The sequence below is a fragment of the Carcharodon carcharias genome, chromosome 20 (genome assembly GCF_017639515.1).
Source record: "Carcharodon carcharias isolate sCarCar2 chromosome 20, sCarCar2.pri, whole genome shotgun sequence".
NCBI classification, from domain to species: domain Eukaryota; kingdom Metazoa; phylum Chordata; class Chondrichthyes; order Lamniformes; family Lamnidae; genus Carcharodon; species Carcharodon carcharias.
Window position 1 is genome coordinate 45,234,780 of NC_054486.1, and position 72,089 is coordinate 45,306,868.

Here is a 72,089-nt window from a genome sequence, read left to right on the forward strand (position 1 = left end):
TTAATCTCTCCTGCCTTCAATCCTCTCAAACTTTCCCTTTTGCTCTTTAGTCCCAACTTGCCCACCACTTTCCTTTCCTCAATGCTCGGTTAAAGCCTGTCATATCTCCAGTTCTAATGAAAGGTGATCAATGTGAAGCATTAACTGCTTCTCAGTCCACTGATGTTACGAGGCCTGATCATTTCCAACATTTTGTTTTAAATCCATTTGTCCAAGTTTGCTAATGACTCAGACTGGTGGCACCACAAGTGCTGTATATGGGAGTATTAAATTACTAGGACATTGATAGATTGAGAATGGGTAAAACTGTGACATTTCAATGCAGGCATGTGTGAGGTCATCCATTTTGGACCAAAAAAGATAGATAAGAGTACTTTTTCACATGTTGAAAAACCAGGAACAGTGGATGTCCAAAAAGATTTAGGGGTCCATATATAAAGATCACTGCTAGTCAGGTGCAAAAATTAATCAAAAAGGCTAATGGAATGTTAGCTTATGTAGCTAGAGGATTACAATATAAACAGCAAAGTCTTGCTACAGTTATAGAAAGCCCTGACTAGGCCACAGCCATTGGGTGCAGTTCTAGGCACTGCACCTGAGAAAGGAAACACTTGCCTTGAAGTAGTGCAGCATAGATTCACCAGAATATTACCAGGACTCCAAGGTTTAAATTATAAACTTAGCTCATGTGTAATTTCTTATATACATTGGGAAAAAAAGATTTGCATTTATGTAGTGCTTCTCATGACCACAAGCGCTTTACAATAATGACTACATTTGTTGGCTGTGATGTAGGAAATGCAGCAGCTAATTTATACCCAACAAGTTCCCACAGCAACATGATGGTCACCGAATAATCTGTTTTTGTGATATTGATTGGGAGATAAAGATTGGCCAGGACACCGGGGTAACTCCCCAACCAAGGAAGGTTACAAATCATTTGCATCAAGCCAATGGAGAAAACTTCATTTAAGTCAGAGACCATGCTGGATTCTTGTTTACTGCTGAAATTACAGTGAGAAAGTGTTACAGGCTGAGAGTTGGCTATGAGCCTCAAAGCCAAATTTTGTTCAAATCCTGCTGTGCCATTTGAAGGATAAAGAAATAATGTGCAGAGATTTAAAAAAGATCTACCTGAACTGTGACAAGACAATTGAAAGAAAAAAAATCTGTTTATGGTTATTCTTCTCAGTAACAGAACTTAGAAAGAAAACAACTCCCAGTCACACAATGATTTTCTTCAGGAGATCACAGAGTTTAAAGTAATTGTCGATTAAATTAACCTCTGACAATTTTTCAGACACCCTTGGTTCTGAATTGTACTTCCAACAGAAAGTTGGAGGACATCTTTATTTGAAAATGTGCCATGTCGTAATGTCATTGTGGTGGTGGTAGCCCTCTGTCTCAGAAGACAATGGTTAGCGCCATGGTGGTCAACTCTGTGTTAAGCATCATCTGAGCCCCATTCTGGCATGGCAGTCTCCGCCGCATTTGCTCCAAAGGCAGTGAACTGAGAAGATGCAGGATTTGCTGTCCTGTTTTCTCTGGGTCCTCTTCTTGGCTAGCTGAGCTTTTCATGTCTGTTTGCCTCTTCCATGTCCTTCCAAACAATCAGCTTCACAGGTCATGGCAGTCAGCAACTGTTTCCCAGTTGTCAGTGTCAATGTTTGCCAACTTCATATCTCACTTGTAGCAGAGGTATGGATGTCCAGGAAGTCGAGACCCAGTGGCCAGCTCACCATACAGAAGGTCTTTGGGTATACGGCCTTCATCCATCCAGTGAATGTGGCCGTGCAAACGAAGACACTGTTTGCTTTCCGTCTCCCTCCCCTTTGAATAAAGGAGTTACATTTGCTTTTTTCCAATCTAATCTCTCTCTTGAGTTCAATTTTTTGCTTTTATCTACCTCTTCCCAATTCAATTTGCTTCATTTGCAATTGAATGGTAGCTAACTCAACCTGTGTTTCATCCAGATTAGTTTTTGCTTCAAGATCCTGATGTTGAGTCAACTATTTCTGACTTCTTAGCACCCACTTTTAAATCTACTTCTAACTTTTCTACCACTGCTTTTAAATTAGCCTTTGTTAACTGTTGCAAGGCAACAAGTCCACTCATTTGAGGAATGCTTCAATAATACATAGCCATTTTAATTTTTCAATAAATACATCAAAAGTCATTGTGAAATCTTGTTTATTTAAACTCTGGAAAAACCCAGTGTATTCATCTCAGGCTTTGGATTCAAAAACCCACAAGAGCCCCCAGTTTGTTATGATCCCTGTAGTGACTAATATCTTGAATAAAAATTTGAATTTCCAGTTGGTAGCTGAAAGGATATGACAAGATTTCACATTTTAAGACTTCTGAAATAAACAGACTAAAAGCACTATTAAACAAATGTTGTTGTTATAGGCAACTAATATTTTAAACCAGTGAACAGAAATTTCCCTTTCTACTTTTATCACAACCAAAAAAAACCCCACATCACAGGCATACTTTACACTTCCCCTTAAGTAGTCGTTCCTCCTGGACCCAGTCCAAAGTGATTCTTAGCTCTTTTTGGTTTACTTCTGTTCCTCTCCTTTCCCAGCCTGGTAACCATTAACTTTATAATTGCTTACAACCCAACATTCTCAATATCTTCCAGGGACTTTGGAGGCTAGTGGTCGAACCACTGTAAACACAGATGCTGCTGCCATTTCTCCAAGTGTGCACACCTTGGACCACTTTTCCAGCAAAACAACTAAGGCCATCCTTTAATCTTTAACAGCCATGGCACCCAGGCCTGTTGTCAGGCAGGCTTCAGAACAGATCACATGACCCCCCACCCCCTTCATTTTACCCCAAATTAGGGACACAATCCCAAAACATAACAATCTTATAGATATTTGTAACAACAGAGATGCTAAGATTAGAGAAAACCCCTCCTGGAGGAATCTGTTCAGAGTGTGTCATAAGGTTAGATAGTTATTCTAAGATCTTACCCATTATGATTCAAAAATAAATATTTTGGTTGATTGTAGTTTAGTGGTTATTTCTTTAAATCCAGTCACAGTACATAAGGGGCAGAATTTTGCAGTCGGTGAGCAGGGGGGGCGGAACCCGCTTGCTGACACGTAAAATGACGCGGGATGACGTTGGGCGGAACCCCCGACGTCACCCTACCACATTTAAATTTTCAGGAAGGTGGAAGCGCAGCAAAATCAGCTGTGTGCCCACCGACCTGTCAATGGCCAATTGAGGCCATTGACAGGATCATTAAAACAATTAAAAGGACCTGCCCGTCCAACCTTAAGGTTAGCGGGCAGGCCAGGAGCCCCAGCAGCAAACAGAGAAAACATGAAACCTCATCCAGCGGCAGGATGAGGTTTCATGCAGGGTTTTAAAATTTTTGATAAAGTTATGTTAAATGTGAACATGTGTCCCTTCTCATGTGACATTGTTAGGGAATTTTTTTTTTCTATTTTTGATATTTTTTTTAAGTGTAAGTGATCTCCCTGAGGCAGCACTTAGCCTCAGGGAAATGTGTGCATGCGCAAAAGAGCGCACTCTCGCTTTTGGGGAATTGCACCCCCCACCCCCCGGCCTCGCACAGAGTGCACATAGCATAATTAGCCCGCCCACGTAAAATGGCAATGGGGCCCACTTCTCTGGCAGCGATCAGCTCCACACCCGCCGGAGATTGGGTTGGGTCGGGCCCGCCCGCCCGACAGGCAGAAAATTCGGCCCAAGTTGGGTCAACAACTTGTACCAATGTTGCAAGTTACGGACTAGGGAAGGAATCATTCAAATTGTACAATATATTGTGATTAATTCAGTCTTTATATGCACAATTCATTAGTTTCACACTCTATTTATGGATGTAAAAAGAGCTGTCCTGATCAAATTTAAGAGCCTTTTTGGAGCACCCGAGAAAGAGAAAAAAAGATTTGAATTTACAAATTAGGGTTACCATATTGACAAAAATAATCTGGAAAAAAAGATGTAACTGTTATCTATAAAGGTTTACAGTAGCTTATCTGCAGTTTTGTTTATGAGCAGAATTACGGGGAGTTTCTACAAATATAAAATCATGGCTGGTGTTCATGTACATGTCCATCTTTCAAAAGAGATAATGATCCCCACCATCTTAAGTGATATCCTCAAGGTCCTGTTGTGTGAACTCTCAAGCTTGGAATTATTGGGGGGCTCAACTTTGCTAGAAGACCTACCTCAAGAATAAGCAGGTTGATGGATAGATGGGGATCACTTTCAACTTTACCACACAGGCAAGAAACTGGCAAAACAGATTTCCGGCCTGATTGCAATCTCATTGAAATCAATAGGAATTGCCACCACTCATTTCAAACAGTTGCAGTGTCAGGGTGATATTGTCATGTGACTAATTGTTACACTGTACTGCAGCATTTGCCCTCCTCTTCAATATCAAATACATCCCTTAGGCCAAATGGCCTCCTTCTGTATCATAAATAACTCAATAGCTCTTCTCCCAGTTTCCCATCCACTCTAAATCCAATCCTTGATCATCCTGCAATTTCTTCTCCCTCACTTTTTCCTCTAAAAGTTATTTTTTTCCAGCTAACCCAGAACCTACCTTCTCATTTCATTCCCCTTCAGCTTCTGACCATTTGCCCTCCTCGTATCCAAACTAGTTGATGTTACAATTTCCATGAGGCCAATAACTTAAAGAAATTCAAACTTTCGTATAAAAGCCGAAAGGATAACATGACGCGATTTCACGTTTAAGACTTTCACTGTAACAAGCAAACAATATTGACTAAAGACTGTTTGTGTAGGCAACTTATACTTTAAGCTATCAACAGAACTTTCCCCTTCTACTTTTAACACAACTGAAAATCCCACTTCACAATTATACTCTCTCTTAGGTAGATATTCAATTCTCCTGGAACCAGACCAAAGTGAGTCTTAGCTCCCAAGGATTCACCTCTGATCTTTTCCTTTCCCAGTCTGGTATCTTTTAAACCCAGAACTAACTTTCACAGTGCAGGTTCTCCTTGGAGTTTCGCCCTCTAGCTCAAGCTAGGTGAATCTTCCAGCCTCATTTTAAATTCTCACAAATTTGTTATTTTCAATCCAAGCATGAGTTCTCACCCACATTCCTGGTCAGTAAACCATAAAGTTTTCTTGCTTCTAGCTGTTCTCTTTCCAGATCCTGGCAGAGTAACTTGTCTGTGAGATTCTCTGATATCTTTTCAGAGAACCTGTAACTCAATCTCACAATGACACTCTAAGGACTCTTTCTTCCTCTCAAAACCCATCCCAATGGCAATGTGAATCACATGGGCCTTGTATCTAGGCAGAAATGATCAGTTATTCTTTGGATTCCAATTCTATTCTATCTTGGAAGTAAATGGAGTTTAAAGCATAACTGTTTACAACCTGACATTCTTCCTGGAACTTTGGAGACTAACAGTATAACCACTGTAAACAAGAGTACTCTGCCATTGCCTCCAAGCGTGAACACCTTAGACCATCTTCCCAGCAAAACAACCCAAGCCTCCCTTTAATCTTTAAAAGTCACGTGACCCAGACCTGTATTCAGGCAGACCTCACAGCAAGTCATATGATCCCCTTCATTTTACCCTAAATTAAAGGTACAGTCTTAAAGCACAACAATCTTAAACATATTTGTAGCTCATGTTAAAGGCTCCCTTTGCTCAAGTGCCATCCCAATCAATAAAAGATTGTTGCTTGGTCTCACAGATGATCTGGCAAAGTTCTCTGAAATGTTTTTATTATTTTCAGAACTCTGCATCCCAATTGGTCAATCCAAATGACTTACCTCATTGGTCTGCTTGTCTGTGGTGCATCAAAACCACTTCTAAGCAAATGAGGTAGTCTTTCCAAGCTCAGGCATTAAGGAATCTTGCACACTACATTTAGATATATGATTCAGCACTTGCCAGGACAAAATTATATGGAACAATCTTAAAGAACTAAGGAAGTCTATTAAGCAACTTAGTCTGGTTGGCAACCCAGATGTTTTGTAAAATTGTAAAACAGCAAGGGATAACAGAAACTTGACATTTTTTCAGATAAGTACCTGAGCTGCACTGGCAAGAGAAAGGAACACCGAGGAATATGGCTTTGTTACTGCTGATTAAACAACAGCAGGGGCTTTTGTCAAAACATCATAATGGCCAACAACTAGCTTAACTGCTAAATTCAAATATCTGTTAGTATTTGTTCACTAAAGAAGTCATGTCTCCTTTTTGGTAAGAAGTGCAAACAGAACCCTGTAGCATGCGGAAAGGGTCTTTATGGGCTCCTTTATCAGGAGTGGACATCAGAAGGTGTGCCATATTATACTTCATCTTGTGTGTGAGGAATACTGTCAGAAGTAACACTGATAGCAGACAGACGTGCATTCCCCCACTAAAAGGCTGAGCAGCAGCATTTACTGGCCAGAATCATAAAATAAACCAAAACAATGGAAAGTCGTCACAAGCATTTTATATTAGTATCAATTTTAGGACACCAAAAATATGACATCATTTGGAATTCTAAACAAGTCTTACAGGTGGGCAACATTACTTTTCAAATGGTATTAAAAATGAAACATACTTCAAAATATGCATCTCATGAAAATTCCAATCAGGTCAATTGCCAAAAATTCAGAAAAGTTAAAAATTTGTTTCCTCAATACTCTGACAGTACCAAATATTTAATCAATTTTAGGTCCAAGTTATATTTGAATTACTTATATATATATATATATGGAATGCTTCACACTAACTGACATTTTTTCAAAGATACAACTAAATGCATTCACAATGCAATGTGCACACTAATAGAGGCAAGTACAGTATTGATGTCAGTAACTATAATAATTAGATCAACAAACAAGGGCACCTTGTTATGCTGCAAGAATGCATATTAAAACAATAAATACAAAACCATGAAATACACTCCATTCTATTTTGATTTGCCACTTTTCAAGCTTTTACTTCCTTTATAATTCAATGGGGTTGGTCTTCAACAGCATTCTTGCCAGGCTATTGAGAAATAACCAATCATCAATCAGGAACCTTATTTCTCCCTCCTGTATTTCTGGTCCTCATTCCTGGCTTAAGGCAGTCATTGGACAATTTCAAAGTAATGCAATATTGCCATAATATGCTGAGGCATAAACACATAACCAGTGTATACAGCCATCCCAACAATAGATATCAATAGGGAGTCTGAGAGGTAAGGTTAAGGAATAGATTTTGATAAAAGCATTATCTGGTGTAAATTAGAATGGGCTATTAACATTTTATAAATCAAAATATTGATTAGCTGCAGCTGGAAGCAAAGGTCTTGGAAACAAATTTCAAATAAATGTGACAGATGAACCACAAACAATAAATAAAGTCATGCACTGTTAATGTTACTAACAGAAAACTGAATTTTGCCAGCTTCAGCTTGCTTGGGCTAGTTTTAAAGTCAAACATATTTTGACATGGAGATATCTTTTAGAACACTATGCATACAGCCTGAAGTTTGAAAAAGTTTGAAAAAGATATGCTTCAACAGTACAAATGTTCATATGCAAATATCTCGTGCACCACTGCAATGAGTGAAGTACAAATACGGTGGGAAATAAGAGGGAAATTAAACTATATTCTCAAATCAAAAACTCACCCTGCATTATACAAATTAAAAATCAGAACATAAAAGAAAACTTCTTAAAGTTGGACGATGGTTTGGCAATTATCAAATCTATACATTTAAATGTCCATGGTGTGCAGTAGAAAATAAAGAAAGTTGTTTCTGGAATTTCACCATAACTAAATTAACCAACCAGTTCAACCAAATGCTGACAATTACATAGGAGCATTCACTTATGTTTCATATAAAACCATGTGTATAATACTTAAGATAATGCATTACAACAACAATGTCTTCCTATTGGGCATGCAGGTATCTTTATCCTAGTTCTTCTGCTATTCAATGCGTAGACAGTCTGACTTTTTACCTACCCTTCTCTCTTCCCAAGGATGAATCTAGTTACACTTAAATGTCCTTTCCTCTCTTCTTCATGTACCCCAATGCCCCTTTATCAACTGGGAAAAAAATAAAAACTTGGTTTAAAAAAAACTCATCAATTTAGCATACAGCACTGCATGCTTTCACTGAAAATCTAAACCTTTTCTGCATCAATTCCCCCTGTATAATACAAATAATAATTTTCATTGCGGTTTTTTGGCTGTGACAGTTACAGAGTTGTCAGATATCCATTTACGCTTATGCAACAATACTTTTTCTCTAAAGTTTTTTTTAAATCTTTATCGTCAAAAACAGATTCACAAGTGACTTATTTCATTGCTATTTGAGGAATCTTCATATGTGGAAATTGTTGCGTGTTTTGCCTACAACACAAGTGACTTGCACAAACTTAGATACTAATAGTGCAAATTACTTTTTTGGAAGTTTTTCTTTATAATAAAGGTTTTTGCTATTTTAAATCCTGCAATGCAAAACAAGATCTGAAATGAGAAAAGAACATTCAGCCCATCAAGGTTCATCCAGGATCTAGGGGTGGCTTTTTATTATGAACCACTCCACCTATCCCAAATTGTTATTCAGCTACTTTAAAAGGAAAATAAAGTTCAGAAATTATTCAATGGACTCACTCACACTAAATATACTCCCTCCCAACCCACTTACCCAATTTCTTTTCCTGCACATTAATGCAGTTCCAAATTTTCATATATTGGCTGTCTAAAATTTTACTTATAAATTTAATAGGAGTACCAACTCTGATAAAATTAGTAACATTCCAAGTTAAATTTAAATGCTCCTAGAACTTTCAGTGGGTTGAGAATCTTTTAAACTTACATTCATAGCTGATCACTGATACATCACATTCAGTGAAAGTCCAAGTCCTAACACTATCTTCTGATTTTAATCAGATAGGTAACTTGCCACATTGCACCTAGGCACATATAAAGGTACTTTGTATTGACACAAAAGATGTGGTATGTTTATTCTAAGATAGTGTATTTTAATTTGTTGGCTTTCTCAAGATAGTTTGTAAAATCATGGTTTATAATTTGTGCATAATCTGCACTGTAGATTTTATAAAGTAGCCTTGTTCAATATTTATTTTATTATTCAAATATTCATTGGAAAATACATACATGCATCACAGGTTTCATATGTTACCAAATCCAGTTTGTAGAAATGGAGCAAAGGTCGCCTGCACATGGTCTCCCTTTATCAAACAGAAAGAACTGCGGGCAGTTTCGAGGCATCTAATATTAGAAAGGACAGTAATTTTTGCAACATTTCAATGATCACGATCACCCTGCAACAATATTACAATAGCTACGAAGAGAAGCGCGAGAGGAGCCGGGAGTTGAAGAGAAGCGCGAGAGGAGTTGGGAGTTGAGATTCTATAGACTCTGGAACAGTTCCTACAGAATGGAGGGTAGCTAATGTAACCCCACTATTTAAAAAGGGAGATGGAGAGAAAACAGGGAATTATAGACCAGTCAGCCTGACATCGGTAGTGGGGAAAATTCTAGAGTCCATTATAAAAGATTTAATAGCTGAGCACTTGGAAAACAGTGGCAGAATCGGACAGAGTCAGCTTGGATTTACGAAGGGGAAATCATGCTTGACAAATCTACTGGAATTTTTCAAGGATGCAACTAGTAGAGTTGATGAGGGGGAGCCAGTGGATGTGTTTTATTTGGACTTTCAGAAGGCTTTCGACAAAGTCCCACATAAGAGATTAGCATGTAAAATTAATGCACATGGGATTGGGGGTAGTGTATTGAGATGGATTGAAAACTGGTTGGCAGACAGGAAATAAAGAGAAGGAATAAACGGGTATTTTTCCAAATGGCAGGCAGTGACTAGCAGGGTACCGCAGGGATCGGTGCTGGGACCCCAGTTATTCACAATATATATTAATGATTTAGATGAGGGAACTAAATGTAATATCTCCAAATTTGCAAATGACACAAAGCTGGGTGGGAGGGTGCGCTGTGAGGAGGATGCTTTAAGGTGATTTGGACAAGCTAAGCGAGTGGGCAAATGCATGGCAGATGCAGTATAATGTGGATAAATGTGAGGTTATCCACTTTGGTAGCAAAAACAGGACGGCAGATTATCTGAATGGCTATAAATTGAGATGGGGGAATGTGCAACGAGACCTGGGTGTACTCGTACACCAGTCGCTGAAGGTAAGCATGCAAGCGGTAAAGAAGGCAAATGGTATGCTGGCCTTCATAGCGAGAGGATTTGACTACAGGAGCAGGGATGTCTTGCTGCAATTATACAGAGCCTTGGTGAGACCACACCTGGAATATTGTGTGCAGTTTTGATCTCCTTATCTGAGGAAGGATATTCTTGCTATAGAGGGAGTGCAGTGAAGGTTTACCAGACTGATTCCTGGGATGGCGGGGCTGGCATATGAAGAGAGATTGAGTCAGTTAGGATTATATCCGCTGGAGTTCAGAAGAACAAGGGGGATCTAATAGAAACCTATAAAATTCTAACAGGACTAGACAGGGTAGATGCAGGAAGAATGTTGTTGATGGTGGGGGAGTCCAGAACCAGGGTCACAATCTGAGGATGAAGTGTCGGCTGGGTTGGGGAAAGGGGAGATTTGGCTAGTTGTGGGTTGGGGGGTGGGGGGAAGAGAGTCGGCTCTGTGAAGCAAAACATAAGAGCAAACCAACACCAAACATATCTTCCCCTCACCTCCTGTCAGCATTCCATAGAGACCATTCCCTTTGTGGCACCCTGGTCCAATCCTCCATTCCCTTCCCACGGCACCTTCTCATGCAATTGTAGGTGGAACACCTAACCATTTACCTCCGCCCTCTTCACCATCCAAGGCCCCAAACACTCCTCCCAGGAGAAGCGATTCACTTGCACCTCCTTCAATTTACTCTACTGTATTCATTGCTCATAATACAGTCTCCTCTAAACTGGGGAGACCAAACGCAGACTGGGTGACTGCCTTGCAGAACACCTTCACTCAATCCGCAAGCGTGACCCCGACCTTCCCTTCGCTTGCCATTTCAATTTACTATCTTGCTCTTGTGCCCACATTTCGTCCTTGGCCTGCTGCAATGTTCCAGTGAAGCCCAATGCAAACTGGAGAAACAGCACCTCATCTCCCAATTAGGCACTTTACAGCCTTCTGGACTATAACATGGAGTTCAACAACTTCAGGCCACAATGACCTCCATTTCGATCTTTTTAAAAAAAAATTCCCAACCCCCTCCCCCTACAGGGCCATCTGTAACGTGTTCTTATGTTTTTCACAGAGCGCTGACCCTTGTTCTGCTATTAACATATTCTGCTGTCTTACCTTTATGCCACTATTAGCACCTTCTTTGGCATTAACATGAATATTAACACTCTCCATGTCTTGTGTCCATGTCATCTTTGTCGAATCTCTCCTGAACTCCGACTTATCCCTGACCTTCTATTTTTGCTCCTCCTGCTCAACCACCCCCAGCCCCCCAACCCCCCAATAGTATAAAGTCCATCACATTTCTACCTCTCTTGCGCTCAAAGAAGTCACATGGACTCAAAACGTTAACTCTGCATCATCCCCACAGATGCTGCCAAACCTGCTGAGTTTTTCCAGCATTTTCTGCTTTTATTTCTGCTTCCCACAATCCGAGACCAGAATACGTTACCAAGATTACAGTGATGCACATTAAAACTGTGCAAATGTTTTGACTTTTCCTCCCCAAATGCAAGTTGTTTTTGCTCATTCTTGAATATCCACTATAAAAACCATATAAGCAGCTAGTCCAACTTGTTCTTCATTATCTATCCAGCTGACCCAGAATATTTTAAAGACCTCTGATGTTTAAACTGTCAAATTTATCTTCTATAGTCTGCATCAGCCCCTTAAAGCCAAGTTGATAACACTGGTGTTATGTATGCCAATAGTCATAATTTTTGTTTCTTCAGACAAATATTCAATCTGATTTTGTTACCCAATTTTGCTGATGACAGCATTTTCTTACGACATAAAAATCTGCATTTGGTTTCCTGTTATTCAGAAGTTTAAATTACCACTAGCTCTCTCAAGACTCTCCATACAAGGTCCACTGTTGTTTTTCGTTCTGAAGAAAGAGAGGTTGGGAATCCACTTACAGTTCTACCTTGTGTGCAGTTGGTGCGCCACTATTCTGCAACCTCTGATATATCAATAAAGCTCAAAACGCATACAATAAATGTATTAAATATTTTTAAAAGCCAACCGCAGTTATAGTAGAACAGTGCTGCTTAAAACGCATAACATTTAAAACTCATTAGAAACAGCTGAAGGCCATCACATTCCTGTTGGGCAGTGTTTTAGGGCATAAAATGCCAACATAGCAAACTAGCGGAATAGATCAGAATCTCCTTTTAAGTTGGAGAAAGTCAAGGTTTGAGACAAGTAAGGGAAAACAGGATTTAACACTACTGGAATAGCTAAGAGGGTAGCTAAAATATAGTGAAACTATCCAAGGAGAAAGGGAAAGAAAGAGGGAATAAACTAATGAGAGATGGGATTAAGGGCATAAAAAATGAGCACAGCAGTAAACAAAATAAGTTTATTGTTCAAAAAAATTTAGAGTTAAGAGTTACACAGAGCATTCAAAACAGAATCAGAGTTAGAACCATTGCCTATGGAGGAATGGGCTAGAATAACGCAACCAAGATGCTGTTTAAGTTTCATTAAGACTGAATTTAATATTCCTAGTTCTAACATTTCAAGAGACATAGGGAGTCAAAAAAGTGGCAATGTGACAGTATTGGTAAAGGAATCTAATAAAGGGCTAACACATAAGAATTCACTGGAAGCTGTGTTAAATCTGAATACATAAAGATTGTCAAGACATAGGAACGATTGAGTAGCAGGGACCCAATTATGACCCAGATGATGACCAGCTATGTATAAATGGCAATACTGTATGCTGGGAACCTCCACCACAAACTGGAACAGTGAATGCAATGCAAAGCAAATACAGTTGCACTTGCAAACATTAAACCTATGCTGCACAACCTGCAACAAAGTATATGTAGGGAAAACATGGATTCTGTTTGTTAAATTTAATTGGTAATTTACCCATGCTGAAAACTCTGTATAAATTGCTCCTTTATTCTGCTCTAAGTCAACTTACACTGTGAAGATAGTTGCACGCTAATAGGAACAAAGGACTTTGGAACAGAAATCGGCCATTAACCCATTCGAGCCTGCTCTGCTATTCAATAAGATCATGGCTGATCTATTGTGGTCTGAACTTCACTTTTCTCTCTGCCTTCCATAACCCTCAACTCCCTTGTCTATCAAAAGTCTGTCGAACTCAGCCCTGAATAAATACAATGACCGAGCCTCCACTGTTTTCTGGGAAAGAGAATTCCACAAACTAACGACCCTCAGAGGAAAGAACTCTCATCACCATCTTAAATCATATTGAAAAGAAAGGTGAAGCAAAGGATTCAATGCACCAATTGCTCTTATACAGGGAGCAAATTGTTATCTGGATCAGGCCTGAACTTCTGCACAGATGACACCTATCAAAGTTACATGTTCATATGTAAATGTATGCTCCAAGTACATCTGTACTGTTTAAGTTATTATCGCAATTCTTGCTCTTCGATTATTGGAGGAAACAAGAAAATATTTGGACTTGTTTGTTGCATAGTCACATTTATTTTACACTGTAAGCAGACACATTGTTCAAAATTGCTTCCTGCTCTTAACCTTTACTAACTGCGGCCTTGTAGCGCTCTCATATAATGGTTAACTCCAACAAAAACAAAACGATAAACACACAACATTAAAAGGATACTGAATATGGTCCTTTCCCAGGGCTCTAACATGTACAGTGCTGTAATCAACAGATACTGGTAGTAAAGCCAAGACATCTGCTTCCATGCCGTTCCCAGTGCCATGGTCACTGGTTTGGTTTCCTCCAAACACTGCAAGCTAGAAAGAACACAGACATATTATTAGTCATTATCCCTTTCTTTATTGGGACAACTGCTATTTCCTGGAAAAACAGCAACATCTCTCTTTAATCCAAAATGCAAATTCCCAGGGTGGGAAATTCTTTGCATGAAGCCAAACAAAGAAATGGAAAGAGCTTAAGCTATTCACACTGCAATGTCATCTGCCTGGCATGATTACTTTGGTGAAAATTCATGAGTTAGTCAGAGTAAAAATGTCAATTAACGGAACAGTAAAAATCAGGTATGTTTGTAGTGGCCAAATTACAATTTGCTATGTTTTTATGCTATATTTTTATACAAACAAAAGCACCAGTCCATTTATGTTCTGAAGACATTAGTACTGTTTGTGCAGTGGCGGTGTGGCTCATTTCTCCAAATTACACCTTGGTGTGCCCCCTTACTCCTCTAGCACCACTTCTCTTTTGAGTATGTCACCTTGCTCCATCCCTCTCACCTGTCTTTTAAAATCCTAGCTCTCTACTGCCCATCCAAGTACCATGCTTATTTTCCCAACAAGCTATCTTCACTGTTTTCCTTCCTCAGCCTCTGCACCAAGTGATTTCTCAATCTCGGTCGTTTCAACCTCAAATGCAATCTATGTTCTCTCTCCTGAGTTCACTACGCTCCTATCCTCCCTTATTTCTCCCAACCATGTAAACTCACCAACCTGTATTCAGGGTCACTCCTGGACCTTGTCATCTCACTTCGCCTCGCTACTCCCGTTGTAGTAACTACTGATAAGGCAATCTCTGATCACTTACTTGATTTCCTCTCCACACAAGCTCCAGCCCTCCTGAACGTATGTCCTTCTGTATTCACCCCTGGGAAAAAGCTTCCAATTCACTTATAACTGCACTTTAAAAAGCCCAACTGTTTGCCCTTTGCTCTTCCATTCACTGCAACATTTCTGCAGCTATCAATCTACTCAATCATAAGATGAAAGCAAAATACTGCGGATGCTGGAAATCTTAAATAAAAATAAAAAATGCTGGAAAAACTCAGCGGGTCTGGCAGCATCTGTGCAGAGAGAAACAGAGTTAACATCTTGAGCTTGTACAGCTGAAGAGTCATACAGACTCAACACGTTAACTCTGTTTCTCTCTCCACAGATGTTGCCAGACCTGAGTTCTTCCAGCATTTTCTGTTTATTTCACCCTTTCCCAACCTGGCTGCCTCCCCAGTATGGCCCTCCTCTGCACTCTACCTAAAGTCCAGGGGACACATATTTGAATGTTTATGTGGACCAACCACTGGCAGATCTGACTGAACCACATAAAACAGTATCAGGTCCTGCTCTTACCAGCCAAATCTACTCACTATCCAGGGTCATCCTAGGATGCAAAGATAACCCCAGCTATTTATCTCTACTACAAACCATCTTGTTAAAGCCTCCCCTTAGGTAATGCCTATCCTGTCAACTGATTCAAACACAAGCTCTCAGATTTCTTTAGCATGAAGAGTCAGACTACTTGATTAGCTGCCATTTCCCTCCGTCCCCAAGCTCACCAGGCTAAAGCTCCTCTATGCTTCTCCCCATGCCCTAGCCATGACCTTGTATCTTTTTCTCGTTTTACTCAGTCTCCCCTCAAATGCTCTCTAGGCTCATCTTGTCCACCCATTGTTCTCTCGGCCCTATTCCCACGAAGCTACTGACTACCTGACTTCTCTTCCAGGTTCTCATGTTAGCTGACATTGTTAACAGTTCTCTCTCCTCAGGTACTGTTTCCTTCCTCAAAAAAACAAACCCCGATCTCCATTCTTGCAAATGACTAGCCCAATGTCCAAACTTCCTTTCTGCTCCAAAGTCTTCAAGATGTCACCTCTGGAATCTGTGCCTATTTTTCCCAGAACTCCATGTTTGAATCTCTCTAAATCATATTTCCATCCATGCTATGGTAGTGAAATGGCTCCTAACAATCAAAAATGACATGCAGTGTGTCTATCGCTCTTTGTCCTTTTCGACCTATCTACAGCCTTTGGGAAGGTTGACTACGTCATCCTCATATAACACCTCTCCATCAACGTCCAGTTGGGTGGGACTGCATTAACCTGGTTCCATTCTTATCTATCTAATCATATCCAGAGTACAACTTGCTATGACTTTTCTTTCTGCTTCCACATAGTTACGTCTGGATCATGTGTCCCCTTGGATTCCTCTCATCTCCATGCTGCCCGTACACAACACCATCCAAAAACACAGCATCAGTTTACACATGTACACTGACAATGCCCAGCTCTATTTCACCACCACCTCCCTTGACCCCTTCACTGTCTCTAGATCTTCAGATTGTTAATCCGACATCCAGTACTGGATGAGCAGAAATTTCCTGCAACTAAATATTGAGAAGATTGAAGCCATTGGCTATGATTCCTGCCACAAACTCTCTACTGGGTCCATCCCTCTCCCTGACAACTGTCTGATGCTAATCCAAGCTGTTCAAAGCCTTGCAGTCATATTTGTTTTCTATCACAAATCCTGCACGAAAAAGCCTATTCCCACCCGTGATTCCAACCCAGTCTTAGCTCACCTGTTGCTGAAACACTCACCCAGGCCTTCGTAACCTTTAGCCTCAACTATTCCAATGCACTCCTGGCTGGTCGCCCATGTTCTAGTCTCTCTGAATTTGGCATCACACAAAAATCTGCTGCCCGTGTCCTAACTTGCACCAAGTGCCATTCACCTATCACCCCTTCCTCACCTCCCAATTAAACAACGTCTCAACTTTTGAATTCTCAATCTTGCCTTCAAATCTATGGCCTCACCTCTCCATATCTCTGGAACCTTCTCCAGTGCCACAACCAATAGCGACTTATAATTTATATGGCATATTTAATGTAATGAAATGTCCCAAGGTGCTTAACAAGGGTACTGTAAAGCATAGTGCGTCACTGAGCCACATAAGGAAACATCAGGGTCAAATGACCAAAGGCTTGTTGAAAGAGGAAAGTTTTAAGGAGTGTCTTAAAGGAAGAAAGCGAGAGAGAGACAGAGAGGTGTAGGGAAGAAATTCTCCAAGACATTTGTCCTCTAATTCTGGCCTCTTGAGCATCCTGATCTTAACTGCCCCACCTTTGGTGTCCTTCAGCTGCCTGGGCCCCAAACCTCATCACCTTTCTTGGGGTGGGGTGGGTGGCTGAGGCAGAGAGGGGTGGTGGTCTGGGGTTGGCGGGAATGGGTGGGCCTTGGGGAGGGGGGGGGAGGGTAACGGTAGCCAGGTGGGGGAAGGGTGGTGAGGTCAGATCAGGAGTCAGGTAGAGGAGTTCGGGGGGGGGGGGGGGGGGGGGGGGGGGGTCGGTGTAGTAGTCGGGGGTAGGTGGTGGGGAGGGGATGGGGGGGTTCGAGCAGGTGCCAGGGTAGGTCAGTTTCTTAGATACCCAGGAGTTAGACTAGAAATCTTCAGTCTAACAATTCCTGGGTAACTGTCCAGGTAAGTAAATCGGAACTGTCGAAGTCTCCTACTCAGAGTTGGAGACTTTTTCAGAGGGTCCTGGGAATCAGAGGAATTTCCAATTGGAAGCTCAAACCTCAGGGGCAATTCCCATGTGTTGGAAATTTCAAGAGTTCTTTGAGGAGGAGTGTGATTACAGCAGGTGTGAACAAGTCAGAGACAGTGGTTGAGGAAAGGGCACCATGAACAATATTAGCCAAAATGTGGGCGGCAGGATTTCGGTGCTCAGCAGTTTGGTGGGAACAGGGTGAGCAAGTGACAAGTAGATCTCATGGACAAGATGAGCTCAGAGAGAGTATGAGGGGAGATAGGAGACAAAAATATATGAGCTCAGGGCTAGAGCAGGGAGGAATCTTTGGCAAGTTCAGTCCGGTGTGCTAGTGGAAAGGAGGGAAGTCGTACAGGCAACTCTACTAAGATTGAATAGTCTCAACCTTAGTGGCAAAGAAATCAATGAGTTCCTAGCACTTGTCGTTGGAGACAAGAGTGGAGGTGGTACAGAAAGGTTTAAGATGATTTATAGTGAAGAAGGGAAGCCAGGGTTTATCTTTGCATTCCAGGATGATCCTAAAACAGTGAGCAGTTTTCGCAAAAGACAGCAGGAACCGACAGCATCAGTGTGTGATCCAGCCAGGTCTGACAATGCACGGCTAAGCCAGTTGTCTGCCATTAATGTTCAAGTCTGTGACTCTTGGTCTTAAGGAAGTGGAGCCTTACCAGTAGAATGACTAGGGTGAGAGAGAGTAAGGGTTTTAGTGGGGGTAAAGGCAGAGGTGGGAATGGAAATGCAACGAGCTGCAGAAATGTCACGATGAATGAAGAACCAAAGGCTAGACAGTTGCGAATTTGAAAGTGCCATTCTAAGTGATTTGGGGGAAGAGCTTTTGCCAGGACCAGCTATAAAAGAATGCAGCTTGGGGGGCGGGGGGAGACGGAGAGCAGGGCGGGGGGAGACGGAGAGCAGGGCGGGGGGAGACGGAGAGCAGGGCGGGGGGAGACGGAGGGCAGGGCGGGGGGAGACGGAGGGCAGGGCGGGGGGAGACGGAGAGCAGGGCGGGGGGGAGACGGAGGGCAGGGCGGGGGGAGACGGAGAGCAGGGCGGGGGGAGACAGAGAGCAGGGCGGGGGGAGACAGAGAGCAGGGCGGGGGGGAGACAGAGAGCAGGGCGGGGGGAGACAGAGAGCAGGGCGGGGGGAGACAGAGAGCAGGGCGGGGGGAGACAGAGAGCAGGGCGGGGGGGAGACAGAGAGCAGGGCGGGGGGAGACAGAGAGCAGGGCGGGGGGAGACAGAGAGCAGGGCGGGGGGGAGACAGAGAGCAGGGCGGGGGGAGACAGAGAGCAGGGCGGGGGGGAGACAGAGAGCAGGGCGGGGGGAGACAGAGAGCAGGGCGGGGGGAGACAGAGAGCAGGGCGGGGGGAGACAGAGAGCAGGGCGGGGGGAGACAGAGAGCAGGGCGGGGGGAGACAGAGAGCAGGGCGGGGGGAGACAGAGAGCAGGGCGGGGGGAGACAGAGAGCAGGGCGGGGGGAGACAGAGAGCAGGGCGGGGGGAGACAGAGAGCAGGGCGGGGGGAGACAGAGAGCAGGGCGGGGGAGACAGAGAGCAGGGCGGGGGGAGACAGAGAGCAGGGCGGGGGGAGACAGAGAGCAGGGCGGGGGGAGACAGAGAGCAGGGCGGGGGGAGACAGAGAGCAGGGCGGGGGGAGACAGAGAGCAGGGCGGGGGGAGACAGAGAGCAGGGCGGGGGGAGACAGAGAGCAGGGCGGGGGGAGACAGAGAGCAGGGCGGGGGGAGACAGAGAGCAGGGCGGGGGGAGACAGAGAGCAGGGCGGGGGAGACAGAGAGCAGGGCGGGGGAGACAGAGAGCAGGGCGGGGGGAGACAGAGAGCAGGGCGGGGGGAGACAGAGAGCAGGGCGGGGGGGAGACAGAGAGCAGGGCGGGGGAGACAGAGAGCAGGGCGGGGGAGACAGAGAGCAGGGCGGGGGAGACAGAGAGCAGGGCGGGGGGGAGACAGAGAGCAGGGCGGGGGGAGACAGAGAGCAGGGCGGGGGGAGACAGAGAGCAGGGCGGGGGGGAGACAGAGAGCAGGGCGGGGGGGAGACAGAGAGCAGGGCGGGGGGGAGACAGAGAGCCAGGGCGGGGGGAGACAGAGAGCAGGGCGGGGGGAGACAGAGAGCAGGGGCGGGGGGAAGACAGAGAGCAGGGCGGGGGGAGACAGAGAGCAGGCGGGGGGAGACAGAGAGGCAGGGCGGGGGGGAGACAGAGAGCAGGGCGGGTGGGAGACAGAGAGCAGGGCGGGGGGAGACAGAGAGCAGGGCGGGGGGAGACAGAGAGGCAGGCGGGGGGAGACAGAGAGCAGGGCGGGGGGGAGACAGAGAGCAGGGCGGGGGGAGACAGAGAGCAGGCGGGGGGAGACAGAGAGCAGGGCGGGGGGAGACAGAGAGCAGGGCGGGGGGGAGACAGAGAGCAGGGCGGGGGGAGACAGAGAGCAGGGCGGGGGGAGACAGAGAGCAGGGCGGGGGGAGACAGAGAGCAGGGCGGGGGGAGACAGAGAGCAGGGCGGGGGGAGACAGAGAGCAGGGCGGGGGGAGACAGAGAGCAGGGCGGGGGGAGACAGAGAGCAGGGCGGGGGGAGACAGAGAGCAGGGCGGGGGGAGACAGAGAGCAGGGCGGGGGGAGACAGAGAGCAGGGCGGGGGGAGACAGAGAGCAGGGCGGGGGGAGACAGAGAGCAGGGCGGGGGGAGACAGAGAGCAGGGCGGGGGGAGACAGAGAGCAGGGCGGGGGGAGACAGAGAGCAGGGCGGGGGGAGACAGAGAGCAGGGCGGGGGGAGACAGAGAGCAGGGCGGGGGGAGACAGAGAGCAGGGCGGGGGGAGACAGAGAGCAGGGCGGGGGGGAGACAGAGAGCAGGGCGGGGGGAGACAGAGAGCAGGGCGGGGGGAGACAGAGAGCAGGGCGGGGGGGAGACAGAGAGCAGGGCGGGGGGAGACAGAGAGCAGGGCGGGGGGAGACAGAGAGCAGGGCGGGGGGAGACAGAGAGCAGGGCGGGGGGAGACAGAGAGCAGGGCGGGGGGAGACAGAGAGCAGGGCGGGGGAGACAGAGAGCAGGGCGGGGGGAGACAGAGAGCAGGGCGGGGGGAGACAGAGAGCAGGGCGGGGGGAGACAGAGAGCAGGGCGGGGGGAGACAGAGAGCAGGGCGGGGGGAGACAGAGAGCAGGGCGGGGGGAGACAGAGAGCAGGGCGGGGGGAGACAGAGAGCAGGGCGGGGGGAGACAGAGAGCAGGGCGGGGGGAGACAGAGAGCAGGGCGGGGGGAGACAGAGAGCAGGGCGGGGGGAGACAGAGAGCAGGGCGGGGGGGAGACAGAGAGCAGGGCGGGGGGAGACAGAGAGCAGGGCGGGGGGAGACAGAGAGCAGGGCGGGGGGAGACAGAGAGCAGGGCGGGGGGAGACAGAGAGCAGGGCGGGGGGAGACAGAGAGCAGGGCGGGGGGAGACAGAGAGCAGGGCGGGGGGAGACAGAGAGCAGGGCGGGGGGAGACAGAGAGCAGGGCGGGGGGAGACAGAGAGCAGGGCGGGGGGAGACAGAGAGCAGGGCGGGGGGAGACAGAGAGCAGGGCGGGGGGAGACAGAGAGCAGGGCGGGGGGAGACAGAGAGCAGGGCGGGGGGAGACAGAGAGCAGGGCGGGGGGAGACAGAGAGCAGGGCGGGGGGAGACAGAGAGCAGGGCGGGGGGAGACAGAGAGCAGGGCGGGGGGAGACAGAGAGCAGGGCGGGGGGAGACAGAGAGCAGGGCGGGGGGAGACAGAGAGCAGGGCGGGGGGAGACAGAGAGCAGGGCGGGGGGAGACAGAGAGCAGGGCGGGGGGAGACAGAGAGCAGGGCGGGGGGAGACAGAGAGCAGGGCGGGGGGAGACAGAGAGCAGGGCGGGGGGAGACAGAGAGCAGGGCGGGGGGAGACAGAGAGCAGGGCGGGGGGAGACAGAGAGCAGGGCGGGGGGAGACAGAGAGCAGGGCGGGGGGAGACAGAGAGCAGGGCGGGGGGAGACAGAGAGCAGGGCGGGGGGAGACAGAGAGCAGGGCGGGGGGAGACAGAGAGCAGGGCGGGGGGAGACAGAGAGCAGGGCGGGGGGGAGACAGAGAGCAGGGCGGGGGGAGACAGAGAGCAGGGCGGGGGGAGACAGAGAGCAGGGCGGGGGGAGACAGAGAGCAGGGCGGGGGGAGACAGAGAGCAGGGCGGGGGGAGACAGAGAGCAGGGCGGGGGGAGACAGAGAGCAGGGCGGGGGGAGACAGAGAGCAGGGCGGGGGAGACAGAGAGCAGGGCGGGGGAGACAGAGAGCAGGGCGGGGGGAGACAGAGAGCAGGGCGGGGGGAGACAGAGAGCAGGGCGGGGGGAGACAGAGAGCAGGGCGGGGGGAGACAGAGAGCAGGGCGGGGGGAGACAGAGAGCAGGGCGGGGGAGACAGAGAGCAGGGCGGGGGGAGACAGAGAGCAGGGCGGGGGGAGACAGAGAGCAGGGCGGGGGGAGACAGAGAGCAGGGCGGGGGAGACAGAGAGCAGGGCGGGGGAGACAGAGAGCAGGGCGGGGGGAGACAGAGAGCAGGGCGGGGGGAGACAGAGAGCAGGGCGGGGGAGACAGAGAGCAGGGCGGGGGGAGACAGAGAGCAGGGCGGGGGAGACAGAGAGCAGGGCGGGGGAGACAGAGAGCAGGGCGGGGGGAGACAGAGAGCAGGGCGGGGGGAGACAGAGAGCAGGGCGGGGGAGACAGAGAGCAGGGCGGGGGAGACAGAGAGCAGGGCGGGGGGAGACAGAGAGCAGGGCGGGGGGAGACAGAGAGCAGGGCGGGGGGAGACAGAGAGCAGGGCGGGGGGAGACAGAGAGCAGGGCGGGGGGAGACAGAGAGCAGGGCGGGGGGAGACAGAGAGCAGGGCGGGGGAGACAGAGAGCAGGGCGGGGGGAGACAGAGAGCAGGGCGGGGGGAGACAGAGAGCAGGGCGGGGGAGACAGAGAGCAGGGCGGGGGGAGACAGAGAGCAGGGCGGGGGAGACAGAGAGCAGGGCGGGGGAGACAGAGAGCAGGGCGGGGGGAGACAGAGAGCAGGGCGGGGGGAGACAGAGAGCAGGGCGGGGGGAGACAGAGAGCAGGGCGGGGGAGACAGAGAGCAGGCGGGGGAGACAGAGAGCAGGGCGGGGGGAGACAGAGAGCAGGGCGGGGGAGACAGAGAGCAGGGCGGGGGAGACAGAGAGCAGGGCGGGGGAGACAGAGAGCAGGGCGGGGGAGACAGAGAGCAGGGCGGGGGGAGACAGAGAGCAGGGCGGGGGGAGACAGAGAGCAGGGCGGGGAGAGAAAGGAGCGGGCGGGGAGGAGAGAGAGAGAGGGAGGGAGTAGAGAGGAGCGAGGGGGAGAGAGAAGAGAGAGGGCGGGAGGAAAAGAGAGGGAGGGAGGGAGGGAAGGAGGAGGGAGAAAGAGAGGGAGGGAGGGAGGGAGGGAGGGAGGGAGGGAGGGAGGAAGAGAGGGAGGGAGGAAGAAAGAGAGGGAGGGAGGAAGAAAGAGAGGGAGGGAGGAAGAAAGAGAGGGAGGGAGGGAGAAAGAGAGGGAGGGAGGGAGAAAGAGAGGGAGGGAGGGAGAAAGAGAGGGAGGGAGGGAGAAAGAGAGAGAGGGAGGGAGAAAGAGGGAGGGAGGGAGAAAGAGAGGGAGTGAGGGAGAAAGAGAGGGAGGGAGGGAGAAAGAGAGGGAGGGAGGGAGAAAGAGGGAGGGAGGGAGAAAGAGGGAGGGAGGGAGAAAGAGGGAGGGAGGAAGAGGGAGGGAGGGAGAAAGAGAGGGAAGGAGTAGAAAGAGGGAGGGAGGAGAAAGAGAGGGAGGGAGGAGAAAGAGAGAGAGGGTGGAGAAAGGGAAGGAGGTAGGAGGGAGGAGGGAGGGGGGAGGGAGGGGGGAGGGAGGGAGGAGGGAGGGAGGGAGGGAGGAGGGAGGGAGGAGAGAGAGAGGGAGGAGTGTGAGGGAGGAGAGAGAGGGAGGAGAGAGAGGGAGGAGGAGAGAGGGAGGGAGGAGAGAGGGAGGGAGGAGAAAGGAGGGAGGAGAAAGGAGGGAGGAGAAAGAGAGGGAGGGAGGAGAAAGAGAGGGAGGGAGGAGAAAGAGAGGGAGGGAGGAGAAAGAGAGGGAGGGAGGAGAAAGAGAGGGAGGGAGGAGAAAGAGAGGGAGGGAGGAGCAAGTGTAAGAAAAGGAATCGAGAGAGAGGCAAAAGAAAGTTAGAATAAATTTCGAACAATAATTAAAATTTGAAGGAATGACACTTGTCAAAGTTAATTTTCAGTGCCAGAGAAGTTGTTGAACAGTAATTAAGACATAGCACACCTTTTAAAATTCACTTACATATGCTCCAACTTGAGCCTTAGATTAATGGTTTGCAATTCAGCAAGTGGAATATGACTGTGCAAGATTTGGGAAGATGTGGTAAATCAAAGCGTGGAGCCACGGCAAGAGAAGAAGGTACTAATATGGGAAATGATAAACAGACCGTGACAGGATGGGGCAAATCTAAGAGTAAATCAGCAGATAAGGCTAGAAATTACAAAAATAATCAAAGGACAAAATTAAAGGCTCTGTAACTGAATGCATATAGCATTCTATGCAAAACAAATTAACTTATAGTGCAAATAGAAATAAGTAAGTACGATCTGATAGCCATTGCAGAGACATGGCTGCAGGATACCATAGATTAGGGCCTGAATATTGAAGGTTATATGACATTTAGGAAGGACAGGAAGCTAGGAAAAGATGGGAGGGGTGGCTCTGTTAATTAATGATGGTAATCGCACAGTACAGAGGGACTGATCTCAGTTCAGGAAAGCAGGATGTTTGGGTAGAGATGACCAATGATAAAGGCATGGAGTTACTTGTGGAACTTGTGGATAGGCCCCCTAACGGTAATCATATGGTAGGCCAGTATATAAAGAAGAAATAACGGGAGCTTGTCAAAAAGGTACAGCGATAATCATGGGAGATTTTAATCTACATATAGGCTGGAAAAATCAGTCGGGCAAAGGTAGCCTAGATGAGGAGGTCATATAATGTTATTGGGGTAGTTTCTTAGAACAGCACATTCTGACGCTAATCAGAGAGCAGACTATACTAGACCTGCTACTGCGCAACAAGAAAGGATTAAATAATGACCTCATGGTGAAGGCACCCCGAGGTAGCAGCGATCATATGATGATTGAATTTTATAATTAGTTTGAGGGACAGAAGAGTGGGTCTAAGACTAGTACTTTAAACTTAAATAAGGGCAATTGTGAGAGCATGAAAGCAGAGCTAGCTAGTGAACTGGCAAATTTGGTTACGGGATAGGTCAAAGAGATGCAGTGGCAGACATTTAAAGGGATATTTCAGAATACACAGAATATATAAATTCCAACAAGAAAGAAAAATTCCAAGGGGAGGACCCACCATCTGTGGTTAATGAAAACTATTAAAGATAGTGTCAAACAGAGAAAAAGTATATCATTGTGCAAAGATGGGTGGCAGGTCAGAAGATTGGACATAATATAAAAGACAGCAAAGAATGACTAAAAGATTATTAAGGAGGGAAAAATTAGATGAGATAAAGCTAGCTAGAAATATAAAGACAGATAGTAAGGTTGTACAGGTACTTTAAAAAGAGTTAACAAAGTGAGCACTTGTCCTATAAAAAGTGAGTCTGGGAATTAATAATGGGAAAAAAGGTGATGGCAGATGTATTTTGCAATAGTGTTCAGGATAGAGAACACAAGTAACATCCCAGAAATAGCTGTAAATCAAGAAATGGAAGAGAGAGAGGAACTCAAGAAAATTACAATCAGAGAAGTGGTACTGAGCAAACTGTTGGAGCTGCGGGCTGACAGGTCGCTGGGGCCCAATGGACTTCATCCTAGGGTCTTAAAAGTGTTTAGTGATTTAGTTGATGCATTGGTTTTAATTTTCCAAAATTCCCTAGATTTGGAGAAGGTTCCATTAGATTGGAAAATAGCAAATCTAACTCCTTTATTCAAAAAGGGAGGGAGGCAGAAAGCAGGAAACTACAGGCCAGTTAGCTTAATATTTCATAGGGAAAATGTTAGAAGGTATTATTAAAGAGATTATAGCAAGGCACTTAAATAAATTCAAGGTAATCAGGCAGAGTCAACATGGTTTTGAGAGGGGGAAACCATGTTTAACCAATTTATTGAAGTCCTTTGAAGTAGTAACACGTGCTGTGGATAAAGGGAAACCAGTGGATGTACTGTACTTAGATTTCCAGAAGGCATTTAATAAGATGCCACATCAAAGATTATTGCGGAAAATAAAAGCTCATGGTGCAGAGAGTAACATATTGGCATGGATAGAAGATTGGCTAGCTAACAGGGTACAAAGTAGGCTTAAATGGGTCATTTTCTGGCTGGCAAGATGTAACAAGCGGTATGTCACAGGGATCAGTGCTGGGGCCTCAACTTTTTACAATTTATATAAAGGATTTGGACGAAGGGGCCAAAGGTATGGTGGCTATATTTGCTGATAACACAATGATAGGTAAGAAAGTAAGTTGTGTAAAGGATATAAGGAGGCTACAAAGGGATATAGATAGGTTAAGTGAGTGGGAAAAGACATGGCAAATGGAGTATAAAGTGGGAAATGTGAAATTGTCTATTTTGGCAGGAAGAATAAAAAAGCATATTATCTAAATGGTGAGAGAGTACAGAGCTCTGAGATGCAGAGGGATCTGGGTGTCCTAGTGCATGAATCACAAAAGATTAGTATGCAGGTACAGCAAGTAATTAGGAAAGGTAGTAGAAGAGTTGGTTCATTGCAAGGAAAATTGAATACAAAAGTAGGGAGGTTATGCTTCAGTTCTACAGGACATTAGTGAGACCACAAATGGAGTATTATGTACCGTACTGGTCTCCTCATTTAAGGAAGGATGTAAATGTTTTGGAATCAGTTCAAAGGAGGCTTAAGGCTAACACCTGGAATGGGCAAGTGGTGGACAGGTTAGGCTTGTTTCCACTAGAGTTTAGAAGAGTTAGAGGCCACTCGATTGAAACATAAGATCCTGAGGGTTCTTCACAGGGTGGATGTGAAAAGGATGTTTGTTCTTGTGGGTGAATCTAGAACTAGGGGTCACTGTTTAAAAATAAGGGGTCGCCCATTTAAGACAGAGATGAGGAGAACTTTTTTCCTCTCAGAGGGTTGAGAGTCTTTGGAACTCTCTTCCTCAAAAGGCGGTGCAAGCAAAGTCTTTAAATATTTTTAAGGCAAGGGTCGATTGATTCTTGATAAGCAAGGGGGTGAAAGGTTATTTGGGGTAGGCAGAAATGTGGAGTTGAGGTTACATTCAGATCAGCCATGATCTTATTGAAAGGCGGAGCCAGCTCAAGAGACCAAGTGGCCTACTCCTGCTTCTAATTTATATATTCATGTGTAAGACTGTATGGAAATGAATTTTTTTCACAATTCCAAGATTATTTTTTAAAAATAGATTATCGACATGTCATTAGCTAATCTGCCTTAATTCAGAAATTATATAATTTTTGTTCACAAGATAGTGAAATCTTAGTCATTCGTGAACTTTGGTATCAAGCTAATAGCTGGGTTTTTCACTTCATGTCTGCCGTTTGTTTTTGGCAGAACTGGGGCAAGCCAAGACAGAAAGGATATTGCTGCATTCCCTCTTCCCTGCTGTTTTCCACAGGCCAGATATGGCAGCAAAAACTATATCTGTCAGGACATGGACAGGTGTATGCTAAAGACATGCAGTAGAAGGAAACACAGCCATAGCCATCTTTCTATCCATCTGCACTGCAGGATCACTGGATGCAGAGGCGGCCCATTTCACCACAAAATGACAACAAAACAAGCAGTGTGATAAAACTGGAAGAGTGTCTGTGCAAGTGTTTCCAGAAGATGGCCCTGAACAGAAGAGTTTCTTGAAAAATGTACACACTATTTCCAGACAACAATCTTTTTTGCAATCCTCTTCAGATGTCCCCAGCATCACAGATGCCGGTCTTTAGCCAACTCGATTCACTCCACATGACATCAAGAAATGGCTGAAGGCCCTGGACACTGCAAAGGCTATGGGCCCTGGCAATATTCCGGCAATACTACTGACGACTTCAGTTCCAGAACTTGCTGCACCCCTAGCCAAGCTGTTCCAGTACAGCTACAACATCGGCATCTACCTGCCATTGCAGTAAATTGCCTAGGCATGTCCTGTACACAAAAAGCAGGACAAATCCAACCCAACCAATTACCGCCCCATCACTCTATTCTCAATCATCGGTAAAATAAGGGAAGGGGTCAGCAACAGGGCTACCAAGCAGCATTTGCTTAGCAATATGTGGCTTTCTATCCCATCATCTAAGGATGAATAGTTAAGGCCCCAATTCCTATGGATGCATAGTCACATCCTGCCAATTATCCCTACTCTGTCTCCTGCTGCTCAGCCTGTTCCTACGTGCAAAGAGTAGACACATGCTCATGAGCAGGAAAAGGAAGGGCATTCAAAGCTAGAACTCACTGGACGACCAATGATATAAAAATGAAAATTAAACAAAAAAAAGACCTTTGACAAAAATAAAATACACATATAGTAGAGAATCAAACTGAATGCAGAAAGCACAAAGATGAACCAAAAAGCAAACAAGAGGTTCAAGGAAAGAATATGGGAATAGATTAGTGGCTAATATAAAAGGGAACCTAAAAGTCTTTTACGAACATATAAATAGTAAAAGGGTATTCAAAGGAAAGGTGGTGCTGATTAGAGACCAAAAAGGTATCTAGTGAAGACAGAGGGTATGGTTCAGCTATTAAATGAGTACTTTGCATCTGTTTTCACTAGAGAAGAGGATGCTATCAATGTTGCTATAAAGGAAGAGGTAGTAACAAATACTGAATAGGATAAAAATTGAGAGAGGTATTTAAATGGTCAGTTGTACTCAAAATAGAAAGAAGTTACCGATGCGATGGGATGCACCCAAGCTTACAAATGGAAGGAAGGAGGAAATTGCAGACGCTCTAATCACTATTTTCCAATCCTCCTTAGATATAGGTGATGCCAGAGGACTAGAGGATTGTAAATGTTCCATCTCTCGAAGAAAAGCGACAGGGATAATGCCAGCGACTAAAGATCAGTCAGCCCAACTTTGATGGTAGGGAAACTTTTACAGGCAGTAAACCAAGACAAAATTAATGGGCAAATAGAAAAGTTTGGGGAAATAAATGAAAGTCGGTATAAATTCATTAAAGGCAAATCAAGTTTCACTAATTTGACAGTTATTTGATTTTGGTTGCCTCACATCCTTTAAAAAGTACCTAGATGAGCACTTGGCACGTCATAATGGTCAAGGCTATGGGCCAAATGCTGGTAAATGGGACTGGGTAGGTAGGTCAGATGTTTCTCACGTGTCAGTGCAGACTCGATGGGTCCAAGGGCCCCTTCTACACTGAGAGATTCTGTGAAGTAACAGCAAGGGTTGATCAGGGTATGTTGGTTGATGTGTATATGAACTTTCAAAAGATGCTTTGATAAATGACTCTATAAACAGACTTCATCAAAATTAAAGCCCATGGATTTAAAGGGACAGTGACACCATGGATATAAGATCATAGGAAATAGGAGCTGGAGGAGGCCATTTGGCTCCTTAAGCCTGCTCTACCATTCACTAAGATGGCTGATCAGATCGTAGCCTTGGCTCCACTTTTCTGCCTGTTCACCATAACTCTTGACTCCCTTGTGGATCAAAGATCTGTCTATCTCAGTCTTGAATTAATGATCTAGATCTTGTTGTGCAGGGGAAAATTTCAAAGTTTGCGGGTGATACAAAGCTTGGGAGTGTTGTGAACTACAAGGGGGACAGTGTGGAACTTTAAGAGGACATAGGCAAGTTGGTGGAGTGGACAGATGGTTGGAAGATGAAGTTTAATGCAGAGAAGTGCGATTTGATGCATTTTGGTAGGAAGAACATGGACAGACAATATAAAACAAGGGGTGAAATTCTGAAGTGGGTGCAGGAGACCACCAACCTGGGCGTATATGGGCATGGATCATTGAAGGTGGCAGGACAGGTGGAGAGAGCAGTTAATAAAGCATACAGTATCCTGGGCTTTATTAATAGGGGCATAGCGTACAAGAGCAGGGAGGTTATGCTGAATTTATATAAGACACTCATTAGACCTCAGCTGGAACAGTGTGTACAGTTCTGGGCGCCACACTATAGGAAGGATGTGAACACATTGGAGGGAGTGCAGAAGAGATTTACAAGAATGGTTCCTGGGATGAGAAATTTTAGCTATGAGGATAGATTGGAGAGGTTGGGACTGTTCTCCTTGGATAGGAGGCAGCTAAGAGGAGATTTGATAGCCATGTTCAAAATCATGAGAGGCCTGGACAGAGTAGAGAAACTGCTCCTGCTCATAAAAGGATCAAGAACTAGAGGGCACAGATTTAAAGTGATTTGCAAAAGAAGTAAATGTGATGTGAGAAAAAACTTCTTCACACGAGTCATTCGGGTCTGGAATGCACTGCCTGGAAGTGTGGTGGAGGCATGTTTAATTGAGGCATTCAAGAGGGCATTAGATGGTTATCTGAATAGAAACAATGTGCAGGGGTACGGGGAAAAGGCAGGCCAATGGCATTAGGTCATAACGCTCATTTGGAGAGACAGTGTAGACACGATGGGTCGAATGGCCGCCTCCTGTGCCACTAAAATTCTGTGGTTCTGTGAATATATTCAATGACCCAGCCTCCACTGCTCTCTGGGGTAGAGTGCTCCAAAGATTAATGACTCTCAGAGAGAAGTAATTCCTTTTCATCTCCATCTTAAATGGCAGACTCCTTATTTTGAAACTGTGCCCCACTGCCACCTGCCCCCAGTTCTAGATTCCCCCATGAGGGGAAATATTCTCTCAGCATCTACTCTGTCAAGCCCCCTCAGAATCTGCTATTTTCAATAAGATCACCTCTGATTCTTCTAAAATCCAATGAGTATAGGCCCAACCTGCTCAACCCTTCCTCATAAGACAATACCTTTATCCCTGGAATCAACCCAGTGAACCTTCTCTGAACTGCTTCCAACACAACTATACCCCTCCTTAAGTGTAAGAGACCAAATCTGTACAGCTTTCTAGGTGTGGTCTCACCAACGTGCTGTCCAAGCACACATGTATCAGGACTTCCCTACTTTTATACACCATCCCCCCTTGCAATAAAGGCCAACATTCCATTTGCCTTAATTACTTGCTATACCTGCATGCAAACTTTTTATGATTCATGTTCAAGGACATCCAGATTTCTTGCTATCACAGCATTCTGCAGTCTCTCTCCATTTATAATATGCTGCTTTTCAATTGTTCCTGCCAAAGTAAATAACCTCACATTTCCCACATTATATTTTTTTCCCACTCAATTAACCTAAATGTCTCTTTGTAGACTCTGTCCTCCTCACAACTTGCTTTCCTCCTCTTTGTATAGTCATCAGATTTGGCTACAATACACTCTGTCCCTTCATCCAAGTCATTAATATAAATTTTAAATAATTGAGGCCCCAGACTGAGCCCTTTTCATTCCACTAGTTACAATTTGCCAACCTGAAAATGACCCATTTATCCCCACTCTGTTTCCTGTTAGGTGGCCAATGCTCTAACCATGCTAATTCATTACCCGCTACACCATGAGTTCTTATCGTGCCTATTAACCTTTTATGTGGCACCTTATCGAATACCTTTTGGAAATCCAAAAACACATCATCTACTGGTTCCCCTTTATCCACCTTGCCGATTACATCCTCCCAGGAACATAGGAACAGGAGTAGACCATTCGGCCTGTCAAGCCTGCTCCACCATTCAACTGGATCATGGCTGATCTTCTACCTCAATGGCACTTTCTTCTACCTCAATGCCACTTTCCCATACTATCTCTATATTGCTTGATGTCATTGGTCTCCAGAAATCTATCGATTCCTGTCTTGAACATGCTCGATGATCAAGCATCCACAGTCCTATGGGGTACAGGATTCCAAAGATTCACCACCTGAGTGAAGAAATTCCTCATCTAAGTCTTATTCTGAGACTATACCCCCTGATTTTAGACTCGCCAGCCAGGGAAAACATTTTATATATATCCACCCTGTCATGTCCTGTTTTCTAAGTTTCAATGAGGTCATCCCTCATTCTTCGAAACTCTAATACATTTGTCAAACATGAGGTTTTCCTTTCATAAAACCATGTTGACTGCCTGATTGTATTATAATTTTCCAAATGTCCTACTACTTTCTTTACAATAGATTCCAGCATTTTTCCAATGACAGATGTTAAGCTAAATGGCCTACAGTTTACTGCCTTCTGTCTCCCTCTTGAATGTTTTCCAATCCACCAGGATTTTTCCAGAATCTGGAGAATTCTGGAAGATTACATCCAATGCATCTACTATCACTGCAGATCTTTGGAAACAGAATTAGAATATATGAAATAGGAGCAGGAGTACCAAACAACATCTCAAGTCTGTTCCATCATTCAATACTATAATGGCTGATATTCAGATTAATTCCACTTTCCAGCTGCTCTCTATATCCCTCGGTTTCGAGAGACCAAAGATCTGTATCAGCCATAAATATATGTAACGATGGAGCTTCTACAACCCTCTAAGATAAAGCATTCTAAAGATTCACAACCCTCTGAGTGAAAAAATTTCTCCTAATCTCAGTCAAAAATGATCAATCCCTTATCCTGACACTGTGCACTTGTTGTAGATTCGCTAGCCAGGGGAGACAACATCCCTGTCTACCCCTGTCAGAATCTTGTATCTTTCAATTAGGTCATTTCTCATTCTTCTAAACTCCAGAGAATATAGATCCAATTTATTGTGTCTCATCCAAAGACAACTCTCCAAGCTCAGGAACCAATATAGTGAACCTTCATTGTACTGTCTCAAAGGTAAGTATATCCTTCCTTAGATATGGAGACCAACATTGCACATGGTGTTCCAGTTGTGGTCTCGCCCAAGCCCTGTACAATTGTACAATCCACCTTCTTGTAATCCAATCCCCTTGCAATAAAGCCCAACATGCCATTTGCCCTCCTAATTGCTTGTTGCACTTGCATGCTGACTTTTTCTTGTACAAGTTCACCCAAGTCCCTCTGACATCAACATTTACAACTTTCCCACCTTTAAAAAAACATTCTGCTTTTCAATTCTTATGAGCAAAGTGAATAACCTCTCACTTCCCCACATTATACGCCATTTACCATCTTTTATCCCATTAACTTAACCTGTCCATATCTCTTTGCAGCCTGTTTCCTCCTCATAGCTCACATTCCCACCTTGCTTTGTATCATCAACAAACTTAGATACATTAATGACTTAGACAAAGTGACGGAGACTAATGTAGATTGTAAATAAGCCAGGCCCTGGCATTGATCCTTGCGACACTCCAATAGGCGCAGCCTACCAACCTGAGAATGTCTTACTTATCCTTGTGCTTCCTGTCCATTAACCAATCCTCTAACCATACCCACAACTCCATACTACATCTAATGGTTCTCCTTCATCTTCCTTACTGGTTACATCCTCAAAAATCTCTAAGAGAATTGCTAAACACCATTTCCCTTTCGTAAAACCATGTTGACTCTGTCTGATCATACAATGGTTTTCTAAATGCACAGTTAAGACTTCCTTAATAATAGATTCCAGCACTTTTCCAATAATTGATGTCAAGCTAACTGGCCTGTAGTCTCCCATTTTTTCTCTCCTTCCTTTTCTGAATAGAGGTGTTACATTTGCTTTCAATCCACTGGGACCGTTCTGGAATCCAGGGAATTTTAGACAATCAAAGCCAACGCATCTACTATCTCTGCAGCTGCCTCATTTAGAACCCTAGGATGTAGGCCATCAGGTCCCAGGGATTGTCAGATTTTTATTCCTTAAGTTTTTCTAATACTTTTTGTCTGCTGAAATTAATTATCTTAACTTCCTCACTTCATTAGCCCCTATGTTGCCTTCCATTTCTGGGATATAATTGTGGCTTCTACTGTAAAGATAGGCACAATTTTTATTTATTCTTTGGTAGGATGTGCACGTCTGTGGCAAGGCCAGCATTTGTTGCCCATCCCTAATTGCCCTTGAAATGAGTGTCTTACTAGGCAACTTCAGAAGGCAGTTAAGAATCAACCATATTTCTGTGGATCTGGAGTCACGTGTAGGCCAGACCAGGTAAAGATTGCAGATTTACTTCCCTAAAGGACATTAGTGATCCAGATGAGCTTTTACAACAATCTATGATAATTTCATGGCCACCTTTAATTTAATTTAAACTAACTGAATTTAAATTCCACCAAGTGCCATGGTGGGATCTGAACCCATGTCCTCAGAGCATTAGCCAGGGTCTCTGGGTCACTATGCCACCATCTCCCCAACTTCAACTTCTCTGTCATTTCCTCACTCCCCAAGATAATTTCTCCTGTCTCTGTTTCTATGGGGCCAATGTTTATTTTAGCTACTCTTGTTACAAACTTGTAAAAGCTCTTTAATCTGTTTCTATATTTTCTATATTCCTGGCTAGTTTACTCTCATATTCTATTTTTCCCTTTTTATCAACTTTTCCGTGGCCCTTTGCTGGTTTCAAAAACAATCTTAATCCTCAGACTTACTACTATTCTTCGCAACATTATAGCCTCTTTTTTTCATCTAATACTATCCTTAACCTTCTTAGTGAGCCGTGGATGGGTCTTTCTGGCTGAGTTTTTGTTTTCAATGCACTGTATTTTTGTTGAACATTTTGAATTGTTTCTTTAAATGTTTCCCAATGTATATTTACCCCCTTGCCTTTTAATCTGCTTATCCAAAACTTAACCAGCTTTCCTCTCATACTTATGTAATTGGCTTTAAGTTTAAGATTCTTGTTTGTGATTGGGGTACATCACTTTCAAATTTAATATGAATTTAATTGTATTATTTTTTTCCCTAGAAGATTTTACAATAAGATTACTAATTAACCTTGCCTCATTGCACAATAGATCTAAAATAACTTTATCCCTATTTCGTTTGTTTGTTCCACAAAATTGGCATGAAGCATTCTTCAAACTCAGCCTATGGACTTACTTCTGCCAAATAAGTGGTCCAGCCTATACGAAGATTACAGTTGCCCATGATTACTACATTGCCTTTGTTACAAGCTCCAATAATTTCTTGCTCAATGCTCTGTGCAATGGTATAACTATTAGGTAGCCTAAAAACTATTCCCAACACCATTTTCTGACCCTTGTTATTCCAAATCACCACCCATACTGATTCTATTTCCTGATCTTCTGATTGAAGATGCTTTCTCTCTACTGTCCTTATGTCATCCTTTATTAACAGGGCTACTCCTCCTTTTCCACTGTCTTTTTGAAATGTGTACCCTGCAATATTTATTTCCCAACCGTGGCCACCTAGTAACTATTTCTCTATGTTGGCAAATAGATAGAACCATAGAAAAGTTACGGTGGAGAAACAGACCATTCAGCTCATTCATGTCTACACCAGCCAAAAAGAAAGGAAATAAGAAACGAGCTGCTCATTTTTAACACTACTTTTCAGTACCTGGTCCATAGCCTTGCAGTTTGCAGCACTTAAGGTGCAGATCCAGTGACCTTTTAATTAATTTAAGCGTTTCAGCCTCAACCACCAATTTAGGCAGTGAATTCTACATGCTCACCACCCTCTAGGTGAAAAAGTATATCCTCATGTCCCCTCTAATCCTTCTACCAATCGCCTTAAATCTGTGCCCCTGGTAATTGACCCCTCAGCTAGGGGAAACAGGTCTTTCCTGTCTACTCTATCTAGGTCCCTCATCATTTTGTACACCTCAATTAGGTCACCCCTCAGCCTCCTCTGTTCTAAGGAAAACAACCCTAGCCTATCCAATCTTTCCTCATAGTTGCAAATTTCCAGCCCCAGTGACATTCTTGTAAATCTCCTCTGTAATCTCTCCATAGCAATTATGTCCTTCCTGTAGTGTGGTGACCAGAACTGTATACAAAATTCCAGCTGTGGCCTAACCAACATTTTATACAGTTCCATTCTTACCTCCTGCTTTTGTATCCAATACCTTATCCAATAAAGGAAAGCATTCCAAATGCTTTCTCTATTATCTTATCCACCAATCCTGCCACCTTCAGGAACCTGTGGACATGCACTCCAATTCCTCCACCCCTCTCAACATCGTCCCTTGCTTTTTTTGCTCTCCCCAAATGCATTACTTCACACTTTCCGATTGAATTCCATTTGCCATTTTTCTGCCCACTCAACCAAACCATTGAAATCATTCTGGAGTCAACAGCTATCCTCCTCACAATCGACTACACGGCCAAGTTTTGTGTCATCTGTAAATTTCCCAATCATGCCTCCCACATTTAAGTCTAAATCATTAATATATACAACAAAGAGCAAGGGTCCCAACACTGAGTTCTGTGGGATACCACTGGAAACCGCTTTCCAAGCGCAAAACATCCATCGGCCATTACCTTTTGTTTCCTGTCACTGAGCCATTTAGGATCCAACTCGCCACCCTTCCCTCTATCCCATGGGATCTCACTCTTCTGACCAGTCTGCCATGTGGGACCTTGTCAAATGCCTTACTAAAATCCACGTAGACAACCTCTGCTACACTACTCTCATCAATCCTCCTTGTTACTTCCTCACCCTGTGCTTTCTCTACTCCTCTAGGTTTTCTATAGTATTAAGCTTCTTGTCACTGTCATAAGCTTTCTTTTTCTGCTTTATCTTACTCTGTATGCTTCTGGATACTCAGGGGGCTCTAGATTTGGCAGTACCACCCTTTTTCTTTGTGGGTACATGTCTACACTGTGCCCGCAGAATCTCACTTTCCAATGCCTCCCACTGATTTGATACAGTTTTCCCTTTTAGTAGCTGTATCCAGTCCACTTTCGCCAGTTCACTTCTCAGCTTTGTAAAATTTCTCTTCCCCTAATTTAGAACTTTCACTCCTATTCTATCATAATGATGCTAAATGATGACCATAATGATGGTCGCCATCTCCAAAATAGTCCCCCACTGCTACTTTATCCACTTTTCCAGCTTCATTTCCTAAGACTAAGTCTAGAATTGCACTCCCTCTCACTGAGCTTGTTAGGTGCTAGCTGAAAAAGTTCCCTTGATTGCAGTTCAAAAATTTTGTGCCCTCTGTGTCCTTCACACTGCTTGTATCCCAACTGACATTAGGATAGTTGAAGTCTCCAACTATTATTGCCTTATTGTTTTTTCACTCAGAAATTTATCTACATATTTGCTCTTCTAACTCCCTTCCACTATTTGGGGGGTCTATAGTACACTCCTAGCAATGCAGGTGCCCCTTTTTTTATTTCTGAGCTAAACCCATATGGCCTCATTTGATGCTTCATTCAGTATATCATCCCTTCTCACAGCTGTAACTGTTTCTTTAATCAATAATGCTACACCCCCACCTTTTTTATTCCCCCTTTATCCTGCCTGAAAATTCTATATCCAGGCATGTTGAGATGCCATTTTTGCCCCTCTTTTAAGCCAAGTTTCCATTATAGCAATGATTTCATGCTGCCATGTGTCCACCTGTACCCTCAGTTCATCAGCTTTATTTGCTATACTCTTTGAAGTTACATGTACACCTTTTAACACTGCCAAATTCATGTGCTGTACACTTTTTAACCTGTGCTTCTTCTGTCTTTCAGAGTCGCTCACTAATTCTCCACCCCCCATTCCCTTTCTGAATTTGCCCTCAGGTTCCCAGCATCCTGCCAATCTAGTTTAACCCCCCCTTCCCTCCTCCCCACTTCCCCCCCCTCCCTCCCCCTTCCCCCCCTCCCCCCACCGACACTAGTAAATCTCCCTGTGAGGATATTCGTCCCAGTCTTGTTCAGGTGTAGGCCTTCCGGTTTGTACAGATCTCACCTTCCCCAAAACTAGTCCCAATGCCTCTGAAATCTGATGTCCCCCTTCTGCACCAGCTTTCTAGCCATGTGTTTATTCACTCAATTCTCCTATTTCTATATTCGCTTGCACGTGGGACTGGAAGTAATCCTGAGATTACTGTTTGAAGTCCAGACCTCTGTCTGAACACCCTCTCGCAGAAAATGTCCTGCAGCCGCTCCGTGATATTGTTGACCCTGGCACCAGGGAGGCAACATACCGTGCATGAGTCACGTCTATGGTCACAGATACGCCTGTCTGTTCCCCTAACAAATCCCCTATCACTTCTGCTCTTGCCCTCTTCTTCCTCCCCTCCTGTACAGCAGAGGGGTCTGTGGTGCCACAAACGTGGCTCTGATTGCACACCTCCAAGGAACCAACGCCCAGTATCCAAAATGGAAAACCGATTGGCGAGCAGGACTCCAGGGAACTCCTGCACTACCTGCCCAGTTCTCTTGGACTGCCTCCAGGCTCCTAAGTTGCGGTGTGACCACCTCTCTGAAGAAGCTATGCACGTAGCCCTCAGCCTCGCAGACGCGCCACAGTGACCCCAGCCATCTCTCTCGAGCTCTGAAACTCAGAGCTCTAGGTTCTGCAGCTGGTGACACTTCCTGTTGTGGTAGCATCCACAACTTCCCATAAATTACAAGGCACACATTCCACACGACCAAGTTGCCCTGTCATGGCTTCAATTTAGCTCCCTTATATTAATTTTATTTTACTTTGGTTTACTTAAACTACTTTATTTTACCTGGCCTTGACTTTAACTTTACTTCCCTATTGCTTGTGTATCTTACTGAAATCTGAGTAGCTCCTTCTTTTAAAAAGAATGTGTTTTCTAAATTCACAGCTACTTGACGAGCCTCCCTAATAGCAGCATCTCACCAAATGAACTATGTTTCTTCTGTGATTCACTCTTGAATGTTTTCAAAACTCAGCCCGCTCATACAGCTTTTTAACTCCTCGTCTCTTGCAGGCTAAGAAGATAAAGAAAAAAAGAGAACCTCCCTCCCCTCCTCATTGAACTCCCTTCTCAACAAACATGCAGTAATTCCACTCTACACCAGTGCACTCCGACAGCATCCACAACTTCCCATAAATTACAGGGCACACATTCCACACGACCAAGTTGCCCTGTCATAGCTTCAATTTAGCTCCCTTATATTAATTTTATTTTACTTTGGTTTACTTAAACTACTTTATTTTACCTGGCCTTGACTTTAACTTTACTTCCCTATTGCTTGTGTATCTTACTGAAATCTGAGTAGCTCCTTCTTTTAAAAAGAATGTGTTTTCTAAATTCACAGCTACTTGACGAGCCTCCCTAACAGCAGCATCTCACCAAATGAACTATGTTTCTTCTGTGATTCACTCTTGAATGTTTTCAAAACTCAGCCCGCTCATACAGCTTTTTAACTCTTCGTCTCTTGCAGGCTAAGAAGATAAAGAAAAAGAAAAGAGAACCTCCCTCCCCTCCTCATTGAACTCCCTTCTCAACAAACATGTAGTAATTCCACTCCACACCAGTGCACTCCGGAGGGTCATGAGGACTCGAAACGTCAACTCTTTTCTTCTCCGCCGATGCTGCCAGACCTGCTGAGTTTTTCCAGATAATTCTGTTTTTGTTTTGGATTTCCAGCATCCGCAGTTTTTTTGTTTTTATTTTTTCCTCTCTATTTATGCCAATGGTTCTTTTACCTTATTGTAAATGCTTCACACAGATAGAGAGTCTTTAATTTTTTTTACTACTATTATTTGCATGGACCTTATTCGCTGATGCACCATTACTTTTAAGTTGTCTGCCTCTTGCTGCCCCATTCACTACACTGTTCAATTGTCTCAACTTTTCTTTTTGAAGTTCAAAACCCCCCTTCACCTGAACCCTCCCTCCACACTCTTTTAAAGTTCTATTCACAGCCCTAGTTATTGGCTACGGGACAAAAAAAAAAGACAGCAGTTATGAACGATGGTTCGGCAAACTGCAAGTATACAGTGGTGGTCCCCAGGGGTCAGTACTGGAACCTCTGTTCTTTTCGTTATACATTAATGACCTGGGCTTGAGTACACAGCGCATAATTTCAAAATGTGCAGATGGCACAAAACTCGGATATGTAGTGAACAATAAGGATAGCAACAGGCCTGAGGAGACCAGACAGTGAAATGGGTAGACACAAGGCAGATGAAATTTAAGCAAGAAATAACAGGTTTTGGTCAGAAAAATAAGGAACAATTATGTAAATTAAATGGTACAATTTTCAAGGGGTGCAAGATAAAGATCAGGGGTATATGTGCACAAATCTTTGAAAGTGGCAGAACAAGTTGAGAAGGCTGTAATTTTTTTAAAAAGCATATGGGATCTGTGGCTTTATTAATAGAGGCATAGAGTAAAAAAAAGCATGTTATTCTAAAGCTCTATAAATCACAGGTTAGGCCACAGCTCAATCTAGACATAGCAATTTAAGAAGGATATCAACTTAGAAAAAGGGTGCAGAAGAGATTTACTGGATTGGTACCAGAGCTGAGAGATTTCAGTCCTATGAAGAGAACGGACAAGCTAGACCTGTTCTCCTGATATCAGGGAAGAGATTTAACAGAAGTGTTCAAAATCAAAGCATTACAGTGGAGTAAATAAGAAGAAACTGTTCCCAAAGGTCACAGATTCAATTGGCAAAAGAACTAAAGGTGACATTAGGAAACTATTTTCTTAAATGCAGCAAGTTGTTGTAATGTGGAATGCGCTGCCTGAAAGGGTGGTGGAAGATGATTCATCATAACTTTCAAAAGGGAATTGGAGAAATACTTAAAGGGAAGATAATTGCAGGGAAATTGCCAGGAAAATTGGACTAATCGGACAGTTCTACCAAAAGGCATGCACAAGCTAAATAGGCTAAATGGATTCATTCATCCATGTCGTATCATTCTACAATTCTATGAACATAATTACGAGGAAATGACCAGCTAACATTCTTGACAAAGTTATCAAACAACAAAATCTACAAACATGTTCTGTTTGAAAATTATATTCTATTAAATTGCATGCCCATACAGTTTTTAAGAGTGATCCTGTCACCCACCCATCATTTTTAACCATCTCTGCGTCAGAGAACTCCCTTAGTAATTTTGTATTTATCATAGCTGGTTACTCGTTTCGTCACATTATGATCTCGTACAATTACTTAATTGATGCACAAGAAATATTCATGGCTGTTGAATTACACTGTACAAAACTAGCAGCATTTCAACATACGTGCATATCTAAAATCTCTAACCACTGTAAGAAGTATTAACTTCATTTTCAAATATAAATATTAATTTATAAAATTCATTAGGATTTTCATTGAGTTATTACTACATAACTAATTCATGTCTGCTCAGTTGGCACAAAATCAGATCACATATCAGTATCTAAAATACCAATTATTTAAATTGATATTTAAAATATTGGTCTATTGAGAGCAAAGAGGCGATATGAGAAAGCTCTGGCTGGTAAAAGTAGGGACAATCCCAAGATATTCTATAAGTATATCAATGGGAAGAGGATAATCAGGGAAAGAGTAGGGACCAAGGGGACAATCTATGGGTGGAGCCAGAGGACATCGGTAGAGTGTTGAACAAATACCTCACATCCATCTTCACCCAAGAGAATGAGGGTGAAGGTATCAAAGTCGGGGAGAGACTGTGAGATTCTTGAGCAAATTGATATACGGAGTGACAAGGTATTGGAGGTGTTGGCAGGCTTAAAAGTGGACAAATCTCCAGGTCCAGATGACTTGTGTCCCAGACTGCTGAGGGAGGCAAGGGAGGAGATCGCAGGGGCTTTGACCAAATTTTTAATTCCTCACCGGCCACAGGGAGGTTCCAGAGTACTGGAGAACAGCTAATGTGGTTCCACTGCTTAAGAAGGGCTGTAGAGATAAGCCAGGGAACTACAGGCCAGTGAGTCTCACGTCAGTGGGAGGGAAACTATCGGAGAAAATTCTGAAGGAGAGGGTCCATCTCCAATTGGAGAGGCAAGGTTTGATCAGGGATAGTCAGCATGGCTTTGTCAGAGGGAAGTCATGCCTAACAAATTTGACTGAATTTTTGAGGAGTTGACCAGGTGTGTAGATGAGGGTAGGACAGTTGATGTAGTTTATATGGATTTCAGCAAAGCTTTTGACAAGGTCCCACATGGGAGGCTTATAAAGAAGGCAAAGGCACATGGGATACAGGGTAATTTGATAAGGTGGATTCAAAATTGGCTTAGCTGTAGAAGACAGAGAGTGATGACAGTAGGATGCTTTAGTGACTGGAAGCCAGTGTCCAGTGGCGTACCACAGGGATCTGTGCTGGGTTCCCTATTATTAGTCACTGGAGGGGGTGCAGAGGAGATTCACCAAGATGTTGCCTGGGATGAAACATTTAAGTTATGAAGAGAGGTTGGATAAACTTGGGTTGTTTTCATTGGAGCAGAGAAGACTGAGGGGTGACCTGATCGAGGTGTACAAGATTATGAGGGGCATGGACAGTGTGGATAGGGAGCAGCTGCTTCCCTTAGTTGAAGGGTCAGCCGCGAGGGGACATAAGTTCAAGTTGAGGGGCAGGAGGTTTAGAGGGGATGTGAGGAAAAACTTTTTTACCCAGAGGGTGATGATGGTCTGGAATGTGCAGCCTGGGAGGGTGGTGGAGGCTGGTTGCCTCACATTCTTTAAAAAGTACCTGGATGAGCATTTGGAACGACATAACATTCAAGGTTATGGGCCGAGTGCTGGTAAATCTGGTTAGGTAGGTCAGGTGTTTCTCACGTGTTGGTGGAGACCTGATGGGCTGAAGGGCCTCTTCCGCACTGTGTGATTCTGTGATATAACTGCTTACAGTAACAGTTTTACATATTTCTTTAACTCATTTTCTTTGAAGTGTGTTTAAACTCGCTGTTTTATGCCCATTACCTTGCTCTCTCCATCCTTTATATACATCAGCCAGTCAACACAGAAATGCTGATATAACTTGGATCTGACTTCCAAATACAGATGTCAAGAACTGATCATGTCTACTAGGATGTCTCACAACATTTCAGCTTTGCACCTGGTTCAGTATAAGACCAGCAAGTTTATGAAATTCTTAATTCCTAATTCCTTGAAACACTTGGACACTTTACAAATGTAGTCAGTCATTTTGTTTGGGAAACACAGGCAGTCCTTTAAGTCAGAAATGGGGGGGGTGGGGTCGGTGGTAGGAGCAGAAAGTGGGAAACTATAGACCAGTTTGCAGTTTGTTTAACGTCTGTCGTTGGGAAGTTGTTGGAATCCATTATTAAGGAATTAGTAATGGGGCATTTGAAAAATCAAAATGCAATCTATCAGAGTCAGCATGATTTTATGAAGAGTAAATCGTGATTGACTAATTTGCTAGAGTTCTTTGAAGATGTGACAAGCAAAGTGGATAATGGGGATCCTGTAGCTCTAGTATATCTGGATTTCCAGAAGGCCTTGATAAGATGCCGCACAAATGATTAATATACAAGATAAGATCACACGGAGTTAGGGGTAATATATTAGCTTGGATAAAGGATTGGCTAACCAACAGAACACAGAGTGTCGGGACAAATGGGTCTTTTTCTGAATGGCAAGCTGTAAAGAGTGGAGTGCCAACAGGATTCGGTCCTTGGGCCCCAACTACTTACAATCTATATTAATGACTTGGATTCCGGGATAGAAGGTGTTATAGCTAAATTTGCAGATGACACCAAAATAGGAGGGAAAGTAAGTTGCAATGAAGAAATAAGAAATTTATAAATGGATATGGACAGGTTAGGGGAATGGGCCAAGATTTGGCAGATTGAGTTTAATGTGGTTAAGTGTGAGGTTATCCATTTTGGTCAGAAGAATAAAAAGGCGACTTATTTAAATTGAGAGAAACTTCAGAATGCTTCAGCACAGAGGGATCTGGATGCCTTCGTGCATGAATCGCTGAAAGCTAGTATGCAGGTGCAGCAGGTAATAAGGAAGACAAATGGAATTTTGGCATTTATTGCTAAAGGAATAGAGTATAAAAATAGGGAAGTTTTGTTACAACTGTGCATGGCATTGGTGAGACCACACCTGGAGTACAGTGCACAGTTTTGGTCCCCTTACTTGAGGAAGGATGTAGTTGCATTGGAAGCGGTTCAGAGGAGGTTCACTAGATTGATTCCAGAGATGTGGGGCTTGTCTTATGAAAAGAGATTGAGCAGTTTAGGCCTATACTCGCTAGAGTTTAGAAGGATGAGAGGAGATCTAATTGAAGTACACAAGATGCTAAAGGGGATAGACAAAGTAGACATCGAGCGGATGTTTCCCCTTCTGGGGCATTCTAGAATGAGGCACCATAGTTTAAGGCTAAGGGGTAGTAGATTTAAATCAGATGAGGGGGAATTACTTTTCTCAAAGTGGTATCTGTGGAATGTGCTATCTCAGAGTGCAATGGATGCCGGGACGCTGAATAAATTTAAGGAAGAGATAGATTTTTCATTTGTAACGGATTGAAAGGTTATGGGGAGAGGGCAGGAAATTGGAGTTGAGGCCGAAATGAGATCAGCCATGATCGTATTGAATGGCGCAGCAGGCTCGAGGGGCTGAATTGCCTACTCCTGCTCCTAGTTCTTATGTTCTTTAGCTCTTAAACCTTAAACAGCCACATAAATCCTTTTGTCCGTGTATTGAGTGAGATAGTCAGAAATATAACTCAAGTCTGCTGGTAACACATCATGCTCTACAGTGCCTTAAATATAACAGTTGTCACTCATTTTATTGCCTCTTCCCTCAGAACATTCAGTACAAATCAGTTGTGACTCACAATTACTCGTTTTTGTTCGAAAAGAATTTCCTCTATACCCCACAGCTAATAGTGACCCACATGTATAACAGCTTTTCTATTTTTAACTATTTGAGACACATGCATACTTCAAGGCCCTCGCACAATTGTATAAAAGTACTCTTCAGTTGGGTTCACATTAAATCAGAAATCTCACCCAACTCAAACATCGATTTACCAAAACGACTGTAGCAAAAGTTACAAAAACATAAAAATGACAGAACAAGTAAAGTCGACGTTTGACTGAAGAAACTCAAGCTCACTGGTCCCCCAAGAGCGTCACAACTCCAGAACATAACAGGGGAAATCTGTCCACCTTCCAGGAAGGAAATCACTGAACAACATGAAGCTCAAGGCATGTGGAGGATGAACTCCTAAATGAATTGCGGCACAAGGAGCAATGGAAAGTGCGATAAAGATCGGATGAGTGCCGATAAACCAGCTCAGCTCCAGACTGTTAGGAGCTGGGGTGGGCCGGGACAGGTGGGGCGGGGGTGGAGCCGAGGGGGTGGGGGGAGCCGAGGGGGGGCCGAGGTGGGGGGCTAAGGGGTATCGGAGTCTGGGGTGTGTGGGTAGGTATGACCCCTGGGATTGGGGGGGGGGGGAGGGTTCTGCCAGGCCCTGGGTTAGTGGGGATGAGGGCTGCCTGACCCCTGGGATTTGGGCAGGGTCGGTCTGATCCTGGATGGGGGCCTCTCTCCCTGGAGTGGGGCCGGTCACCTTTTCTCCGGCACTCGGTACGCGGAACGGAGCCGCGGTCCGCCCGGCCCAACCTGTAGCTCGAAGCCGCCGCCTCACCCAGATCCCGCTCCAATGTGGCCGCCCTCATACAAGCTCTAACTGTCGTCCTGTTGAAAATGCGCCAGACATTAATTACCCGGTTCGCCACCCCCGCCGCCGCTTCTCCTGATCTCACCGAACCGAGCCGCCCCTCCTCCGCCCTGAATCCCGGCTCCGCTCCGGCTCGGCTTCCCGCTCACAGCGCCGCCTCTGATCCGGAGTGAGATCCGCAGCAGGGAAAGGATCTGTTCATTCGGAGCTGGAGAGAAATTAAACTTCAAAAAAAACAAATAAAAACTGTTCACTGAATTCACTAGTACGGGGGGAGGGGGTGTAAATAAAGTGGGAGCTGAACGTGGGAGTGATATATTGTTTATTGGTTTCTTATTTGTTGCTTACAATGTACAGGGTTTAAATTTGAACACTGCTCCTGGGGCTGAGGAGAAAACCTTGCCCAGACTGGTGGATATCCCAATCTCAGTACAAACCCTTCATTCACTCACCATCAACTGTTGCTATTGTTCTCCATTAAAACAAGGATTGTACCTGCTGAGTTTTTCCAGGTAATTCTGTTTTTGTTTTGTATCTTTCAAGTTGCTTCGACCACCTCAATGGCCTTCTCAGGAGAGGCTCAAATCATAAAAATAAAAACAAAAAACTGCAGATGCTGGAAATCCAAAACAAAAACAGACTTACCTGGAAAAACTCAACAGGTCTGGCAGCATCGGCGGAGAAGAAAAGAGTTAACGTTTCGAATCCTCATGACCCTTCGACAGAACTAGGTGAATCCCAGGAAGGGGTGAAATATAAGCTGGTTTAAGGGTGGGGGGGGGGTGGGTTGGTGGGGGGGAGAGAAGTGGAGGGGGGTGGTGTGGTTGTAGGCAAAAGCAGTGATAGAAGCAGATCATCAAAAGATGTCACAGACAACAGAACAAAACAAAAGAACACATAGGTGTCGAAGTTGGTGATATCTAAATGAGTGTGCTAATTAAGAATGGATGGTAGGGCACTCAAGGTATAGCTCTAGTGGGGGTGGGGGGGAGAATAAAAGATTTAAAAATATTTAAAAATAATGGAAATAGATGGGAAAAAGAAAAATCTATATAATTTATTGGAAAAAAACAAAAGGAAGGGGGAAGAAACAGAAAGGGGGTGGGGATGGAGGAGGGAGGTCAAGACCTAAAGTTGTTGAATTCAATATTCAGTCCGGAAGGCTGTAAAGTGCCTAGTGGGAAGATGAGGTGTTGTTCCTCCAGGAAGAAGGAGGACATGTCAGAGGAACTGTTTTTGAAAGTAGCATCATCAGAACAGATGCGACGGAGGCGAAGGAACTGAGAAAATGGGATGGAGTCCTTACAGGAAGCAGGGTGTGAGGAGCTGTAGTCAAGGTAGCTGTGGGAATCGGTAGGCTTGTAATGGATATTGGTGGACAGTCTATCACCAGAGATTGAGACAGCGAGGTCAAGGAAGGGAAGGGAAGTGTCAGAGATGGACCACGTGAAAATGATGGAAGGGTGGAGATTGGAAGCAAAATTAATAAATTTTTCCAAGTCCCAACGAGAGCACGAAGCAGCACCGAAGTAATCATCGGGACTTGGAAAAATTTATTAATTTTGCTTCCAATCTCCACCCTTCCATCATTTTCACGTGGTCCATCTCTGACACTTCCCTTCCCTTCCTTGAACTCGCTATCTCAATCTCTGGTGATAGACTGTCCATCAATATCCATTACAAGCCTACCGACTCCCACAGCTACCTTGACTACAGCTCCTCACATCCCGCTTCCTGTAAGGACTCCATCCCATTCTCTCAGTTCCTTCGCCTCCGTCGTATCTGTTCCGATGATGCTACCTTCAAAAACCGTTCCTCTGACATGTCCTCCTTCTTCCTTAACCAAGGTTTTCCACCCATGGTCATTGACAGGGCCCTCAACCGTGTCCGGCCCATCTCCCGCGCTTCCGCCCTCATGCCTTCTCCTCCCTCCCAGAAACATGATAGGGTCCCCCTTGTCCTCATTTATCACCCCACCAGCCTCCGCATTCAAAGGATCATCCTCCGCCATTTCCGCCAACTCCAGCATGATGCCACTACCAAACACATCTTCCCTTCACCCCCACTGTCGGCATTCCGTAGGAATCGTTCCCTCCAGGAAACCCTGTTCCACTCCTCCGTCACCCCCTACTCCCCAACCCCCACCTATGGCACCACCCCATGCTCACGCAAAAGATGTAACACCTGCCCCTTCACTTCCTCTCTCCTCACCGTCCAAGGGCCCAAACACTCCTTTCAAGTGAAGCAAGATTTCACTTGCATTTCCCCCAACTTAGTCTACTGCATTTGTTGCTCCCAATGCGGTCTCCTCTACATTGGAGAGACCAAATGTAAACTGGGCGACTGCTTTGCAGAACACCTGTGGTCTGTCCGCAAGAATGACCCAAACCTCCCTGTCGCTTGCCATTTCAACACTCCACCCTGCTCTCTTGCCCACATGTCTGTCCTTGGCTTGCTGCATTGTTCCAGTGAAGCCCAACGCAAACTGGAGGAACAACACCTCATCTTCCCACTAGGCACTTTACAGCCTTCCGGACTGAATATTGAATTCAACAACTTTAGGTCTTGACCTCCCTCCTCCATCCCCACCCCCTTTCTGTTTCTTCCCCCTTCCTTTTGTTTTTTTCCAATAAATTATATAGATTTTTCTTTTTCCCATCTATTTCCATTATTTTTAAATATTTTTAAATCTTTTATGCTCCCCCACCCCCACTAGAGCTATACCTTGAGTGCCCTACCATCCATTCTTAATTAGCACATTCGTTTAGATAATATCACCAACTTCGACACCTATGTGTTCTTTTGTTTTGTTTTGTTCTATTGTCTGTGACATCTTTTGATGATCTGCTTCTTTCACTGCTTTTGCCTACAACCACACCACCCACCTCCACTTCTCTCCCCCCACCCAACCCCCACCCACCCCCGTCACCTCCCCACCTTAAACCAGCTTATATTTCACCCCTTCCTGGGATTCACCTAGTTCTGTCAAAGGGTCATGAGGACTCGAAGCGTTAACTCTTTTCTTCTCCGCCGATGCTGCCAGACCTGCTGAGTTTTTCCAGGTAATTCTGTTTTTGTTTGAGGCTCAAATCATTCTATCCAAACACCCTGAATGACATATTTTTAAAAGATCAACTTTGATAGTAATTTCTAACGTGAAGACACGTCAGGCCTCGGAGGGGGATGGCATTTATGTTTAGAGCTGGCAATGTCTTCATTTTAAGGAAATTAGTAAAATACCTTGTAATATGTTGTTTGTAGTGTCATGAAAGCCATGAGTCTGTGTGTCCCTGGGTGTTAAAATAGTCTGTGGAGATTGTAACATTTAAGGTACAAGATGTTCCAATGATTGGTATCTTGGTTCTGTCTAGTAATAAGGATGGGACCCTATCAGAGTGTTTTGATAGGTCCCCAGATCAGTTCAGGGGTGAGTGAAGAACTCTCCTTGAGGCAGTCAGTTTGAGGCAGTCTGCCAGACACCAAGTATCACAAAGACAAAAGGGACAGAAACAGGTCCCAGTTAACTTAAAGAAAGAGCTGCAGGGAGCAGACTTTGAGCAAAGAGGGTTGTTTGGGCAAAGGTACTCCTTTGGAACAGTGATATTCTGCTTGGCACAGTCATAGATCTGAAAGTGTGCTTGTGAGCTAGTGTTTGAGTATACCTGGAATCCAGGGAGAAGGAATCTTGAAAGACAAGATTGAAACCCTGTGAAGTGGGCCATTGTTAGAGTGTATGAGTTGGGCTTATAGGGCTATATGAGTGGGAGCAACTTTTGGAGAGAATTTGAAGGAGAGATCTTCAAAGTTGGAGATTGGAAATCCTCGTGAGAAAGACAAAGTTTCAGTGAGACTAGTTGGCTCACGGTGGGACTAACGTCTGGGTGATTTATTGAGAAATCTATGGAATCTGTTTGGTTCTATCTGTCATTTATTCTGTCATGTGGTGTGTCCAACCACAGTTTGTCTGTTAATTCGTATGTACCTCATATTTACCCTGAATGTTCGAGTATAAGATACATATTGTAAATTGTTTTATCTTTCTGAACTTGTAAAGTTTGTTTTTTGGTTGTTCAAAACCCATGGAATCTTATGGCTTTATTCCAAAAGCAGGTGTCTCGAATCTAAACCTTTATCTACTTTAAACAATACTGAGTTTTTCCAGGTAATTCTGTTTTTGTTTTGGATTTCCAGCATCCGCAGTTTTTTTGTTTTTATATATATATATATATATATTTATTTTAATACATTATTTGTCCCTAACCAGATCTCCCCCCTAGTCCTATGTTCTGGGTAAGGATTGTAACAGTAGCGACTACCGTTCTTTTACCTATGATAAAATAAGACACAAGAAGACCTATAAACCTGTGGTCAATTTAAGAAAACAGTTCAGAGAAATCCCTGAATAACTCACTTAGCTATCAACCCAGTTGCTAAGCCTCATAATACCTGACAATGCCAAAAGATACAATGCCAAAGGCTTTCTTGAAATCAAGATAGATGGCAACAAAGGACATCAGCCTGAAATGTTAATTCTGTTCCATCCTGCACAAGTGCTGCCTGACCTGCCAAGTTTTTTGCAGTATTTTTTCTTTTGATTTCAGATTTCTGCACAAGTCTCGATAGATGAGACATCCGTCCCCCAGGGTCTTGATCCCAGGGAAGGCCCGCTGTTGGTCTCACCACTGCATGATTGTATTTTGGTTCACTGAACCTTCCCAAAAAAATGCAATGCAGGTCTTTCATCAGTTCCCCAGCGGGCAGGCAAGACCCCAGACAGCTCAACAAGATTCTGCTCATCTCTCAGTTTAATGGATTTCTAAATTTTCAATAGTACTTATAGTTAGAAAGCAATAATACCTGCAATTTCAGTGTGATCAGTAGTCTATTAATTCTTTTCCTCTCAGACTATGTGGGCTAGCATGTATTTTCTGCTTGCTTTCTCACAAATCCCTTTTAAAAGGAAACCCTTAATATAAATTTAACATTAATAAGGGACACAGAGGTCGTGGCAGGACCTATGTTTGTACTTGTAATCAGTCAAGATAGAGCTGTCATTTTGAATTTTGTGAGGGAAACATCCTTAGGCTGGGGCCAGACTTAATTTTTTTTATCCACTATTCAGGATCTCAGCAAAAAGACATTTGAAGAAACCAGGCACTGGGTTTCTGTTGAGATATCTGTGAATCAGGGAGTCTGTAAGAGGAAACCACATGATGCCGTTGAGTTACTCACCCAAACTGCAGATGATTGTACTTCAACTCTGGAGAAGGATCATACACACTCGAAACATTAACTCTGTTTCTCTCTCCACAGATGCTGCCAGACCTGTTAAGTTTTTCCAGCATTTTCTGTTTCTCTTTCAGATTTCCAGCATCCACAGTATTTTGCTTTTATGCAGATGATGTGAGGCCAGCATTCAGGCCAGAGACACCTGAAGATGTTCTCACATTTCATTCTTATTTTGCTGCTAGTAGATTCTGCCAAAGCCAGGGTGAGGATGCATTGTTAATGGTCCAGAAAAGGAAGAAAATAGACGTCTTCTTTGGCCTGCACAAGCACAGATTAAAAGATCATAAGGAATAGGAGCAGACATAGTGGGCCTTCCGGCCCTTCGAGCCTGCTTCACTGTTCAATAAGATCATGATTAATCTAATTGTGACCTTAACTCCACTTTTCTGCTACTCCCCACCACCCACCTTGAAATAGATTAAAAGTCTCTCTCAGCCTGAATATGTTTTAGTTATCTGACCTCCACTGCTCCCTGTGGAAAAGAATTCCAAAGACTAACCACCCACTGAGAGAAGAAATTCCTCCTTATCTCTGCCTTGAATGGGGGACCCCTTATTCTGAAACAGTTCCCCTGTGGTTCTAGATTCCCACATAAGGGTAAACATCCTCTCAGCATCTACCCTGTCAAGCCGCCTCAGAATCATACATGTTTCAATAAAATCACCTTTCATTCTCCTAGACTTCAATGAGGCCCAACCTGCTCAATATTTCCTCAGCCAACCACTTTATCCCAGGAATCAGCCTAGTAAACTTTCTCTGAACTGCTTCCAATGCAAGTATATCCCTCCTTTAGGAGACCAATACTCTCGGTGCGTTCTCACCAATGCCCTGTACAGTTGTAGCAAGACTTCCCTACTTTTATACTCCACCCACCTTGCAATAAAGATCAACATTCCATTTGCTGTCTGAATTATTTGCTGTACCTGCATGCTAACTTTTTGTGATTCATTTACAAGGACATCGAGGTCCCTTTGTACCGCAGCAATCTACATTTAAATAATATTCTGCCTTTCTATTCCCCCTGCCAATGTGGACAACCTCATATTTTCCCACATTATACTCCATCTACCAAAGTTTTGCCCACTCATTTAACCCTTTACCCCTTATCTATACCCCTTTGCAGACTCTCTGTATCCTCTTCACAACCTGCTTTCCTACCTATCTTTGTTTTGTTATGACCTTGGACCAGAGCCTCAAGTTTTTGGTAAGATCCAGTTAGGGACCAATAATGCTTCGTTTAAAGGAGATTTTAAGATATTCAAGATCTGAGATTCAAGACAATTGCAAAAAGAATAAAGCCATAAGATTCATGGGCTTTGAACAAACAAAAAGAAACTTACTCTCCAAGGTCAAAGTGATAAAACAATTTACAATATCTATCTTTACTCTATTCAGTATTAATATGAGGTACATGTGAATTAACAGGCAAACTGAGGTCAAACACAGTACAGACTGTACAATAAATAGCAAATGACACTAAGATGGATCCCACGGATTTCTCAGGAATCCGTGCAGACATCAGTAAACACTGTGGCTGAATTTTTTGCTGAGGGGGTGGGCATGTGCCTGACCCACTCAAGCGTAAAATAGCACATGATGGCATCAGGTGAACGCCCAACGCCATTGCTCACTCGCATGATATTTTGGTTGGCAGGTGCTTGCGGAAGTTGGATCCGCATCCGCCATCAATTACAAGGCCAGTTAAGGCCATTAAAAAGGCAATTAAGCTTTTACATTGCCTGTGCGATTTCGCACTTGTCGCACGGGCAAAACAGGCAGATGAGCAGCTGACAATTTACTAAACCTCAACTAGGGCAGGATAAAAAGGTTCAGCATTGCCAGTGTGAGTAGTGCGGAGTTTTGGAGATTGTTTGTTGCTGGTTGCTTATTGGTACTTGGCAGCTTCATCTTTGTTCAGGGCTTCATTGTTAGCGTTTCCAGGCTTCATTTCAGGACTCATTGGTGTTCCAAGGTCCCCAGAGGATTCAGACTGTTTGGGCCCCTCCAGGTATCGGGCAGCCTTCTATTACCCTGGTAATGGGGATTGTGGTCTCTACTAGTGGCACTTCCTCCTCTGAGGAAGAGAGGGGCAGAAGGGAGAGGAGGCCAGATGTCCAAATGCAGCTTCCAGGAGAGGGACCTGTGGGAGGAGAGGCGCAGGCACAAGGGGTGCAGGGCCAACAGATAGCCCAAGGCAGAAGGGGCCACAGAAGACGTCACTATCCTGCTGCCGGGGTTTACAGGCAGCGATGCAACTATCTCAATATGTCCGAGGTGCAATGCCAAAGCAGGTTCCACCTCTCAAGGGAGGGGTGACCTCCATTTTTCATATGATTGGACCTGAGATCAGCTCCGAATGTGTGGGGTGGACACCCCATGCCAGTGGCTCTGAAGGTCACAGCGACCCTCAACTTCTATGCCTCCGACTCTTTTCAGTGCTCGGTTGGGTATCTGTGTGGAGTGCCCAAATCAGCTGTCCACAGCTGCATCAAGCTGGTGACAGAAGCTCTGTTCAGGCAGGTACTGACCTTAGTTCTTTACCATACAGACGAGGCCAGCCAAGCTGAGCGAGCCAGAGGCTTTGCAGCAATTGCTGGGGTCCCCCGCATCCAGGGTGCCATCAACTGCATGCATGTGGCCATCAAGGCACCAGCGGGTTAGCCGGGTGCCTTTGTCAACAGGAAGGGCTTCCACTCCATGAACGTGCAGATGGTGTATGACCGCAGGATGCAGATTCTGCAAGTCTGTGCAAGGTACCCTGGCAGTTCCCATGATACTTACATCCTGAGACACTCCCAGGTGCCAAGGCTCTTCAGTGCTCCAGCCCGACTGGATGGACAGCTGTTGGGTGACAAGGGCTATCCATTGAAAGGGTGGCTTATGACACCTCTCTGCCACCCAAAAACAGAGGCAGAGCAATGTTACAATAGGAGTCATGCCTCCACAAGTGCGGTGATAGAGAGAACTATAGGTCTTCTCAAGATGCGTTTCCAATCCCTGAACTGTTCAGGGGGTGCACTACAATACTCCGCAGAGCAGGTGTCACTGATCGTGGTTGCATGCTGCGCTCTCCACAATCTGGCACTGGAAAGGGGGTCTCATTAGAGGAAGAGGATCTTGATGCAGCTGCACAGGCCACAGATGATGAATCCAGTGGTGAGCCAAAAGAGGAGAATAGTGAGGAGAACGCTGAGGGCGTGGAGGCAGACCTCAGTAACCTCCAGGGAGGCAGGGACACCTTGATCCAATGCTCCTTCAGCTAGGCTGCCACAGATCTGCTTCCACCTCATGCCAGGGCTGCCGTCTCCATCCTGGATGTCTGAAATGATCCTTTCATTTGCACCCAAAGTCCACTCAATGCCTGTGCAATAAAGTTTCGAGCCACTCACATCCAGCATTACATATTGGTGTACCCTACGCTAGAAAGAAAAAGGTGAAGCATACTCAGGCCATCAGAACCAAAGCAAATTTAATGTTATCATCACATTGAATGCATAATGACATTACCATTATTGGAGTTGATGCCCACACCAGCAGACCTGTAAACCAAATATAAATGAACAGAAAATCACCCTCTTGTGCTGATAGTGCCTTTAACTTACATTTCCGAGTTGTAAGGACCATATCTTTTTATTTCTGTTGGACCATTGTAAAGGACAGATCTTTTTATTTTCTGTTGGACTGTGGATTAGAATTGCAATGGCTGCAGTTTGAAGGACATGTCCACTGGAGCAGGATGAGAGATATGTACGGTGTTGCAGTCCTGGAACAGAATGTGCCCTGAAAGACAGGATGCTGCTGGAAAGGAGTCCTGGACTACGGGAGTTGCCTGACAACAGCATTTTAATTGGCTCCTGACCAGGTTTTGTGTGAGAAGCAGTGCAGCTGAATAGCTCTTAGCCTGAAAGGAACAATACCTAAAAGCTCTTCCTCTTGTGTTTGGAAGATTCCAGTAATTCCACAATAATAGCTAGCTGGCTACCTTCTCATATCTCTATAACCTGCTCTCTCTGAAAACCCCTGTCAAGAGGCAAAGGGGAAAAATCACTGTTAGAGACATTGAAAGACAAGTGCTCAACCATTGAATTAAATACTGAAAGTGCTAGAAGACCACCATGTGTCATCAACAAGAACTGAAAGGAATTTGGAAGACATCGATCAAAATCAACCCATCGAATCCTGTACTCCAGAATTGGTTCTATTGAACTGTTTTAAATCATCCTTAAAATCCAAGGGCTGAATTTTGCGCTTGACGGGCGGGCGGGCGGGCGGGCCTGACTGACTCGGCGGTGAGCAGGCAGCCAATCGCTGCCGCCGAAACGGGCCACGCTGCCATTTTGCGTGGGCGGGCCTTGGCAGGGTTGCGACTCCTGTATAGATCGGGAAAATTAAATTGTCGGCAGGCATGTTCAAACCACCAGTTCCAATGGGGAACCGGCAGTCTGTATAAAGAGTGGCCAGGCAGCCCAGTCTTCAGGCAGCACAAGGTTTGAGGGCAGAGGAGGAGGAGGGGGCAGACTGCAGGGTAGGCCAGCGGGAGGCCACTGTGCCCCTCGGTTCTCAGATGCCTGCCTTGCTGTCCTCCTCAGAGAGGTGTCCAACCATCGGGAGGTCTTGTTTCCGGAGGATGGGAGGAGGAGGGCCCCCCCACATCACCAGGCAGGCGTGGCAGGAGGTGGTGGAGGCTGTTAGCTCTCGTGATGCTGTGCGGTGCACTGGAACACTGTGCCGCAAGCGCTTCAATTATTTGTTGTGCTCTGGAAGAGTGAGTACCATGTCAGCCTTGGCCATTTTACCGAGCAAGTAGCCTTAGCCTTTGAGGCCCCCCCATCCACACTTCAGTATCATTACTGCATTGGGCATTTGGCGCATGCTGGGTAGGCAAACAGGTAGTGACCATGCTTACATCAGTCTTAGTGGTTGAGGAGAAGATGGGTTCTCCCCGCAGCATATGTTGGTGTTTGTCGCATTTGAGTGGTCTGGGGGCAACCTGCAGTTGAGGCAGCTGGACACATACTCAGAACTCCAACACATGTCTTATTGATGATGATGAGATGGTGCAAGGGGACCCTCAAGGGGTCGTGGCCAAGAGCCATCTGTTGGCCTCGGCGCCGCACCTGGTTGTGCCTCCTTGCCATGGGTGCAAAGACCCGTGTGTTAGTCAAAGTGACGGACACTGAATATGTCCAAGGTGGCCGTTGGGGCCAGCTGTACTATCTTCTGGGGACTGATCACCAGTAGTGTGAACAGGAGCCGCTGGAGGCCTCAGATGGGCCACTGTGGTTGGGGTGCGGCGTGTGCGTGCAGAGTACATGAGCGATCAGCCCCAATAAATCCTCATCTCTGTTCTGCAGGTAAAAGCTGAGAGCAACATGAGGGAGCGGCAGCGGACTGGTGGTGGGCACGCCGCATGCAGCACCTCACCACCTATGAGGAGGCAGGCAGCCAGGTCGGCAGGTGTTGGGGTCCAGCGGCCAGGTATTTGAGGGCCACAGCCCCATACACTCTGTCTTCCCACCATCCAAAGCACTGATAGTTGCTGCAATCGTTAATGCAGCAACACTGCTCATTCACAGACTGACACAGTCAGACGTGTGGGTCATACACAAAGGTCCCTCGGCCCCTTGAGGAAGCACGTCTCCACCACCTTCCAAAATCGCCTTATCCCATTTCTGACCACTATCCCCATGGCCTAACATGCCATGGCATCGCTGCTCCACATCCAAAGACTTATTGCATCTTAGGAGGGTTTGTAACTCCACCAACCTTTCAGCCAGTGCGTTCCACATTACTCTGTCCAAAAGGTCCTCAACACCTCACCTGTCAACTTCATGGCACTCAACTTAAATAAATGCCACCACGTTACTCATCCCTGCGCCAAGGGGAAATGTTGCCTTCTATCCACCCGTTCTATGCCCCTCATAATGGTATGAAGGTCAATAATGTGACTTGTCAATCTCCTGTGATCCACGGCAAATGTTGCAAGTGTTTGCAATATTTCCTCATAGCCCCAACTCTCCAGGCCAGCATGCATCCAGGTCAGGAACCTCTGCACTCTCCTCACTCCAATGTGATCCCTCCCATGAAGCGCAGGTCACAAGAAGTGTAGATGTGGCGTCAACAGTGTTTTCTGCACTTGCAACATGACCTCCCTTTTCCTACATTCTATTCCTTGGCTAATAAAGGGAAGCCTGGCTTCGACCTTGTTAAATGCCTTATGTTCCTGTTCTGCTACCTTAACGGGTCTGCCCAGCAAGGGCCCTGTAATCGTCGTGACTTCCCATGTCCTACCATTACTCGTGTATTCCCTTATCTTGTTTGTCTTGCCCAAGTGCTTAACCAAACACTTATCCACATAACATTCCATGTGGCATTCCTTAGGCCATCTGACCAGCCTGTCTGTATGCGCATGTAATGTTTGGGCCTCTTCTTGACTATTTACTTCTCCACCAATGTTCGTCTCCTTAGTTTCTTGAAGGGTGAGCAACTTATGAGTCTGGGGGGGAAAGGGATGAAAGGTGTTACTGACTGAATGCTAACTGATGCACTGTCCTTGTTGTTAATTTCAGCATCACCACCACATAACCGCCCCCAACACATCCAGAGCCCCCTCTCCACATGTGAGGGCCAAGACTTGCAACTTGCATCACAGCATTTCAGTGAGCCAGGCACCTGCACAGCGACAAACGCTTTGGTGGGGAATATAACATCGGCTAATGTCCCGGGGCACAGTGGAGAGGGCACTTCACAATCGCTGGAGGAGATGGCACAGACAGAGAGTGCCAATGGCGCCAGCAGCCGGAGGACTGCAGGGGACCAGGCACATGCTAAGTCGGGCAGTGATGATGTGCCTCTGGAGATGTCTGCCATGCAGCAGCTGCAGGACAAACAGCAGGCTGTGTGGGAGCATCTGGCAGGGTTGCATGAGGGTGTGCTTCAGTTGGACTCTGTAGTGGAGGAATCCAGGCAGAGTGTCAGTGAGGGCATGAACCTCAGGACAGAGCTTCAGGCTTCCTCCAATGAGAGATTGGTGATTTTCATGGAGAGGGGCTTCAATCGGATTGAGACTCTTCTGATTGGGTTACACTCTGACCTGCAAGCCCTCACAGCGCTAATGGCCACAGGTGGTCATTCCCAATGTGGGAGATGTTCTGGGCACCAAGTGTTGGTGCTCGGTGCCCATCAATCTGCGGTGAGCAGGGAGATCCAATGTGACCTCACGTCGGCACAGCAGCTGCCTGACGTCACTGCGAACTCCTCTCAGGGTGCTCCTGATGAGGGCAGCAGCTCCTCCACCCCTCTGCCAGTGACCGTTGCATCCGTTGATGCTGCGACAACTGGGGAGGTGCCAGTTCTGGAACTGGCCACTCCCTTCCAAGGGGAGCCAGGACAGGCTCCAGGGGCCAGAGGATATCCACCAAGGTCATTGAGGCCAACAGGACAGCAGAGTCAGCAGGCTGTCTCACAAGCCACTCCGAGCAATGGGGCAGCACCAAGACATAACACCCACAAACATAAGCATAAGGCACGTTAGGCACACCACGGGTTTTGTCACCAGTGATTTTGTGTTGGCCCTAGATTAGGGAATATATCATTATGTGCATCAGAGCTACATTTGTGCTTTATTTTGGTGACAATAAGTCCACTTTTCTGACCATGGCTGTGGGTGTTACCTTTGTGCTGCATTTGTATGTTTCACAGTCTCCTCATGAGTGTTTGAGTGGACATTGATGTTTCTGTACTAAGCCCTTAGTTGCAGCTGAGAAGGTGGAAGATGTAGTACCTAAGTGCCACGTGTGGAAGCGCCAGGCAATGCTGGTCCTGCTGATCCATGTGTGTGGAGCTAGCTGAAGGTTCGTTGGATTAAATTGTCCTTGGTGTCCCTGCCTCCTTGGTGTAGTAGCGGGTCGGCGTGCTGCCCCTCATCATTGCCCTGTGCTTCCTCATCCTCTGAGCCACTGCTGGATTCATCATGTGCAGCCTCATCCAGGGTGTCAAGATCTTCATCATCAACCGCATCCCCCCTGTCCAGCGCAAGATTGTGCAGATCGCAGCTTGCTACCACTATCACCGAGACACGATCTGGGGGGATACTGGAGTGCGCCCCCTGAGCGGTCCAGGCAACGGAAGCGCATCTTGAGAAGACCAATGGCTCTCTCCACCACAGCCCTTGTGGTGTTCTGGCTCCTATTGTAGCACTGCTCAGCTTCTGTTCTTGGATGGCGGAGAGGCGTCATGAGCCACCTTCTGAGGAGATAGCCCTTGTCACCCAGCAGCCAACCATCCAACTGAGCCAGACGACTGAATAGCCCCAGCACTTGGGAGTGTCTGAGGATGTAGGCGTCATGGGAGCTGCCTGGGTACCTTGCGGAAACTTGCAGAATCTGCATCTTGTGATCTCACTATCTGCACGTTCATGGAGTGGAATCCCTTCCTGTTGATGAAGGCACCGGGCTCACCTGCTGGTGCCTTGAAGGCCACATGTGTACAGTCTATAGCACCCTGGACATGGGGGGCAGCCAGCAATGGCTACGAAGCCTCTGGCTCACTGTGCCTAACTTGCCTGGTCGCAGCGGAAGTGGATGAAGGTCAATACCCGTCTGAACAGAGCGTCTGTAACCTGCTTGACACAAGTGTGGACAGCTGATTGGGAGACACCGCAAAGATCACCCACCGAGCCCGGGAAGGAGCCAGATACATAGAAGTGTAGGGCAACTGTGACCTTCAGAGCCACTGGCATGGTGTGTCCACCCACACAGTTAGGGGGGATCTCAGGGCCAATCATCTGACAGATATAGTTCACTCTCCCCCTTGACAGCCAGAGCCTCCTTCAGCACTGTACCTCAGTCGAATTGAGGTAGCTGCTTCGCCGCCTGTATACCCTGGCAGCAGGATAGTGGCGTCATCTGTGGCCCCTTTCATCTTGGACAACCTCTTGGCCCTGCACCCCTTGTGTCCGCGCCTGGCCTCCCAAAGGTGGCTCCCCTGGAGGCTGATTGTCCACTCCTGGCCTCCTCCTTATTCTATCCCTCCCTTCCTCCTCAGAGGAGTTGCCTCCAGTGGAGATGTCAGAACCCATACCCAGGGTAAATGGAGGCCTCCGGAAAGCTGCAGGCCTGATAAAGATTACTGTCTGCAGACTGCTGAGCTGAAGGTTCAAAGTACAGAGAAAGCTATTGGAAATCGATGTGAACTGCTAACAATCACACAGGCAAGTTTAAAACACATTCTGCATTAAATACTTCAGAAAAAACATGCGGCCTCCTCCACATTGGAGAGACCAAACGCAGACTGGGTGACCGCTTTGCAGAACACCTTTGGTCTGTCTGCAAGCATGAACCAGACCTCCCTGTCGCTTGCCATTTCAATACACCATCCTGCTCTCATGCCCACATGTCTGTCCTTGGCCTGCTGCAATGTTCCAGTGAAGCTCAATGCAAACTGGAGGAACAGCACCTCATCTTCCGACTAGGCACTTTACAACCTCTACAGATTTAACATTGAGTTAAACAACTTTAGATCATGAATTCTCCCCTCCATCCCCACCCCCTTTCCGATCCCCCTTTTCCCAATAATTTATCATTTTTTAAATATATTTTTCTTTTCCCACCTATTTTAAAATTTATTTCCATCTATCGTTTTATCTCCACCTTTTAGCCCATTTCGATCCCTTCCCCCCACCCCAACCCCACTAGGGCCATCTGTCACTTGCTGATCCTGCTTTCTACCCTTAATGTCACCATTAGCACATTCCTTAAATAATATCACCACCATCAACACCCCTTTGTCCTTTTGGCTATGACATCTTTGGCAATCTCTTCTTTGCTTCCACCTATCACTGGCCCTCTATCCAGCTCTACCTGTCCCACCCCTCTCAAATAGCTTATATTTCACCACATTTCCATCTTTCCTTAGTTCTGATGAAGAGTCATATGGACTCGAAAAATTAACTATTCCTCTCCACAGATGCTGTCAGACCTGCTGAGCTTTTCCAGGTATTTTTGTTTTTGAGCCTGTGCTGGCCCCACCAGGGGGGCAGTGGCCAGTGCCACGGCTGGCATCTCCCCAGCCGCCGCAGCCTCATCAGATGCAATTGTCACTGGCAAAGGGGTGGAGGCACTGTTGCATTTTTCCAGAGAGCCCTGAGAGGAGCCTGCAGAGACAATAAGCAGCTCATGTGCCAACATGAGGTCACTCTGGACCTCACTGCTCAACATTGATGGAAGGATACCAAGTTGGGAAACTGGGTGCCTCATCCATCTCCCATGCTGGCACTGACCACCTGAGGTCATTGCCTGTATGAGGGATTGCAGGTCCAAGCATTACCAAAGGAACCCCTGATCCTGTTCCAGGAGATGCCTCTCCATGAGAGTTCTATTCTCTCAATGGAGGAGGCAGTGCTCTGGCCACGAGGACCAATGCAGTGCTCATGCTCTGCATGGATTCCTCCACAACAGAGACCATGACATGCATACCCTCTTGGATCTCCACCAGATCCTCCCCCACATTTCGCTGGACATCCAGCATCTAATGCCTAATGGATGACTCCAGAGGCTCATTATCTGTCTTCGACTCAGCATCGTCCTGGTCTCCAGCAGCCCTCTGACTGCTGGTGCCCTGAGCACTCTGCCTCCACCTGCGCCTCAAGTGAGTGTGAAGTGCCCTCACCAATATGCACCAACATTCTAGCCGCCGATCTAATGCCCACCGAGGTGCTGGTATCTGCGCTGGAGCCTGGCTCAGAGAGTGGGTGTGACGCAGCTGCTAACAAAGTTAGTCCTCTGGCGTCAGGGGTGGCCTATCGGGTCCCAGAGAGTGAGTGCATGCTGGAGAATCTAAAAGGGACAAGAAGGACATGTCATTGGTTAAAGTCCTCACACTGTCACAGTGCATGCCAGGTACCCTGGTGAGACAATGGAGATCTGCATCATGGTGCCATCGTCTTTCAGTGATCAATGGGGACTCCAGGTTTGAGGCTTCCATCAATGAAGAGACTACACTATTATGGTTGCACAATCCGAAATTCTCACCTCTGTGCACTGCACTCTTACCTTCATCTGGCATCCCCACCTCTCCACGCCTGGTTGCATGTGGAGCATGCTGGCTCTCCAGCTCAGGGGCATCCTGCTCAAACCTGGTCAGCAACAGCAGGCTGGGCAGGTCTCCATCTGTATGTGAACTTTCGGCTTGGTCTGAAAGGACAGAGGAGCATTGATTAGTCCACTCTCTACCTGCAGCACCATTGCAGCCTGGCCAATCCCACCTGAGGAACACCTTGCAGGGCACATCCGAGTCATGGCCCTCGAGTCTCAAGGTATTCAGTCCAAGTAGCCAGGGCTCATCACCTTGGCCAGCTCCGGCATCATTGACAGTTGGCACTCAGACTCTAGCAGCCTGAGGTCCACAGGGGGGTGGGGGAAAGGCCACACCTTAACACTTCTGCACACTGACCCATGCCAACATGGTGCTCACCCTTCCTGAGCACAGCAGGTCATTGAACCTCTTCTGGCATTGCACCCATATGCGCCACACCACCTACACTGCAACCTCCTCCCATGCCCTCTTTATGAGGTGTGGTGGACTCTCCCTCCCATCTCTGGAGACAAGCGTTTCCCTCCTGGCAGCTACCTCCTCCAGGAGGACCGTGAGGCACTCATTTGAAAAGCGGGGGGCCAAGTGCCCACCCTACCTGCCCTCCCGCCTGGTGTCTCCAGCTGCACACGACTCCATCACTTGGCTAACACAGAACAGATGTTCTTCCATGGCAGCCTTCCAGGGCTGCCTGGGCCTTTTTTAAACCGGCCCCGAGTCGCCATTGTACCCAGCGGCCAACTGGCCCCCGCCCCTGCCTCCACTTGGCCCTCCCTGACCAGTGGGGAGCCATGTTTCACGCTGGGAGGGCCTGAATAGGCCCGCCCATCGTGAAATCACTGTTGGGGGCTGATGGCCAGCGGGCAGCCCATTTCCTGGCCCATCCCAGGCCCGCCAGCCATGCCCACCTGCCAAACTCAAAATTCTGCCCTATGAGTCAATCAATCTCATTGAAACTCAGTCTCCCTCACAAGGGACTCAAAACTTTTCACTTTCGAAGATCAAGCCTCTCAATTCCCCAAACGTTGCTCCAACTCAGAATGCCTCAACAGCCGCACACCTCCCAGGGTTTCAATCTCATCTCCCAGGATTCTGTTCCCCTGGACTTCTGAGCCTAGACTCCAGCCTCTACTTACTGGTGCAGTTCCAGCTCTTCAATTGCCGACTAGCTTCACTGGACTGTCACTTCCCTTGGATTTCACTAAGGTCCAATCTCCTCAGCTACACCAAGCTATAAATGGTTCCAGAGCTTCTTCTGAACACGAACTCATTCCGGCATGAAGCCAGTGACCTGCCACCTTCTCAGCTCCCCAACACTTCTCCTGAGCCCAACTGCACAGAGCTATCAAACTACTTCTGGAACTTCTACGTCCCAACTACACAGAGCCAGCTAACAGCAGCATTTTTGCTGCCTGGAGCCTGCTAAGAGCAGCACTTTTTAAGTGTGGCCTTTTCCCCTGCTGCAAAACACTCACCCCCCACCCAAGCAAACACACTGATAAATTGAAACCCGAGAACTTTCAGAATCACAGAATCACACAGTGTATCTTCAGCCCCTTAGGTTTGCACTGACGCATGAGAAACACCTGACCTACCTACCTAATCCCATTTATCACCACTTGGCCCATAGCTTTGAATGTTATGACGTGCCAAGTGCTCATCCAGGTACTTTTTAAAGGATGTGAGGCAACCCGCCTCCACCACCCTCCCAGGCAGCGTATTCCAGACCGTCACCACCTTCTGGGTAAAAAGGTTTTTCCTCACATCCCCCCGAAACCTCCTGCCCCTCACCTTGAACTTATGTCCCCTTGTGACTGACCCTTCAACTAAGGGGAACAGCTGCTCCCTATCTATCCTGTCCATGCCCCTCATAATCTTGTACACCCCGAACAGGTCGCCCCTCAGTCTTCTCTGCTTCAACGAAAACAACCCAAGTCTATCCAACCTCTCTTCATAACTTAAATGTTTCATCCCAGGCAACATCCTGGAGAATCTCCTCTGCACCCCCTCCAGTGCAATCACAGCCTTCCTATAATGTGGTGACCAGAACTGCACACAGTACTCCAGCTGTGGCCTCACCAAGGTTCTATACAACTCCAACATGACCTCCCTACTTTTGTAATCTACGCCTCGATTGATAAAGGCAAGTGTCCCATATGCCTTTTTCACCACTCCACTAACATGCCCCTCCGCCTTCAAGATCTATGGACACACACGCTAAGATCCCTTTGTTCCTCAGAACTTCCAAGTGTCATGCCCTTCATTGAATACTTCCTTGTCAAATTACTCCTTCCCAAGTGTATCACCTCATACTTTTTCAGGGCTAAATTCCATCTGCCACTTATCTGCCCATTAGACCAACCCATCTATATCTTCCTGTAGCCCAAGACACTCAACCACACTGTTAACCACCTGGCCAATCTTTGTGTCATCCGCAAACTTCCTAATCCTACCACCCAGATAGTCATCTATGTCATTCATATTAATGACGAATAATAGGGGACCCAGCACAGATCCCTGTGATACACCACTGGATACTGGCTTCTAATCACTAAAGCATCCTTCTGTCATCACCCTCTGTCTCCTACAACTAAGCCAATTTTGAATCCACCTTATCAAATTACTCTGTATCCCATGTGCATTTGCCTTCTTTAAAAGTCTCCCATGTGGGATCTTGTCAAAGGCTTTGCTGAAATCCATATAAACTACATCAACTGTATTACCCTCATCTACACACCTGGTCAACTCCTCAAAAATTCAGTCAAATTTGTTAGGCATGACCTTCCTCTGACAAAGCCATGCTGACTATCCCTGAACAAACCTTGCCTCTCCAAGTGGAGATAGATTTTCTCCTTCAGAATTTTCTCCAATAGTTTCCCTACCACTGACGTGAGACTCACTGGCCTGTAGTTCGCTGGCTTATCTCTACAACCCTTCTTAAATAGCGGAACCACATTCGTTGTTCTCCAGTCCTCTGGCATCTCTCCTGTGGCCAGAGAGGAATTAAAAATTTGAGTCAGAGCCCCTGCGATCTCCTCCCTTGCCTCCCTCAGCAGTCTAGGACACAAATCATCCGGACCTGGAGATTTGTCCACTTTTAAGCCTGCCAACACCTCCAATACCTTGTCACTCCCTATATCAATTTGCTTAAGAACCTCGCAGTCTCTCTCGCCGAGTTCGATACCTTCATCCTCATTCTCTTCGGTGAAGACGGATGTGAAGTATTCGTTCAACACTCTACCGATGTCCTCTGGCTCCACCCATAGATTGCCCCCTTGGTCCCGAATGGGCCCTACTCTTTCCCTGGTTATCCTCCTCCCATTGATATACTTGTAGAATATCTTGGGATTTTCCCTACTTTTACCAGCCAGAGCTGTCTCATATCCCTTCTTTGCTCTCCTAATTGCTTTCTTAAGCTCCACCCTGCACTTTCTGTACTCCATTAATGCCTCCACTGATTTGATCCCTTTGTACCTGCTAAAAGCCTTTCTTTTCCTTCTCATCATATCCTGAAAAACTCTGGTCATCCATGGTTCTCTGGGCTTGTTACTCCTTCCTATCACCCTAGAGGGGACATGTTGAGCCTGTACCTTCCCAATTTCCTTTTTGTATGCCCCCCCACTGCTCCTCCTGTAGATTTCCCCACAAGTGGCTGTTCACAGTCTACCTTGCCCAGATCCTGCCTTATTTTACTAAAATCCGCTCTCCCCCAATCCGAAACATTTTTTTGTAACTTGTCTATTTCTTTGTCCACAACAAGCTTAAATTGTACCATGTTGTGTTCACTATCACTAAAATGCTCCCCAGCACCACCTCAGCCACCTGCCCGGCTTCATTCCCCAGAATTAGGTCCAGCACTACGCCGTCCTTTGTTGGACCCACTACATATTGACCTAAAATGTTCTCCTGTACACATTTCAAGAAATCCACTCCACCCAAGACTTTAACACTATGTCTAGCCCAATTAATGTTGGGAAAGTTGAAATCACCTAATATAATTACCCTATTGTTACTGTTTTTACACACCTCCGCAAATTGTGCACATATTTGCTCCTCAATTTCCCACTGACTATCTGGGGGTCTATAATAAACACCTAACAATGTGGCTGCCCTTTTTTTTTCCTAAGCTCTACCCACAAAGCTCCATTCGATGTTCCCTCCAAGATATCATCTCTCCTTACTGCAGTAACTGACTCCTTAATTAATAATGCAACACCTCCTCGTCTTTTACCCCCTCCCCTGTCTCACCTGAAGATTCTATATCCTGGAATGTTGAGCTGCAAATCCTGCCCCTCCCTCAACCATATCTCTGTGATGGCTATTATATCACAATTCCCTGTATCAATCCTCACGCTTAACTCATCCGTTTTACCTGTAATACTCCTGGCATTAAAGTAGAGGCCATCCAGCCTTTCCTTACTCCCTTGAAACTTAATGCAGCTGTACTGCCTCTGATTGTTTTATTGTATTATGATGTGTCCTTATTCTGCTAACATTCTGTGTCCCCTCCTCCTGCGGAATTAGTTTAAATTTCTCCCAACAGCACTAACAAACCCGCCTGCAAGGATGTTAATCCCAGTCTGTTTCAGATGTAGACCGTCCCGCTTGTACAGGCCCCAACTTCCCAGAAACGGTCCCAGTGATCCAGGAATCTAAAACCCTCCCTCCTGCACCAACTCTTAAGCCACGTATTCACCTGCACTATTTTCCTATTTCTGAGCTTGCTAGCACCTGGCACTGGGAGTAATCCAGAGATTACTACATAGATAACCTGAGAGGTCTTGCTTTTTAGTCCACTGCCTAACTCCCTGAATTCTTGATGCAAAACCTCACCCCTCTTTCTACCTATGTCATTGGTACCAACTTGTACCATGACCTCTGCCTTATCACCCTCCCTCTTCAGGATGCCCTGCAGCTGTTCAGTGACATCCCGGACCCTGGCACCAGTGAGGCAACACACCATCCTGGAGTCATGTTGACAGCCACAGTAGCGCCTATCTGTTCCCCTGACTATAGAATCCCCTATTACTATTGCTCTTCCTCTCTTCCTCCCCTCCTGTACAGACAGGCTGCTTATGGTGCCAAAAGCTTGGCTCTGTCTGCACTCCCTGGAGGAACCAGCACCCTCATCAGCCTCCAAAATGGAATGCCAATTTGCGAGCGGGACCCCAGGGGACTCCTGAACTACTTGCCTGTTTCTCTTGGACTACCTGGTGGCCACCCATTCTCTTCCTTCCCCAAGTCCCTTCAGCTGCGGTGTGACCACCTCTCTAAATGTGCTATCCACAATATTCTCAGACTCACGGATACTCCACAGTGTCCCCAGCCACCGTTCCAGCTCTGAAACCCGAGCTTTCAGAAGCTGCAGCTGGACACACTTCCTGCTCACATGCTGGTCCCAGGCACTGGAAATGTTCCCGGCTTTCCACATAGAGTACGAGGAGCACACAACGGCTTTGAGCTCTCCTGCCATGACTTATCCCTTTAAATTAAACCTTTTGAATCAATTACTCGAAGGCCCTTCATTCCTGATCCTCATTACTACAGAATATACAAACTATAAACCACAAAAAGATCTGAAACTATAAGTGATAAAAGTAGTAAATACTTATCCGACCTTACCCAATACTTAGCATTGATTCCTTTCCCTTGTAGCCTCCACTGCTGAAGTGGGACAAGACCACTCTCTGAAGACTTAAGAAGTTGGATAGCAAAGAAAAAATGCAAAGAGCACCCCTAACCCTTTGCACCAAATTCCCACTGTGCACCAAATTGCCAATACTCACACTCACGAAAAGTTCTCTCTCCTGCTCTTGTGTAAGCACACTTTCTTAAGCTCCACCCATCTCCATGACGTCGTAGCCTTCCGACGTTCCCGGAATGCTTTTAAACTAATTGTAGCTTGAACTAACAAAGCAAAACAACTCTCTGGGTAGAATATTACGCTCAGCTTGCAGGCGAGTGCCTGGCTTGCCCAAGTGCAAAATGACGTGTGATGACACAGCGCGAGCATCCCGACGACATTGCACAGTCTGGCGATACTTCATTCGCAGCTGACTCCAGCACGCGCCCGCTGACATTAAAAGACCAATTAAGGCCATTAAGAAGCTAATTAAATTCATATTTAAGCTACTCATTCCAACCTAATGGCTGGTGGGCAGGCAAAAAGACCAAACGGCCTATACATTTTTTTCATAAGCCTCATCCACAAGCAGGATGATGTTTCCTGAAGCAAATAAACATCAAATAAAAATGTTATTTTTGAATTAAAAACATGTCCCAGCTCATGTGACAAGGTCACATGATGGGACATGTTTTTATAACAATTTTATTTCCTTTATATTTTTTTAAAAGTGCTTCATCTCCCTGAGGCAGCTCCGTGCAGGTGCAAAGATTGCGCTAGGCCCACTTGCCCTCCTCCCCCAACCCGCACAGGCAGTGCTGAGCGCTGCCGCTCATGTTCCACACTGGGTGGGCCTTAATTGGCATGCCAGCATTAAATCACAGTGCCGAGCCGATCGCGGGCAGCAGGCAGCTTCCCGACCGCCCTCACCCACCCCCACCGAGCACCCCCATCAAGACCAAAATCCTGCCCTCTGGACTGCATTTCTTTGCAAGCAGTGTAAACACCTTGTCTCCAATTCTCCAGCTAAGTGAGCCCACCTGCTGTTTTATTATCTTACCTTTCTAGCTGTTAACCCCTTAAGTCAACATGGCCCCAATCTTTTACATGTAATAGTTTTCAAGCTGCCTTAGTTACCATATTCCATTTTCTACAGTTGAAATGTAATTTTCCCAGAGCTAAAAATTACCTCTAAAATATTACAATGAACCATGAACTAGATATTTATAACAGTATCATTAGCAATTTGATTACAATACTGTCCATCCCTTCATCCAAGTCATTAATATGGATTGTAAATAGCTGAGTCCCAGCACTGATGCCTGTGGAACTCCACTGGATACAGTTTGCCAAGCTGAAAATGATCTATTTATCTAGACTCTCTGTTTTCTATTAGTTAGCCAATCCTCTATCCATGCCAATATATCACATGCAACAATAGGAGCTCTTATCATGTGCAGTAACCTTTATGTGGCATCTTTTCAAATGACTTTTGGAAATTGAAATACACTCCATCTACTGGTACCCCTTTATCCACCATTCTTGTTAGATCCTCAAAGAACTCTAATAAAATCATAGGATGGTTACAGCATAGAAGGAGACCATTTAGCCCATCTTAGCTATGCAGGCCCTCTGAAGGAGTAATTCCCATAGCACCACTGTCCCTTTTCCCCATAGACCTGCAAATATTTCCTTTTTGGATAATGGCCCATTTCACTTTTGAAAGCTTCATTTGACCCTGCCTCCACCACACTCTCAGGCAGTGCATTCCAGACCCTAACTATTCACTGCATGAAAAAGATTTCCCCCATTTCTTCTTTTGCCAATGACCTTAAATCTGTGCCTTCTGGTTCTCGATCCTTCCACCAATGGGAACAGTTTTTCCCAATCTGCGCATGATTTTGAATAACTTTATCAAATCTCCTCTCAACCTTCTCTTCTCTAAGGAGAACAGTCCCAACTTCTCCAGTTTACCACATAACTGAAGTTCCTCATCCTGGGAACCATTCTCGTCAATCTTTTCTGCATCTTCTCTAATACCTTCACAATCCTCCGAAAGTATCATGGTGTAGGATCAGAATCCCCTCCAACTGGGAAATTTATGGAACATAATTTCAAACACATGGAAATGTTTTGACCTCATGATTGGAACTATAAATTTCAAAAAGATAAGCTGCAGTCAGCCATACAGGACTAGGCAGCAAGGGGTTAATTCAGACATTTAGTGTAGACACTAGTGACTCATCAAGAGGGTTTGGACATTGACTAACATGATCAAGAAGTCTGATTACCCAATACAATGGCAAAAAGGACATATCATGAAGGAATTATTCAACCACCACAGACAATAATACTGGAATAGGGTCATTCAAACCCTCATTAACTTTGGAGCCAGGTGCTGTTACTGTGCTGTGGCTGTGCCACCTCAAACAGCAGGAGAATTGCTCATACAATGAGAACCAATAATATTCAGCTGGATACATTGTCCATGGAAAACCCTGTATTGTTTTAAACAGCAGAAGCTGATGACATTTGTCTGGACTTTGCATGGAATCAACTAAATGGGCATTGGAATAACTGGAAATAGGTCTTGACATGTCTGAGTTAAATTATTATAAAAGAAGAGCAGATCTGAGGTTTTGGGCTGCAGTGGGAAGAAGGATCAAGTTAGGTCACCTTGACTCAGACCTGCAGTCAATACCAGAAAGACCAGCTGTGTTGGGGATTGTAAGTTTAAGCCAAACCGTAGTGATATTGGTCTGAGGGCTTTGTGAAGGTTTGGGGTGAAAACTTGATGTTTTTTGTTGGCATCTTGTAACTTGTTTCAGCCATACCTTGATGATACTGGTCTGAGGGATTTTTTTCTTCAGGTTTTAGGACAGGATGTGGTGTTTTGCCTGTGTTTCTGTAAGTTTTAGCTGAGTCGTGGTGACTTTGTGTCGGGTACTGGGAATAGGCTGTTTTAAATTTTGGGTTTTGCACTGTGGGATTGTGGGTGATACAATAAAGCAATTGCGAATTATCAGAAGAAACTTGTCTCGCTGGTTATTCTGTTCAAGCCATATACTTGTGAATCTGGTGTCACGAACTTGAGTATCAGGAGGGTCTCTGAGGGAAGAGGGGAACTCCTACAGTGCCCAGAAGTGAACACAATACTCCAGTTGAGGCTGATCAGTGTTTTATACAGGTTTAACATAACTTCCTTGCTTATGTTCTCTCTGCCCTTGTTGATAAAGCCCAGGGTGCCGTATGCCTTATTAACTGTGCTCTCAACCTGCCCCTTCACCTTCGATGATTTATGCAATTATGCACCCAGGTCCTTCTGCTCCTGGACCTCCTTTAGAATTATACCCTTTTTTTTTATTCATTCACATGATATGGGCTTCATTGGCTGGGGCAGCATTTATTGCCCATTTCTAATTGCCCTTGAGAAGGTACATCCATAGTCTGTTAGGAAGGGAGTTCCAGGATTTTGACCCAGTGACAGTGAAGGAACGGCGATATATTTCTAAGTCAGGATGGCGAGAGATTTGGAGGGGAACTTCCAGGTGCTGCCCTTGTCCTTCTAGATAGTAGTGGCCGTGGGTTTGGTAGGTGATGTTTAAGGTGCCCTGGTGGATTCCTGCAGTGAATGCCTGTGAAACCCCACTATGTACAGTGCTGAGCCTCAACTATTTACAATTTATATTAATGACTTGGATGAAAGGACGGACAGTACTGTAGTAAAATTGTTGATGATACTGTTATAAATATCTAGCCTGTTGTTCATTGTAATATTTTAGAGGTAATTTTTCAATGGTAGAAATATTGTCCCTTGCATTCTTCCTACCAAAATGAATCATTTAACGCCTTCTTGCATTAAATTTCATCTGTTACTTGTCTGTTCATTCCACCAAGCTACGTCCTTTTGAAATTCTATGCTACCCTCCTCATGGCTCACAATACTTCCAAGTTACATAGCATTTGAAATTGTGGCCTGCACAGCAAGGTTTAAATCAATAATAAGAGCAGGGGTCCTAATGCCGATCCCTTGGAACTCCACTATAAACCCTCATCCTGTCTGAAAAACAACCTTTCACCACTACTCATTGTTTTCTATCACTCAGCCAACTCCTAACCATGTTGCTACTTTCCCTTTGATTCTATGAACTATAACTTTGCTCAGAAGTCTGTTGTGCAACACTGTATCAAATGCTTTTTGGAAGTCCATGTATAGCACATCAACAGCATTAGCCTCTGTGTTACCTCAGCAAAAAATGTTATTTTAACATGATAGGCCCCGAACAAGTCCGTGCTGGCTTTCCTTAATTAATCTGCATTTGCCCAAGTGAGAAATAATTTTGTCCTGAATTATCGTTTTTAAAATCTTCCCCACCACCGAGGTTAAACTGACTGGGCTGTAATTGCTGGGCTTAACTTTACACCCTTTTTTGAACAAGGATGCAATATTTGCAATTCTTCAGTCCACTGCACCACCCCTGAGTCTAAGGAAGATTGAGAAATTAGGGCCAGTGCCTCCGCAATACCACTCTTGCTTCCTTCAATATCCTTGGATGCATCTCATCCAATTCTGGTGCCTTATCAATTTTAATTACAGATAGCCTATCCAATACATCCTCCTTATCAATTTTAAACCCTTCAAATGTCAGAATTACTTCTTCTTTCACTATTACCTGGACAATATTTTCTTCCTTGGTAAAATCAGATACAATGCATTCATTTACTACCTTAGCCATGCCCCTGTGCAAATCCCCTTTTTGGTCCTTGATCAGCCCCACTCCTCCTTTTACCACCATTTTACTATTTATATGTCCATGGGAAACTTTTGGATTCCCTTTTATGCTAACTGCCAGTCTCCTCATATTCTCTCTTTGCTTCTCTTTTTTTGCTTTTTCAATTCCCCTCTGAACTTTCTGTATTTGGCCTGGTTCTCAACTGTAGTATCCACCTGACTCCTTTTTCTGCTTCATCTTAATCTCTATCTATTTCTTCATCCAGGAAGCTCTTTTTGTTTTCCCTACCTTTCTCCTTCTTGGGAATATATGTGGACTGTAGTT

The 72,089-nt window shown here is 45.6% G+C and overlaps 1 protein-coding gene across 4 annotated transcripts; it reads right to left on the bottom strand.

The window, feature by feature from the left end:
• Nucleotides 1–6,455: 6,455 nt before the first annotated feature.
• Nucleotides 6,456–45,181, bottom strand: sptssa (serine palmitoyltransferase, small subunit A). Of its 4 annotated transcripts, none has more exons than XM_041215137.1 (3): nucleotides 45,115–45,181; nucleotides 13,812–13,948; nucleotides 6,456–7,199 (listed from the first exon to the last, which is right to left on the bottom strand). In XM_041215137.1, exons 2-3 carry the CDS (start codon nucleotides 13,912–13,914, stop codon nucleotides 7,096–7,098), a joined length of 207 nt encoding a protein of 68 aa, XP_041071071.1. In that variant the 5' UTR covers nucleotides 13,915–13,948; nucleotides 45,115–45,181; the 3' UTR covers nucleotides 6,456–7,095. The 4 variants fall into 4 exon arrangements, with proteins under 4 accessions (XP_041071071.1, XP_041071069.1, XP_041071072.1 ...); XM_041215135.1 differs by having other exon boundaries at nucleotides 45,076–45,178; XM_041215138.1 differs by lacking the exon at nucleotides 45,115–45,181 and adding an exon at nucleotides 44,997–45,106.
• Nucleotides 45,182–72,089: the final 26,908 nt, after the last annotated feature.

Excerpts from the sequence above, each read along its gene's own strand:
- sptssa (XM_041215137.1), bottom strand. The coding sequence starts at position 13,914 with ATGGCACTGGGAACGGCATGGAAGCAGATGTCTTGGCTTTACTACCAG. Across the intron at positions 7,200-13,811 it reads CTGGGAAAGGACCATATTCA|ACTCCCTATTGATATCTATT; the intron begins GTATCCTTTTAA and ends CTTACCTCTCAG.